Source organism: Nicotiana tabacum, chromosome 8 (genome assembly GCF_000715075.1).
Source record: "Nicotiana tabacum cultivar K326 chromosome 8, ASM71507v2, whole genome shotgun sequence".
In the NCBI taxonomy this organism is placed as follows: Eukaryota; Viridiplantae; Streptophyta; class Magnoliopsida; order Solanales; family Solanaceae; genus Nicotiana; species Nicotiana tabacum.
In genome coordinates, this window is record NC_134087.1 from 201,156,795 (window position 1) to 201,228,883 (window position 72,089).

The 72,089-nt window shown below is 38.6% G+C and overlaps 2 protein-coding genes across 3 annotated transcripts; one reads left to right on the top strand and one right to left on the bottom strand.

Annotated features, from left to right (window-relative positions):
- The first annotated feature begins 14,940 nt into the window (after positions 1-14,940).
- Positions 14,941-18,145, top strand: LOC107791662 (serine acetyltransferase 5). Of its 2 annotated transcripts, XR_001649304.2 has the most exons (3): positions 14,941-15,390; positions 17,164-17,729; positions 17,892-18,145. XR_001649304.2 is itself a non-coding variant. In XM_016613758.2 (2 exons), the coding sequence occupies exons 1-2, from the start codon at positions 15,001-15,003 to the stop codon at positions 17,653-17,655; spliced, it is 882 nt and encodes a 293-aa protein (XP_016469244.2). In that variant the 5' UTR covers positions 14,941-15,000; the 3' UTR covers positions 17,656-18,145. The 2 variants fall into 2 exon arrangements, 1 of the variants encoding a protein (XP_016469244.2); XM_016613758.2 differs by having other exon boundaries at positions 17,164-18,145.
- Positions 18,146-19,187: 1,042 nt separating this feature from the next.
- LOC107791661 (mitochondrial carrier protein CoAc2) lies at positions 19,188-22,290 on the bottom strand. Its single transcript, XM_075220046.1, has 7 exons — positions 22,000-22,290; positions 20,900-20,985; positions 20,588-20,795; positions 20,185-20,311; positions 19,920-20,104; positions 19,558-19,680; positions 19,188-19,460 (listed from the first exon to the last, which is right to left on the bottom strand). The coding sequence occupies exons 1-7, from the start codon at positions 22,156-22,158 to the stop codon at positions 19,329-19,331; spliced, it is 1,020 nt and encodes a 339-aa protein (XP_075076147.1). The 5' UTR covers positions 22,159-22,290; the 3' UTR covers positions 19,188-19,328.
- Positions 22,291-72,089: the final 49,799 nt, after the last annotated feature.

The following is a 72,089-nucleotide window of genomic DNA, read 5'->3' on the forward strand; positions in this document are numbered from 1 at the left end:
TAAATAATCCTATTTCGAATAGTGTCACTTTAAATTGGAAAAACTTCCTTATATTCCCCCTCAGGTGGTAAAAAGGGAGGTGTGACAGCTCTGGCATCTTTGCTGAGGAGAAGAACCCAGAATCTCTGGTTCAGGGTTCAGAATTCGAGCTTAGAATAGCTGTTATGATTGGCTTTTATTTGTTATCTGATTTTTACATATTTGAGCCTAATGTGCTAAATGCCGCTTTTTATCCCTTTGATTTTGCTTGAACTGTATATAAATTGTTACGAAATCCTTCTTCTCTCTGAGTCTTCTAAATCATCTGGGAAGTATGCACTTTGTGTGACTTCTTTTCTGTTAGAGTCATATCCCAATTTTAGAATGAGGTTCGGACAAATTGCAAAGCTGGTGAAGCTTTTGTATTCCCGGTACGCTGCCTCCCCCCCGGCTCGAGTTGTCTGCTCGGGTAAGTCAAGTCTAGAACAATACACCCAGGTTTTAAATCTAGAATAACATAGCCTCATGCTGGATCCCTACTAAGAACGCTTGTTTGCATCACGTGCATTTGACTTTGGGGACTCAACACAGGGGTTGGGTCCGTCTAGGACAGGTGTGCCCAAATTAAAAGACCATCCTGATGCATCTTACGTGCTACTTGCATATCAGTCTGTTTCGGCTTGCATGTTGACTGGCTTCTAGAATAGGGAAAGAAAATTAAAAAAAAAAGAGAGGAAAAACAAGAAAATAAAAAAAAAAGAAAAAAAAAGAGTGAGAGGTAGGTATTTGAAATATCCTAAAACTCTACCGAAATTTTGAAAAAAAAGAAAAAAAAAGTCATTTCAAAATAAGTCATGTTTTTCCTGTTCCGTCAAAACTGGGCGAACTACGCGGGTCTGGTTTGCACCGGATGTGAGATACGTAGGCAAACCTCATCGGTTCCGGCCCACAATTTTCATAACTTTTAAAAATTCAAAAATATTTTCCTTTACTTCCTTCTTTAGAAAAGTCTTTCTTAATACCCCAATTTTTTAAAAAAAAAACAAAAATATTTTCTTTTAATTTCTTCTAAAAATCCAAAAATATTATCATTCTTCTTTAATAGTTTTTCTTTTAAAAATTGAAAAGAAAATTCAAGATTCAATAATATTTTCTTTAGAAGTCTTTCTCTCATAATTTTAACATAAAAGTCCAAAAATCCAAAGATATTTTCTTTTTTCTTTAGAAGTTTTTCTTTCGAAATTCCAAAAAATAAAAATCGAAATCAAAAGTATTTTCTTTCTTCTTTATAAGTCTTTCTTTCGAAAACTAAAAAAAAGGCAAAAAAAGGAAAAAAGAAAAGAAAATTCAAAATCCAAAAAAGTGTGTTTATTTGCTTTATTCCTAATCTTTCCGAACTACACAAGATCTGATTCATGTTCCCACATGATACGTAGGAAACCCACATCAGGTTCGATCAACCATTAAAAAGAAAAATGAAAAAAATAAAAAAGAAAAAGAAAAACAAAAGTAAAAAAATGTTGATAATAATAAGGACTGAGTGAGTCCATTCTAACGTGTGTTTTGTTTTTAATTGTGATGAAAGTTTGAGGTGGTTGGTTTGTGGTAAGCGGCCAACACAAGATCCAAGGAAAAATGATAACTGACATCGAAGTTGTTACAAGTGCTCAAGAGACTCAAGGTCAGAGGGTTCAACAAGAGTCTACTGCAGTTGAGGAAAATAGAATATTGAAACAACAAATGACCAAAATGTGTCAAGCATGGGCCAACGGCCAAAGACAGCTTTATCATGAGTCACAATTTGCTACCCAGCAAGAGCAGTACCACTCCCCTGAGTACCACTCGTACTTGTTTGATTTTCCTGCAAACATTGAAAGCTTGCCCGAAAGTCAGCATAGGAAAAATGACCCAAAGAGTGAAAAGTTTAGAATAATAGTTGAAAATCATGCAGGGGTTGGCAGGTCAGAAGAGAATTGCCTTCAAGGATCTATGTATGTTTTCCGATATCCACTTGTCACCTGGTTTCAAAATCCCCAAATTTGAAAAGTATGATGGACATAGAGACCCCATAGCCCACCTGAAAAGGTATTGCAATCAGCTAAGAGGTGCAGGAGAATGAAGAATTGCTAATAGCTTATTTTGGGGAAAACCTTACGGGAGCAGCATCTGGATGGTTTATGGAGCAATACACATCTTGCTGGTACATCTGGGATGACATGACACATGCTTTTGTCAAACAGTTCCAATACAACATTAACATTGCCCCAAACCGCAATTCCCTTTCAAACCTGAAGAAGAAACTAACTGAAAGTTTCAGGGAATATGCCATTAAATGGAGAAAACAAGCAGCTAGAGTTAAGACACCCATGGATGACCACGAGCTAATCACTACCTTTCTTCAGGCTCAAGAGCCAGATTATTTTCAAAACATGATATCTGCTGTGGGTAAATCCTTCTTGGAAGCAATCAAAATGGGGAAAATGGTTGAGAATGGTCTTAAAACAGGCTGAATTATAAGTCAAGCAGTTCTCAAAGTCGCAACTCAAGTTGTCCAGATTGAATCCGATAATTTTGGTGACACGAATGAGAAGGTTAAAGAAATCATGATGACATTAGGGTCGAGAAGAGGTCCCAGGAGAACATCTCGAAGGTATGAGCAGCCTCCTCAGGTTTTCCATGACTCCCCTGAGCAGTATTATCCATCTCAGAACCCTCAATACTCTGTTGCTATACCTCAGTATGTTGTTCAGCCACCAAAACACCCCAGAAGGCGAGCACGAGCATCACAAAATCTCTACCAGCCTCCACAAAATTTTCAGGTGCCCTATAACCCACATCCAAGCCAGTGGTATAGAGGGGAACAAAGGTTGAAAGATAATTTTACGCCAACATGAGAGTCCTATGCAAGCTTATTCGAGAAGTTAAAGTATCATGACATGATTGCACCCATTCCTCCAAATCATGTAGACCCACGTGCAAGAAGCTTTGACCCTTCTAAAATGTGTGAATACCATTTCAATGCCCAAGGGTACAATATTGAAAGCTATCGAGATTTGAAAAGAGAAATAGAAAGGATGATCCAGGAAAAACTGATTGTGATCCAAGACAGTGATACCTAGAATATCACACAGAATCATTTACCTACACATAATGATGCACACTTTGTGGGGCAAATGCCTGGTGACATGGAGTATGAAAATCCTCTCGGGAGCTTGCCGACTGAAATTGGAGAAGGTCATGGTGATTCTGATGAGCAAATTTGTGGCTAAATGTCAAGCTTAGCAATTGAAAAGTCATTCCCTCCTCACTAGGGAGGAATCTTGGTAGCTTGTTTTGATGTTTTTTCTGTTATCTAGGTTATTTCAGGGTTGTGATCCAGATTTTATTTGATTTATTGAGTCAAACCCTTCTATCCCTCTATCCTGTTTGTATGAGTCATGTTTGTCTGTTTTGTTACTATTTTCATTATCCGAGTTATTTTAGGGTTGTAACTTGATTTTAGGTTGCTTGTTTAGTTGTCAAACCCTTCCATCCTTATTCAATAAAATACAGTTTGTCCTTTCGTATCATTCTGTGCTTAGCTTCTTCCCCGCTAGTTTTAGTGATATAACATGCATGCAGACTTTTTGGCCAGATCTTAGAAAATTGATTTAAGCTTGAATTGGATAACTGAGAAAAGACACTTTTGAGGATGAAAAAAGATTGAAATACTTTGGAATTAAGGTTGAGTAAAATTCACCTTCAAATCATTGTGAAGATCGGGCTTGAGGATATTTAATCGATTGAAGTTTGTTGGAAAGTTTGACACTAAGGGATGGAAAGTGTCTTGTGACCACGACACACCAAGAAGACAGACATGTTCATTAATGCTATGATCACGAAAAGATACTATGTTTGGCGTTCTCGAGGTTGGGAGGCCCTTTTTCTGCTATTCAAACACTTTATACCATTTGTCACCCCTTTGAGCCTGTGTTATTTTTTTTGACCACCCTCTTTTGGAATCAAGTTTAGAGTCCAAAGGCAAAAAAATGAAATAACTATAAAAGTCAACGCCCCAAGAGTACAAACTGGGGCAACTTTTAGAAAGTTCTAAGTGAAAAAAGGAAGAAAAAAAGAATTGTCATCGTTCCATGCCTTCAGAAAAGAGAAACTGGGGCAACTTGAAAAAAAAAAGAAAAAAGAAAAGAAAAAGAAACAGAAAGAAAAAAAAAGATTAAATTAGTTAGTCAGATGTTTGAATTACGTTCGACCTGATTCCTTTAAAAAAAAGGATACGTAGACAGCCTCACGGTTCGGTCCAACCAAATAAGAATTCAAAAAATTTAAAAAAAAAATCCCCAATAGCTGAAACTGGGGCAAAGATTTTATTTCAATTTGAAAGAGTCAATTCCAAGAGTTGTAAGTCTACAACCCCTTTTTATTTTGAGCCTTCATAATGTCCTTTCTTCCTGCCAATATCCAAAAACCTTCCAAATAAAGACCTCTTTATCAACCTCCAAGAATGCCAAGAGATGCATGCAATAAGCAACAGTTTCCACGTTACATAGACCACTACCAAGTTGCTCACACAAGAAAGCAAAAGAAAAAGAAAATAAAAGAAAAGTGAGGGAGTCTTATTAGTGAAAACCCTCACGGGCACTGTAAGACGACGGTAAGCAGATATGAATAAATGAGAGAGACTTGTTGGTGAAAACCCCTCAGGCACTACTTGTCGAAAGTGAGTCATGAGGCTGATGCGAAGAATTGACATAAACAAGCCCGACTTCAAAGGTCATAAGAATGGTAAAAGGAAGATCAGATTAGTTTGGTAGATCGGCCGTTAAGTCCAAAATGCATGTCATGATCATTAACGCTAGTTATTAAAAGAAAAAGAAAAAAGAAAAAAAAGAACTCTTCCTTCTGTCCTTCCGACAGGGGCATTTCTTGTTAAAACTTGTTTCTTTGCATCATTGTGTCCTTCACTTTAAGCCAGTCTTTCTCAAAACAAGCAAGAAAAGATTTCAAAATCTGCTACCAGCTTTTTAGTTGCACAAAGTAAATTTGGCCAGCACACTCAATTGTTACTGACAACATACCTTGAGGATTCATGCAAAAGCTCCCCAAAAGACTCTGGTCAGACTACTTGGCGCAAGAAAGATAACTGGTGATTCTCTCTGACAGACAAATTGCTCAAAAAGCAGGAAGTCATTCAAGATATCAGAAAAGGTCACCTAAGCAAAGATCTCCAGTTGGGATAAGGTTGTTTGAGCTGCAAATACAAATGGTACTGGGTGTGAAACAATCAGAGTTGGTGCAGAACAAAAGTCTCTTGAGACCGACTCAGGCTGATCGAGCAAAAGCCAAGCTGCTCATAACTCAAGGCCACAAACCGAGCACCACCTTTTAAAACTGACAAAGTTTTCTTTGTTTGAAACAGGAACAAATCAGTGCAAGGAAAGTGGTTCAAAAAAATAAAAAGAAAAAGAAAAAAAAAGAAAAAGAAAGAAAAAAGAGAAGAAAAATAAAAGAAGGGAAGAGCCGACAAAGGGAAGTTTCTCAAATCTTTGTCTTTATTTGTCTTGCTATTGTGCATAAAATCCTGCTATTGATCTTCACATTTTTTCCTCCTAGGATAAAAAGTCCTAGTCTGATGGATTTTCCTCCCAATAAAAATTTTAGTCTGATGAATTTTTCTCCTAAGATAGAAAACCTAGACTGATGAATTTTCTCCTAGGATCAAAATCTTAGTCTGATGAATTTTTCTCTTAAGATAACAGAAAAATACCTAGTCTGATGAATTTTCTTCTAGGATAAAAATCTTAGTCTGATGAATCTTTCTCCTAAGATAGAAAACTTAGTTTGATGAACTTTCTCCTAGGATATAAATCTCAGTCTGATGAATTTTTCTCCTAAGATAGAAGACCTAGTCTGATGAATTTTCTCCTATGATCAAAATCTTAATCTGATGAATCTTTCTCCTAAGATAGAAGACCTAGTCTGAGGAACTTTCTCTTAGGATAAAAATCTTAGTCTGATGAATCTTTCTCTTAACATACCAAAAAAAAAGGAAGAAAAAAAGTAAGAAGAAGAAAAGAGACCTAGTCTGATGAACTTTCTCCTAAGATCAAAGTCTTAGTCTGATGAATCTTTCTCCTAAGATAGAAAACCTAGTCTGATGAATTTTCTCCTAGGATAAACGTCTTAGTCGGATGAATCTTTTTCATAAGATACCAAAAACAAAAACAAAAAAAAAGAAAAAAGAAAAAAAGGACCTAGTCTGATGAATTTTCTCCTTGGATAAATGTCTTAGTCTGATGAATCTTTCTCCTAAGATAGAAAACCTAGTCTGCCGAATTTTCTCCTAGGGTAATTTGAGAAAAGGGAAGTCTGGATTTAATAAAAAAGGGGGTCAATTTTAATTTTCTTAAGTTATCAATCTTTAGTTGGCTGAAATCAGGAACCTCTTGGATAATGAGAATTAATTTTAAAGTTTTTCAGGACCCTCCTGGATAGTGAGATGTAGTTTTAAGTTTCCACGACTCTCATAGATAATGAGATTTAGCGTAAGTTTTACCTTTAGGAAATAGAATTTAGCTTTCATATTTTCACTCTTAAGATGAGATTTAATTTTAGTTTTCAGGACCCTCCTGGATAATGAGATTTAACTTTTAAATTCATAGAACTCTTTTGGATAACAGGATTCGATTAACACTCACAGATGTTCCCAATATCAAACTGGGGCAAGAAAATTTCTTTTGTTTTGTCTGTTTTGTTGTAATCAGGCGCCCACCTAGAAAACAAGGGAAAATGGTTCAAGTTTCAAGGGAAAAGCAGTTCAAGTGTTGGAAATCAAGAGCCCACCTGGAGAACAAAGGGAAAGTAGTTCAAGTGTTGGAAATCAGCAGCCCACCTCTAGAACAAAGGGAAAGCAGTTCAAGTGTTGGAAATCAGGAGCCCACCTGGTGAACAAAGGGAAATCAATTCAAGTGTTGGTAATCAGGAGCCCACCTGGAGAACAAAGGGAAGCAGTTCAAGTTTCAAGGAAAAACAGTTCAAATGTTGGTAATCAGGAGCCCACCTAGAGAACAAAGGGAAAACAGTTCTAGTGTTGGAAATCAGGAGCCCACCTGGAGAAGAAAGGGAAAACGAGTCAAGTTTCGAAGGAAAAGCAGTATGAGTGTTGGAAATCAGGATCCCACCTGGAGAACAAAGGGAAAGCAACAATGTTCAAAGGAAGACATCAATCAAGAGCCCACCTGAAGAACAAGGGAATACAGTTTAAATGTTGGCAATCAGGTGCTACCTGGAGAATAAGGGAATTCACTTCAGAATGCAATTCAAGTCAGCAACAAAAGAAGCTCGCGGCAAGAATGCGAATCAATAGTCCGAGATGATCAACAGAAGTTAGTCACAATCCAGAATAAAAAAAGAAAAGAAAAAGGGAAGTGAATCCAAATGCAGAAGCAGATGAAAGATATGAATTGCTCAAGACAAAATTGAAGTCACAAGCTCTGCATGTCCCGTCTTGATCTAAAAAAGCTGAAGAAATTTGAACCAACACCTACAACTAACAAGCATCAAGATTCAGATCAGAGTCCGCATGAAGAACCAACCAAGACTCAAGATCAAGCTTCAAAAGACTCATATGTAAGAATCTTGTAACTCATAGCTGATAGACTTAGTTAGTCTTTTTTTATTATTGATTTTGATGTAATAATAGGATCGCGGACCGGAACCTGGATGGAATGACACCTCAATCGACTCTCCACCTCGGTACTCTCTCACCTCATTCACTTCTGAACTACACGTGACCTGATTCCTTTATAGCCAAGGATATGTAGGCAACTCAGATACCAGGCTCGGTCACATTCTCCTTTCTTTTAGTTTTTGGTCTCTCCAAATAAGGGTCGGGTCAAAAAACCTGTCTCGTCGTTCTTTGTCTGAAAATACTTCGTATTTCCAAAGAGGGGCAACTGTAGACATGTGATTTTTTACCCTCCCCAAAATTTTTCATATTTTAGCATGTAAATATTTAGTTTAGGTTTAATATCGTTATTTTAAATGGTTTTGACTCTTTACTTTATTTTATCATAAAAAAAATAAAAAAATATTTTCATCTTTAGGTTAAAGTCAATTAGTATATTTATATTTATAGTATTATAACATTTGAAAATACAAAAAAATTAGTTTCACTCGTAATATCTAGTTTTATATTAGTTTATTTTAATTTAGAGTGATTTTTACATTTTTATAGATACATTGTATTATTTGGTCTTTTTAGCCTAAGTTCAAACCCAAAAGATATGGTCCAACCCAATTACCCTTAGCCCATTCTTCCCAACCCATTAGCCCACTTAAGTGCAAGATTTAATCATAGCCATCTATTTTCATTCTAATCCAATGGCCATTATCCTTTCCCACCTCCATATAAAATACCCAATTATAGAAACTCTACCCCAAGTTTTCAATTACTAGACTTAGACTAAAAATCGACAGCTTCTTCCATTGAGATACACCGTTTTTAGCCCTTTATTGTATATGTAATCCAGTATTAGATCTATTCCTTGTTTTTCAAATGTAATTAGACTTACATATAATAACTTTAAAAGGTGAAGTAGTTATTAATGACCAGGTAGGATTAAAGCTATTTGCAAAATCTGTGACCTCTCCTTTTCCAAAATTTCTCTTCACCAATCATTACTTTTACGGTGAAGACGTCTTCATTGGGGAAATTGAAATGAAAAAGAAAAGAAAAAGGGGAAGGAATATTTGGAAAAAGAGATAACAAAACTGAAGGAGAGAAGTTGAGAGGAATCAGAAGGAAAATAACGTTGAAAAGAGTAAAGAAAAGACTTTTTCAAAAGAAAGAAGAAAGATTGTTTTAAAAAGAAGAAATTCTGGTGAGATTAAGAAAAGAAGTTTTCCGTTCGTGGCTTTCGATTCGAGGTTTCGGTTTGTAATTTCGGTGTTTCGTCCAAGGATTGTTGCTTTGTTTAGCCCGATTGACTTGCAATTTTCAGCTTTGTTCATCAATAAAAGGTCAATTTCTTAATTTTTATTTTTATTTCGTTGTGTTATGATAGCTTGGTGCGCGTATTGGTTGATTTGTGATTCTATGTTATTTGAGTAACATCTCTTAGTTTTCATTTAAATTGTCTTAATTAGTTTTTATTTCGATTGTGATATATGTAGTCTTGGTTCTTGAATAAATGCTTTAAACTGGGTAGATGAAAATTGGAGTTGTTTTTTTCTGGGCAAGAAAATAAGAATGGGCCATAAAGTGGGTCTTGAACTATAAGGAATTTAAGCCAAGTAATATCATGTTAACTAGCCTATTTACTCCCCCAATAATATCTTGTTCATAAATTTGGCATTGCAATAATCTTGAAGTAGTTTGGGAAAATAACTCATGAATATCGTAGCTTGCTTTAGGCGCGTTAATTAAATAAATTATCACGGCTATGAGTACGATTCCCGTGACATGGTTGTGATACCTAATCCCCAAAATTGGGTGTGCATTTCATGTGACCCGATCATAACAACTTTGAATATTAATAAAACAAATATGTCGCGAATCACGGGTGCATTTCATGTAGCGTGGTTTGCGGTGTGTTCCAAAACAGCAAGTGTACAATCGTAACTTGTTCAAGAAATAATTCCATAAATCCTAAAAAGCGGTTTAAAATAATTAAAAGCGGTTATAAAGTTAAAATGCACAATACGTTTTAAAACATGCATAAAATACCTAATAGGCCAGTTTAATAGTTTAAGCGACCGTGCTAGAACCACGGAACCCTGGAATGCCTAATACCTTCTCCCGGGTTAACAAAATTCCTTATCTAGAATTTCTGGTTCGCAGACTTTTAAATAAAGTCAAATTTCCTCGACTTGGGATTTCAAAATAAACCGGTGACTTGGGACACCAAATAAACTATTCCATGTGGCGACTCTAAAAAATAAATAAATAATCTCATTTCGAATAATGTCACTTTAATTGGAAAAACTCCCTTATATTCCCCCTCGAGTGATAAAAAAGGAGGTGTGACAATCAATTTTTCAGATATTTTGAATAATAATTGGTGATATTTTTACTAACTATAACTGAATGAAAGTAAGTAAACTAAAAGCTAACCTGACTGGGTTGTAAACAAATAAGAGAAGAATCTAAGGTTGTGATTTCCCCTATTGATGGAATCTCATTCTATTATGTTTCGCATAGAATTACCTAATCGACTCTATCGATCATGATACTCTTACTACCGTAAATCTCTTCCGAGTAATTACGATAATTTACTAGACGCACTTTCCCGAGTTACGCTAGCTGGCTTCTATTACAGCTCACTTTAGATCGCACCCAAGGTTTCGTTATCCCTAATCCCACCTTTAAACCCTCGGTTATTGATTCCTCATATATTTTGGGAGTGGGTATTGTTCAATAATTACCTAAATATGCACTCTCTCCCGAGTAATGCATACTAAATAAGCACAACTAATTGAGAATCCTATCAATTAACTCCAACAAGAACGTAGTTGAACAAATAGAGATTAAACTGGGCAAATTATATTAACATAACACGAAGTTCATCCTTCAACAGGTTCCCTCAAAACCCTAGACTAAATATTTAGCTACTCATAATCGTATTCATACTAACAACAACAAAATTCATCATAAATGATAAATACAAAAGGAAGAAAGGTAGAACTCGATGTCGAATTATCCTCCTTGCCGCTTGCCTCTCTTTGCCTTCAACTAAGTTGTAAAAACCTTGATAGTCTCCCTTTGGGCGAGCTGGACCTCTTATAGGTTAAGTGGAATTACCCCAGAACTTCCAAGTTCACCCCAGAAATTATATGCTCCGAACTGGATTAGCGCGGCCGCGCTCGTGCCCGCGCATATAGCATAGTATTCTGCCTCGAATTCCTGGGCTAGCGCAGTCGCGCTAAGGGCGCGCTAATGGCCGCGCTAAACTGGTCAGCATTTTATCATTTCTTTTCCCTCTTCTTTCACACGTACTCAGCTCCGAGGGGTTTCCCTTGCTTTAATTTAGCTTGAAACACTGTTCTAAGTCCTCATAAACGCAACTCGCTCCCGCAAAACATGAAATTCACAATTAAAGCCAATTTATCGTTATTTACCCATCCTAGAACAGTGAAGCATAGTCAAGTTGGGGCATAAATAGTCGCCAAACTACATGAATCTAGCCTAATATCATTATGTCTCTATGGGAAAAAGGTGGAACCGAAATAATATTATTGTCGACAACATTTTTGCTTATAATGTTGCGATTGAAATAATGCAACAAGATGAGGATCTTGAACTAAGATCTGTCGATGAATGTAGACAGAGAAATGATTGGCCAAAATGAAAAGACGCTATCCATACAGAATTAGTGTCAATTGAAAAACATGAAGTATTCGGACGTGTAGTCCGAACACCTGAAGGAATAAAGCCAGTTCGATACAAATTGGTTTTTGTGTGAAAACGGAATGATAAAAATGAAGTCGTTAGAAATAAAGCACGACTTTTGGCATAAGAATTTTCGCAAAGACCTAGCATTCATTATATGGAGACATATTCTCCTGTGGTAGATGCAATCACTTTCAGGTATTTTATAAATTTGGCAGTCCATGAAAACATGATATGCGTCTGATGGATATTGTCACAGCCTATTTGTATGGCACATTAGACAATGATTTATATAAAAATCCCTGAAGGGCTTAAAGTTCCTGAAACTAATAAAAGTTTTCGGAAACTTGTTCAATAGAGCTTCAAAAATTATTATACGGATTGAAACGATCAAGGCGAATGTGGTATAATCACCTGAGTGAGTATTTACTAAAAGAAGGGTATAAGAATAATCCAATTTGTCCTTGTGTATTTATAAGAAGGTCTGTATCTAAATTTGTTATAATCGCTATGTATGTTGATGATCCAAATATCGTTAGAACTCCTGGGGAATTTCCAAAAGCAGTAGACTATTTGAAGAAAGAGTTTGAAATGAAAAATCTTGGAAAGACAAAATTTTGTCTTGGTCTACAAATTGAGCATATGAAAGATGTAATTTTTGTCCATCAATCAACTTATACCGAAAAGATCCTAAAGCGTTTTTATATGGATAAAGCACATCCATTGAAGTATCCCGATAGTTGTGAGATCACTTGATATAAATAAAGATCCATTCCAACCTTATGAAAATGATGGAGAGCTTTTTGGTGATGAAACTCTATATCTTAGTGCAATTGGGGCACTAATATATCTTGCAAATAATACTTGACCATATATAACTTTTATAGTAAGTTTATTAGCAAGATTTAGTTTCTTTCCAACGATAAGACACTAGAATGGTGTTAAGCATATTTTTAGATACCTCTGAGGGACTATTGATATGAGATTATTTTATTCTTATGAATCCAATTCACAAATGATTGGTTATGCAGATGCATATTATTTGTCTGACCCACATAAAGCCCGATCTCAAACAGGCTATCTATTTACTTGTGGAGGTACAACTATTTCATGGCGTTTAACAAAATAAACTTTAGTTGCTACATCTTCCAATCATTCAGAGATAATAGCTATTCATGAAGTTAGTCGAGAATGTGTATGGTTGAGATTAGTGACTCAACACATTCAACAACTGTGTGGTCTTTCTTTAAATACGAAGATTCCAATGATATTGTGTAAAGATAATGTTGCTTGCATAACTCAATTAAAAGGAGGATATATCAAAGGAGAGAGAACAAAGCACATTTCACCAAAGTTTTTTTTCACGCATGATCTTCAATAAAATGGTGAGATAGATGTTCAACAAATCTGTTCAAGTGATAATCTGGTAGATTTATTCATTAAGGCATTACCAACATTAATATTTGACAAGCTGAGATATAAGATTGTAATGCATCGTCTCCGAGATATCAAATAAAGTTTTTATCAGGAGGAGTATAGTACACGTTGTACTCTTTTTCTCTTAACCAAGGTTTTGTCCCAAGTAGGTTTTCCTGATAAGGTTTTTAATGAGACATCACTCAATGCGTATTACAAGATGTGTGTACTCTTTTTCCTTCACTGGACTTTTTTTTCATTGGATTTTTTTAGTAAGGTTTTAACGAGATACATTATCTTTTAGATGGACATCCAAGGGGGAGTGTTATGAATATATTAAAGTGGATGTCTATTGAATACTCCTAGACATCCCTATTCCATGAACTATTTGAGTTCATGTATTTAGTTAATTCATCACTTAATATTTGTAACCTTTAGGTGTATTTTTGTAACCTTTCATGTATCTTATATCCTATAAATAGGGTATTCTTTATCTTATGAAGGACACACAAGAAATACATTTGAATAAGATAACTTCTACATTCTTTGCCTATCCATCTTGTCAATATTACTATATTGTTCTATTTTGCTCTCATTTTTTAACAAATTTGACTATATTGATAACTTTTTACATGGACGGCTCAAGTTCTTTTTCTTTAATTAAATTAAAGAAAAGTAAAAGAAAATTCACCTAAAAACTACAAATTGAATTGTGATTTAATGAGACAACTAGTGTCTGATTGTATTTTTTTTTAAATTGAGAAAACCAATCGTGCTAGAACTTTAATTTGATGAATCGTCATGATCCTTTTTTTTTTAATTTGGTACTCAATATTAATATTGAAGTCGCGATTAATTAAAATTAACGGTACGCAGGGCGGATCTACCTGGTGTGAAGCGACTTCGCCGGAAAATTTCATAAAAATACATATAAATTACATGCAACAATATCCTATTTGAATATATTTCTAAAATAACCTTGGTGAACAAACACATTTGACTAGTTCATTGGTCAAGCGCTTCTTTCATTTAGGAGAGGTTGAGGGATCAATACTCAATTTTGTATAGAATGCTGCATGCTTTTAAGTTTTTAAAGTTTTATTTTTATGAAAAAATTGATGTAGGCAGTATAATTTAAAACCAAACTGAAAACCAGAGGAGCAGGATTAAAAGTGCGTAAAGAATAATTTCAGCATACTTGAAATTCTAATTTTTAAAAACTATTCATCCTCCTCTGCAATTTTTTTTAATACGATATTATAATGATCATTCATTTATTCACTTTTTTAAATATCGACGCTGCAAGAACTATTAAACTTTGAAATTTACTTGTCAACCTAAATCATTGCAACACGTAACTTGCAGTAGAAATTCAAGAGTCAAGACCTACAAACGACTAGACCTCCAACTTGCAGTCAATTTAATTCGTTTACGTTTTAGGTGTAGGTGCCACCTAATTGTTTTATTCTTTGTGTTTAAGTTCTATGAAAAGAAAATTACACAATCAAATTACTTCTTTTATGAGTCGCTAAATACTGATTAAAAATAATTTATTAATATCAGTTATGTGATGCACTATAAATAAAAATAAAATAAATAGTTTTGAAAGTTTTAATTAAAAATAAGCCATAAATATTTACATTGTATAACTATAAATCATCATAAAATAAGCAAATAAAATTACGTCTTTATGACTCTTTAAGGTATATCTTGTGGTATTATTATTTAAAAATATTTTTATATATTTGGTGTTACCGCAGGTAAGAAGTATAATATCAAATTATTTTTAAATATAAATAGATAATATTACGTAGATTAAAAGAATAGTTCGATGTACAAAACATTAAGTATTCACGTAGGAAAAGAGTCTCCTCCCAAAGAATATAAAAATATTTTTATATCCTCCCAAAACATTACGTTAATATGACTACTTCTATAGCTCGAATCCATTAATTAGATTTTACAAAGACAATTTTATCTATGCTCCAAAACTCTCTCCTATGTAATATTAGGTAGAGTAACATGTTAAATTTCAATTAAAAAATCAATTACCACAAGAAAATTGTTTATATTTTTATCAAACTTCTAGAAAGTTGGCCGGTCAGAATCTCCCCACGTGTCATCTTCTCTATCTTTCCATATAAATGCTCCTCCAAAAAGGGTAAAAAATCTCACTAACTCCGCTGCAAAAACTTCATTAAACGCCGACGTTATCCGATATGCCAGCCGGAGAATACCGCAATGCCACACCGGCGACACCACATCCACCGACAGACACGGCGGAAGAATCCACATGGCTATGGACACAAATCAAAGCCGAAGCTCGGCGCGACGCCGAAGCCGAGCCGGCATTAGCCAGCTACTTATACTCAACTATACTCTCTCACTCTTCGCTTGAACGTTCGCTCTCTTTCCATTTGGGAAACAAGCTTTGTTCTTCCACGCTCTTATCCACACTCCTTTATGATCTGTTTCTCAATACTTTCTCTAATGAACCTGAGCTACGCGCCGCCGCTTCCGCTGACCTACTCGCTGCTCGTTACCGGGACCCTGCTTGTGTTTCATTCTCTCATTGTTTGCTTAACTACAAAGGTTTCCTTGCTTGTCAGGTCAGTAATTACTTTTTCACCTTATGGATTTTATATATGAATTATGATGCTGTAAATTTGGCTCTTCAAGAAAGATTGGGACTTTTGTGGAAGTTTTCTGGAAAGAGAGGGACTTTTGAGTAAGAAAAGATGAATTTTTGGGGGATTTGGAAGTGGAGATGCATTATACTCCAATTTATGAGTCAAAATTTGACTAGACAGTAAGTTTAAGAAACAAGTAATAAGAGTTTTATGACTTGAAACTTATAATGTTGGAAATACCAAACATTTGTGAGAATATAAAAACTTGTATTAAGGGTAAAATGGAAAGTTTAAGTTAATAATCTGTTACCAAATTTTGAAGGCATCATTCTCTTGGAGGGAATATGAAAATTTTACTACATTATAGTGATTTTGTAAAATTGTCTCTTTATTAAAGATGGGGAATTTTGTGAAATTTTTGGAAAGATGAGGACTTTTGAATAAGAAAAGATGGTTTGTCGGGAAATTTCGAAGTTGAGATGCATTATGTGAAATTTGAGGTTGAAGTTGTTGGAGGAGCCTGTAAAGTGAAGTCTCAATCTTCTAATAGACTGGCCTTGAGAAGTTAATACTGGTTAAAAAATTGATTTAGGATGTGAGAAGGTGTATCTACTTGAATGTGAGAGTAATATTTGAAACTTTTTAAGTTTTGGGATCTTACCTTGTTCATACCTTGCTAATGTACTACTATGTTATAACAATAGGCATATTGTTCTGTATGAAAAGAACAAGGCATATTTGTCAAGCGGTTACATTAGCAAGATGATGGGAAGAGACGATCTCTTTTCCTTAACTAATGGCAGTGGTTTCCGAACCAGTGAGCTATCAATGAGCACTAACTAAAAGCGGATGGGAATAAGTACCTGTTCCTTACAACAATCGAACCCTTGTCTTCTTGTTTCATTGTACACTCCTCAACTATACTAATGGACTTGTATCTTTCCACCGATATAGGTACTGTGTAACTCTGCACCCAAGCTTAGATTAGATCGAAAGACAACAATTCGATCTTTCATTTGAGGTATTCATAAAGTAGGGGAAGTTGGTCTTGTTCAATGGATTAAAATGGGGAAAGAGTGTTGTCGCAGTGAAGTGTATAGCCCATGGAATGTGGCCAAATTCTTCTACAAGCTTGAGAGCTCAAATAAGCTCAATAACATTATAAAGAGAGAGGATTTAGAGTATAGGATTAGGTTGTACTCCTCTGTCAACGTATTGTGGGTTATCATCTCCATTAATATGGACGTTGTTTTATCACTAGTTTGTGGCTGGTACACAGTGTGATAGTGGTAAAGAGGAATTACAAAAAGGGAAGGTTTTCAGATAGGAGGGAGGTCTTCACTGGCAAACACCCCAGAAACAAAAGATTAATGTTCATGTGTATGTAGATTCAGATGGATATACGCTTTTTATCCTTTACTTTTTAACTTTTCTAGTACACATTGTTCTATACCACTATTTGCGGATTTGGCTCTCGCTGACTACGAGATATACTTGGCTAATTAACACTTTGGGCAGTTCATCATATTCTAAGCTTCTTGATCAAAATCATATTCTAAGCTGAAGAGGGAAAAGTAAACGTTTCGTTTGGTTAACAAACAATCAGATATATTCTTCTTTTTTTTTGGCCAAAATTAGTAGTCGTTGGCATCTTCTGGAAATATAATATTGATTGATAGGCATGTGTTTCTCCCCTTTCTTGAGCCATGTGGTAGGTAGGAACTATTAACAAGGTAGTTTTATATTCTTCAGGCACATCGAGTAGCCCACAAGCTTTGGACTCAATCCCGAAGGCCACTTGCTCTGGCACTTCAATCCCGAATCTCTGATGTTTTTGCTGTTGACATTCATCCAGCTGCCAAGATCGGTAAAGGTATCCTCTTTGATCATGCAACAGGAGTGGTGGTTGGCGAGACTGCAGTTATTGGAAACAACGTGTCAATTCTTCACCATGTAACCTTAGGAGGGACTGGTAAGATTGGTGGTGACCGGCACCCTAAGATTGGGGATGGTGTGCTCATAGGTGCAGGTGCCACAATATTGGGCAACGTGAGGATTGGTGAGGGGGCCAAGATTGGCGCTGGATCAGTGGTATTGATTGACGTGCCACCACGGACAACTGCAGTTGGGAATCCAGCAAGGTTGGTTGGAGGGAAGGAACAACCAACTAAGCATGAGGAATGTCCCGGAGAGAGTATGGATCATACATCTTTCATTTCTGAATGGTCTGATTACATCATATGACTTGCATCCCTCATGTATGCTATATCTGCAAAGTGAACAAGAAGTCGTCTACGAACCTAGCAGAGAGGACAAAGGTTCAATCTTAACGCTACTGACTGTTAAACATGCTCTTTGTGCTAGTCCAACAGTCCAAAGTGCAAAGAACTTATATCTATCTTTTTTTTTCCCAATAGTCTTTCTGTTTTTCTACATTTACATGCTGTCTGAGAGGGTTGAAGGCTCTTGTTTTTATGCAGAGATTTCTGCTTGGAGTCGCCTTACAGCAAGTTCCCTTTGATGGCACAAATATATAGTAGTATGTATTATGAGTTCAGTATCTACTCGTTGCTGGTCTTCCTAGGCCTTAAAAACTGGTGAAATTAACTGTACGAGTACTGTCCTATTATTATTGTTATCATTATTGCTTCATTATTATGTAATTGTATAATAACATGGTATCTATGTGTTGGCTGATATTTCTGAATTAAGGTTGATTTCAGTATTTGATAAATTTATTTGTACAATTTATATAATCCACGAAAAATACTGTTAAAACGGGTATGTTAAAGCAAATGAATTATCCATGTCCGAGAGCCGTTATCTATATTTGTGGACATTTGTGCGTCTACATGGAGCTCTTGATTTTGTTGAAAACACACCCACTGAGCTTATAAAAAAAGAATGAGAGGCCATATAAGATTTGGCATGAATTCCATGGGGGCACAAGAGTTGTCACGATTGAAAAGATAAATAAAATAGATGACTATAAGGAATCAACGATTCTCTCTTCTTAAACGACTTATATCCTCCACAGTAGATTATCCAATCTTGAGCATCTTAGTAGATGCGAACAATCTTTATTTTTGGTGGCGTTCCCAGGCGCTATCAAATGGGGGTCTAAACTTTGCATATTATACGTATCAGCTTGACTTCGTTCTGAATGGAGGAGGCATTCTGGTGGACACATGCATGTAGGAGGGCTGTTGAGTACATAAGCTAAAAGCCTAAAAGACAGCGACTAAATGTTTTATTATTATTTTTTTTTAAAATAAAAAGGACGTCCGATGAACAAAACATTCCGCGTTTACGTAAGATCCGGGAAAGGGCCGTACCCAAAGGAGTGTGCTATAGGGAACCTACCCTAATACAAACACCAGTAGCTGATTCCACAGTTCAAACCCATGACTTATAGGTCACACGGAGATAACTTGACCGTTGCTCCAAGAGTGTGATCACGTTTTATTATCAATGAGAACTTTAAAAAATTGTACTTAAACAACAGCGGTTCTCTTGGTTCTACTATGAATACATCACAAAAATGGATATTAAAGAGTAACATGTAGTATTTCTAACAATCTTAGGTCATTAAACTTTTCTATCACAGCATAAGATGCCAGAATGAGGCATTGCTTTACAACAAGTTAATATACATCATTGCAACATGACCTCGTATACAGATGATTGATATGGAGGATGTATAGCCAACCCAAATCAATCTGGGATCAAGGCGTTGAGTGATTAAACATCAGTGTATATACTGAATGCCCGGATCCTACGTAAATTCGGGAGGAACTTGCCGAGTTGACAATTTATTGTAATGAAGAATCATGCCTATGTTAAAGAATGGAAATTTACAAACTTCATCAGAGATTGGCGATTTCTGAACCTGAGGACGATTGTTACGATTTTCAAGACTACATTGTGGATTTTTGACTATTTCTGCTACTAGTGACAACTTCTATGACAGCATCATCTCGTGATGGTACTCTCAGATACGCTTTCATCATATCATAAACTGTAAACCCAATCGCAACAGATGGTACAACCTTATTTTCAAACATAGTGTAGTCATCAGTTAGACAGTTACCATAATAGATACTAAAAAGGCAATAAGGGTCAGATGATGTATCGATATGTTTGTACCTTCAGATAGTTGAGGCTAAGCCCGGAAAATAGTTGTTTCCATCCGTGTCTTCGCACAATCATAACAAGAGTATCAAGTGTTCCTTTCATTTCATAGCTGTTTGATGCTGAGAGTCGCTGAACCTGAAAAGTTCATGCACTCTCTGTCATTCCATTGCCAAAAAAAAAAAAAATCAACGTCTTCATGTGACCTATAGGTCACTGATTCGAGCCGTGGAATCAGCCACCGATGTTTGCATTAGGGTAGGCTGCCTACATTACACACCCTTGGGATGCGGCCCTTCCCTGGACCCTGCGTGAACGCGAGATGCTTTGTGCACCGGGCTGCCCTTTTTAATTTTATACAACCTCACTAAAATTACCTGCATTTGCCGCCTGACAACGTCTAGAGGATAAGTGAAAGTTTGGCCTAGAACTCCTGCAACAGATCCACATGCTAGTTTTGTGGCGATATCCTTCTTGCGCTCCTTAGGGACATGGCTCTTCATTTTCTCGTAGAAGTAAAATTTCAACCCGGCATATGGAAAGATTCCATAAAGTGACGGAGCTGAAACGCAACATGCAATATTACCTTATAAGACTAGCTAATAACCGTGAATACAAAGTATGGTAAGGCAATGCACTTACCAACACCACGGTATAAGCCTTTAATTCCAGCCTCCTTGTAAGTCTTGGAAAAACAGTCCTTTATTCCTTTGTAAACTTGTTCACTAGTAACGAGCCCTTGTACGTTTAACTTTTGGGATCCAACTACCTAGCTGATCATATGCAAATCAGTCCTCAGTTGATCGTGGAACAGTAAAGCGAATTCAACTCAATTTCATTAGACTAACAAAGTCAAGCTCGAAAGAAGTTGGAATTAATCAAGACAACAACCTCTCTGCCCTCCTAGGGTAAGGGTAAGGTTTATTATTGTTGTTGCCAATTTTTCCACTATGCTTTTGGAGGGAGGAGATATCGGGCGATAGGGAGACAGAAAATTATTTCACATGGGAAAACATTGAAAAGAGTATGCCTTTATGTTTCTCACCTGGTAAGCCAATTTCGTTCGAACTAAATCAAGTGGATAAGTAAAAAGTACAGCAGTTCCACCAGCAAATGATCCTGCTATGAGATCTAGAATCGGACCGGTCCCAACTCCAGGAATTCCATTTATAATCCAGCGGCGGTACTCTTCATAGGCCATGTAATGCAGTGCTGCATATGGGACGATGCGAGCAACACTAGCTCCATTTCCCCTGAAAGAGGAATTCCAAAAATACATTTAAACTTACGGCGAAGTTATCTAGACAGTTTCCTTTTTCTAGACAGTTAAATTGACGAACAAATACTGCATCTGCACCTGAAAAAACCAGGAGCTCCTTCTGTCTTGGCAATCTTTGTAAAGGATCCGAACAGCCCCAAACTCCGAAATTCAGCTTGTCTGGTCTAGGAAAAAGAAAATTAAATATAAGGAATTCAATTTTTCCGCTTTCTACTATTCAATATCACCAAGAATTCATGCTGACTCTTGAAAGTATTTTCCACTTTCTACTATTCAATATCACCAATCTTTTCAAGATTCTAGAGCTCATTTCTGGACATATTATTCTTCCACATTGTAATTTCAGCAGCATAAAGCAGTCGGAATCAAGATTTGAAGTTTATGGGTTCTGAACTAGTCACCAGACCCGTAGCTCGTCTTAGTTACTGGATTCTTAAGTAAATATTAATACATATTTAATGGAACTCCTAACACGAATACAGGGTGTAAGCAAAATCTACTGGGTTCGTCCGCACCCATAGTTAATGATCTAGCTCTATCCCTGCTCATAAGGTCTTCCTCTAATTCAATATTAGGAAACAAAAAACAAAAAAAAAAGGTGTAAACAACCAAAATCATGAAGGGTAAATTCTAACTTCTCTCTCTAGATCATCAAGAAAGATTAAACAACATCAATAATGTCTAAGTCCTAAACAAGTTAGGGTCGGCTATATGAATTCTCGTTCGCCATGCTCTCCATTTAAATTCATCTCAGCCATCGATAAAGATCAAATTCTTCAAAAAAAGTTCCACTTGGGAGCTCATGTCAACCACTGTAATTAGTTCCATTTAAGCAAATTGTTCAGTTTTAACTGATAAAACTTAAAATAAATCACAAAAAAAAAAAAAATTAACTTAAATAGCCACCCATCCAAAAACTATGTGACGCCTGCAGATATATATATATATATATATATATATATATATATATATATATATTAGTACATAATTTAGTATATAATATATGTATATTGGTTAGGGGATGTAAATATTTCTGCCGGAGCGGCCAAATGCGTAAACCCCAAAAAAGGCCAAGAAATAAAGCACACATAAATGAAAAAAAACAAAACTTTGAGCCTCAAAAGCACAATTGAATCAAAGAGTTAGAAAAAACCCAAGAATTTGCTAAAAATTAATACCTGAAATAAGATCTTGATACGCTCAAAAGGGGCAACAGCAGTTTTAGCAAAACCACCAGCTACACCACCAGCTATAAGTTCTTTAGCAAATAAAGGAATTCCCTCTATAATTCCATCCCAAAATTCATTCTTCTCACTTTCTTCTCTCTGTTTAGCCATTAAAAACAAAACCCCTTTAGAGAAAAATACAAAAAATGAGAGAATTATTAAAGATGTTAATGGAGTCTAGTTCTGTAGCTGTGTGAAAGTGAAAAAACTATAGGCTTTGGTTTTTGGCTGTTAGAAAAATAGCCAATTAATGAAAGTTGCGGCTTTTGTACATCTGACAAGTCAGACTGGCCAACCAAGCGCTAACGGGGATTATAAAAAATGGAAAAGGGCCAAAATTACCCCTATTGTATGGTAAATGATTTATAAAAGCCCCGTCCATCTATCCATCTGAAAATATATAGGACATTATTTCTAATTTCAAATTTATCCCTGCGACTAACGGAATTCCATGTCTGCATCTCATTAAATGATGTGGCCATATTTCATTTGTCCACGTGGATCAGTGGGGCTAACATTATCTTTGGGTATTTTTTTAATCATTAAACCGATCCGACCCATTTCTTTTACCTATGGGTCAGTCTTTTAACCCTAAACTCACAGGCAAAATACTTACTTTTTACCATTTCTCTCATTTTTTTTTCTATCTAAACTATCAATGGCGATTTTAGGGCTTCGTTAAGGTTCATTGTCTGGTCCGATTTGGTGCGCTCAAAACAGGAAGACCTTTTATTTCCAGCGATATCTTGCATTATTATTCGATTAAAGTAAGTATTTACAGCTTAAATTTATTAAATTGTAGAGTTGAGAATATTTGGGAACTGACAAGTTTATGTCTGTTGCATGTGATGTTTTTATCTTTTCTCAGCTATTTTTTGTACATTTCTAGAATTTTTTATGTTACTTTTGTTTTTGGTGGTCCTTATCTTATTGGCTCTACATATTAAAGCTACGATTTTTGTCGATTTGTGTGAGCACGTGATTTTTGCCCTATGAGAACTGCTCCCAAAAATTCAAAATAAAATGGTTTGGTGTTGTTTGTAATTTATTTGTATTGTTGTCTGCACGTGTTTATTTCTACTTTAATTAAGAAAAATACGAAAATATGTGTTGCATGTGCATTTAGGATTTAATTATGCATTTTGGAATTAATTAAACCATGTCCTATTTTAAAGAATGAAAATCACAAAAAATATGAATTCCGATAGTTTTGTCATTTTATTGTTTAATTGTGCGATTATATTTTTTGATCTTGTGTGTTAATTGTTGTTAAGGGTAAATTAATATCTTTTTAAATAATCTTGGTTTTACCATTAAATTTAGGAATTTTGGTTTTAGGAATTAAAAAAAAAAATAGAAGAAAAAGAAGAAAACAAGAGAAAAATCGGACTGGGCCAATTTTAAAAGAAAGTCCAGGCCTAGTCCAAATACCCTCTTGCCCGGTCCAACCCAGCCAGCCTTAGGGACGGATGGAACGACGCCGTTTGGGCATGGAAAATCTGGGTCGTTGATCTCACTCGATCGAACGGTCCAGTCAATCCCCATATATGTCCAAACGACGTCGTATATAGCCAGCAGATCCAGGCCATTCATTTCATTTGATCCAACGCCTCAGAACAATCCCCACAACTCGACCCACTTGCCCCCGGATCGACCCCGCCCCAGTACTACCCCAAAACGACACCGCCTCCTTTAAATAAACTGATCCAGGCCATTGATCGTGCCTGATCCAACGGCCAGGATTAGACCACCCCTCCATATATAAACCCAACCTCTCACCTCACACCCCCCCTAAGCCACACCCCTGTTCATCGTCTCTTTTAGAGACAAACCAAATAACCCTCCAAACCCTAGCCGCCCTGAAACCCCTTTGCCTGAAAGCCGACGGCAACAACGCCGATGACCATGAAACTAACACCCCTAGAGCACCTAACCACCATCTCCACGAATCCCTTGACCGTTTTGCTCGAATCAGACTATAGCTTCTCGAATCTTCGATCGAAGATTCGAGCAAACTTGAAACTCACCCCAACCAGTCCCAAACTCACACCAAGGCACCCCTGACCACCCTCGTTATGGATCTGTTAGCCGTTTGCCTCGAATCAACCTCCAGCTTCTCGAATCATCAATCGAAGATTCGAGCAGAACTCGAACCTACCCCAACCAAGCCCAAATTCATATCATGGCACCCCATGACCTCCCTCATGCCCGAACCACCTTTAGTTTGAGTCGAATCTGGCTAGAAACACTCGAACCCCAAATCGAAACGTAAGAACCCTAGAAAACCAAAACTGGTTTCTGTCCGAAGTTTAAGGGAATTTGGGTGTTTAACTGACCTTAGTCGAAGTGTTCTCAGTTGAGAACCCTCGATTAAGGTCCGTTCGACCTCAAAAAGGTCCGAATCAGAGTCCAAGTCAGGATCGTCTAGGGTCCGAATATTTGAGGTATTTTTCCTATCCAGTTGGCTCCATTTTTTGTATGTGTTTATATCTATTTATTTGTTTAGTTTAGTTCTATTGACTTTTCATTTCTTTTGTCGATTGATTCTGTCCATCTTCAATGACCCTTTATTTGGTCGAACTTTTTCTGGTCATGGTTAATGAATGTGATAAAACTATATAATCGATTTGAATGAGTGTCGTCGATTAGTTAAGTTTTGTTATGAATTCCTGTTTTCTATCAATACGATTCGAATCAACTGTGTGCCTGTTCGATTCTTATTTGCTATTGATTGTATGTGTTGTAATTCATGTAGTCGATTGAATAAGTGTCGTCGATTAGTTTTACATGCTTCAATTCTGATTAAATAACCTGATAACAATGTGATTCATACTGCTTCAATTCTGATTGAATCATTGTTTGAATTTGATTGTGAATTAGTTATAGCTGTAGTAATTTAGTGATCAGTTAAAAATCAGTTGTTAGGTTTGTAACTTAGAAAACAGATCGATTGAAGTTTAGGGCATGGCAGTAATACACAGGGGTTAAGAGGGTATTTTGGAGATTGAAAAGTTCAGAAATTGGCTAGTTTAAGTGGGCTGACAGTAGGGTAATAAAATACTATTAAACTAATGAAATAGTTTAAAAAACAGTAGTGGGGGGTTGAAGGCTGTGTAAGGGAGCATGGGCACCATTTCACAAGATTTAAGGGATTGAATAGAAAAATAGGCTGCCCATACCCGCGTGAGATTAATAAATAAAAAGAAGTTTAGTGGGGAACAAAACATATACTAGTGGAATTAAAAGGGAGATGATGGGCATAATTAGTGGAAAATTCTGCCCAAAGTACTTTTGAAAGTTGAGGGGCAGGGTCAGTGTTTGGATAAATAGAGTCACTTAGGACAACTCTAGAGGGGGGAGTTTTTACACAGGATAGAGGCTAAAAACAAAATCTGGAGAGGACAGGTTTTACACAGTAGAGTTTTTTTTTGGGATAGAAATCAGTTTCTTTTCCAAGCTTTTGAGTTTGGTCAGGCTATTCTTTTGGCCAGGCTTTAACAGGGAAGACATTCTGGGAATCTTAAGGGGCTGAAAATCTGAAGTGGAAAACTAGTGTGTTGTCTTGTTAAAGTTGGCTTTTGGACTGCTTCCTGCTTTTTTTGGTTTGAAGTTGGTTTCAAGTTAGGTTTATTTTTGGTTGCTATCAAGCTGTTTTGGGGTCAGTTACTGGGGGTTTGTATTTGCTGTTGGTATTGCTGGGAATTTTAACTGGTTTTTCCTGAGTCGCTGCTGGTTATCTTTTGATACACTGCTGTTGTGAACTGTTGCTGCATTGTTGCTCGTATTACTGCTGCTGCTGATCTTTCTTCTACTTTATTTCTATTCCAATTCCAGGTACACTTCCTTGATTTGCTTCCATGTAACTCCAAGTTGAAGTTGAAATGAAAATTGCTACCAGATCTCTGCACTTTGGATGTTATCTGATATAGTTTAAGTTGTTTAAATTATGACTTGTTGCTAGTTGATTAAAGATGGTATTGATTGGAGCAATAAACTGGGTTGTAATAATGTGGACCGTTAAGTGGGATTGCCCTAGGTTAATCTGAATTATATGTTGCAACTGACTGTCAATCAGCTTAAGGATCTCGTGATTGTTAATTGGTTAGATTGATGAGTGTGGAATGAAATTAGCTGTAGCTAACTTAGTTTGTATGTTTAGAATATGGTTCTCGAACTGTAGTAATGTGAGCTGAAATTACCCTTCAGTTTTGGCTAGTTTAATTTTGTTCCTGCTAATTTGATTATTAAAGTCGGAAGGCAGTTGAAATAGGGAAATCACTTCGAGTCCTTGAATTCTCATGTGTACTGACAGTAAACTCGCATGAAACTCTGAATCATTTGAGCATTGGTTTAACATTCTCAATATATGTTTTCTTTCACCTTAATAGTATCCAATAGCTCATCAAAAGATAAGTAAAAATAATATGAGCTTTAAGCTGAAATCAGAAAGGTTAGTTGTTTCATCAATCTGAATAAGTGAATCACGTTTTTCCTTTGTTGTAAATGGTTGTGTACGAGTAACTTGAAGCTGTCCATGAATACTTGAAATTCATTTTGAATGGGCGATCAAGGCCTAACAGCCTATCTCGGATGGACTGGGCTCCGATGCATTTCAGGCGGCCCAAGTTTGGTTTTAATTAAACACCCGCATAATCCTAGGCTCAGGCCTAAGACTGGCTTTCTCTCGTGTGTGCCTGGATTTTGGTCCATTTAAATGGGCTGTGCTTCAGGCCCAAGCTGACTGACAGTTCAAGTAGCGTGAATCCATTGACCTCAAATATAGTCGTTATTAAGTAGGATTTCTTTTCTTTATCTTTAGAGACAAAAAAAATTAATAGGGAAATGTAGTCACTTTAGGATTGCCCTTTTAAAATAAACGAGATGAGCCTCGCTTAGTAAAACGCATAATGGCGGGGCCCTCTTTAAATGTATATATATTAAATACTTAGATTCTGGAACGGGCCGTTTAGCGAATTTCCCGGCCTCATCCAAAAATAACAACGCGTTAGTCTCTTTAGGCACGTACTGTCAATAATTTACTTTCTTAAACTCGGGTGCACATTTATGTGACCCAAATCCAAATCTCAACGAAGTCGAAAAATGTCGATAAATCATGGGTACATTGATTGTAACGTGGTTCGAGATGCATTTCCATGACGTTGCAATTATTTTCTTAAATAATGAATGAGACGAGCCTCGACAAACGAAATACATAAGCTGTGGGGCCCTCTATAAGTATTTGTAAAATTCCTTAGACTTCAGGATGGGCCGTTTCGCAAAAGTTCACGGCCTTCCCCAAAATGATGATACGCTAGTCGCTTTAGGCGCGCCTTTAATAATTTACTTTCTTAAACTCGGGTGCACATTTATGTGACCCAAATCCAAATCTCAATGGAGTCGAAATGTGTCGATAACTACGGGTACATTGATGTGACGCGGTTCGAGATACGTTTTCACAACGTTGCAATTCTCTGTTAAAATAATAATAATAATAATAATAATAATAATAATAATAATAATAATAATAATAATAATAAAAGCGTTTAAAAGTTAAAATTTGCACATAGGTTCATAATTGTATAAAAATCAGATAATTAAGACGAGTATGACAGTTGAGCGACCGTGCTAGAACCACGGAACTCGGGAATGCCTAACACCTTCTCCCGGGTTAACAAAATTCCTTATCCGGATTTCTGGTGCGCGGACTGTTAAACAGAGTTAATCTTTTCCTCGATTCGGGATTCAACCGGTGACTTGGGACACCATAAATCTCCCAAGTGGCGACTCTGAATTAAATAATAAATCCCGTTTCGATTGTCCTTTAATTAGAAAAACTCCCTTTACGTCCTCTCACGGGGTGTAGTTGGACAAGAATGTGTGACAGCTCTGGCGACTCTGCTGGGGAAATAACCCAGAATCTCTGGTTCAGGGTTCAGAATTTGAGCTTAGATAAATTGTTATATTTGACTTTGTTTATTATCTGATTTTTACATGATTGAGCCTAATGTGCTAAATGTTGCTTTTACCGCTTTGATATTATCTGAACTGTATATAAACTGTGCCGAAACCCTTCTCTTCTTACCTCCGGGGATGTGCTTGCTGGTCGAGACTCCCTATTCTGTTAGTGACATACCTTGAAATAAGAAAGAGGCCGGACAAGTTACAAAGCCGGACGATCCCGCGGGTCCCCGGTACGTAGCCCACTCCTCGACTCGAGTTGTCCGCTTGGGTACATAGTCTAGAACGAATACCCAAGTTATGAACCTAGAATAACTCAGCTTCATGCCGGATCCCTAGTAGGAACGTTTGTTTGCATCACGTGCATTTGACTTTGGAGGCTCAACACAGGGGTTGGGTCTGTCTAGGACAGGTGTACCAAAAATGAAAATGACCATCTTGATGCATCCAACTTGCTACCTGTGCATTTGTTGTTTCGGACTTGCATGCTGACCGGCTTTTGAATACTTTGAGGAAAGAGAGATAGAGATGGTTAATCGCCTATTTGAAAAAAAAAATCAATGTCCAAATGGCGTCGAAACTCTGTCGAATTTTTGAGAAAATGAAAAAAAAATGAAAAAAAGGGTTTTGTTTATGAAAAATGGTTTTATTTGCCGTTGAAAAGAGTCTTGTTTTCAAAAGAAGTTTGTTTTATCTATCCAAACTACGCCGGTTTGATTCTCACAGGGTGCGGGATACGTAGGCAACCCTCATCGGGTCCAACCTCCCCTTTTACAAAAAAAATAGCCAAAAAATGTCAAAATTTTAATTGTCAAATAAATCAGGTGATGCCGTTTTAGCTGAATGTTCCCGAAAAGGATGCCGGAAGGCTGACTTTGCACAAATGGCCACTTTTAGTCATTTTTGGATTTTTGACCGGCCGACTCACCCAGCTTTAAAATCTTCATTCCCGAAGTGCTGAAAAGCCGTGTGCGGAACCGGATCTTCCTTTCAGTCAGTTTGTTGAGTCAAATAAATTTTATTTCTTAATCACCAAAATAAATGTGCAGGATGAGCACGATGCAAAATGAACCTTTTTCAATAATGACCAAAATCCCTTTCAAGTTGCGGTTGTGGTGGGATGATTTGGGCGGTGAAGGGCAAGATGAGGTCAAGAAATATCTGAAAGGTCTTACGGGTTTATTGGAAATCCAGCCTCGGGGGATATCATAAGAGCTTTCGTCACCTGTTGGGACCCGGCACACAATGTCTTCCACTTCTCCGATTTTGAACTCACCCCGACTTTGGAGGAAATAGCCGGGTACATCGGAAATGCTGAAGTTCCGTTGAGGCAAAAATACCTGGTTGCTCCAAGAGCTGTCACTGTGCATCGTTTCTTAGATTCGTTAAAGATACCTAGGACGGTCCACAACCCAGATTTGGCCGCAGGTTTTTGTAATCCGCGCTTCATATACGACAGATACGGTCATGTCGGAGGATTCAACAACCCGGATAACAAGTTATACAGCAAGAGTAACCATCAGAAGTGGGACGAGCATAGACGAGTGGCTTTTATGATAACCTTTTTGGGCCTTTTGTTATTCCCAAGGAATGATGAAAACATTGATCTAAAAATAGCCGGGGTCGTTAGTACTTTGCTCATTCAAGACAAAAGCACTCTTGCGCCTATGATAGTATCTGATATCTTCAGAGCTCTCACAGCCTGCAAAGCCAGAGGGAGTTTCTTCGAGGGGTGTAACTTGTTGCTACAAATATGGATGACTGAGCATCTCTGCCACCGTTCCCAGCTCTTGAGTTATGGTTCCTCGAAGAAAACTTGCATAGAAGAGTTCTACACAAGAATCAAGGGGGCCAGTCTACCCGAGGGAGTTACAGCATGGACATCATTCTTTCAGACCCTCACTGCCAGCCAAATACAGTGGACACTAGGATGGTTACCCGTGGACGAGGTCATCCATATGCCGGTAGCTAGGACCCACTTTCTATTGATGGGGCTCAAGAGCATTCAGCCTTACGCGCCATATCGGGTTTTGAGACAACTCGGGAGATGCCAAACAGTGCCTCAGGAGGAAGATCTTAGTGCTCAAGTAATTGAGATTAGCCCTGACGGACAATTCCCTGAAGCAAGAGTCCGTCAGATCTGGAGTGAATGCCAATATTTAAAAGCAGGTACTTGCGTGCAGGATCAGGCCAAAGGCGAAGTGGTGCCAGGATACCTTGCTTGGTACATGAAAGAACTTGAGCACGAAAGGCCGGCTAAAAGGCCCCATCTCTAGGAGTTCGTCCAGGCGTCGCAAGAACAGTGGGGTTGGTTGGCTAAAGAAGAGAGCTACAGGGCAGAAATAGGCAAGCTGAGGCAACAGATTGGAGACCTGGAATTTGAAAATAGCCTACAAGTTGATGCTGACCGGGGAGAAAAGAGCAAATTGACCTAAGAAAACGAAGCGCTGAAAGCCCAAATCCGACAGATGAGGAGAGAGGCTGACAAACAACAATGGAGTCGGTCGGATGAGCAGCTAATAAAAGGGTTAAAAAAGGAAATCGGTGAGTGCCGGGATGACTTGAAGTAGTCTGAGGATACCATAGCACAACTCCGGGCACAGTGGGCAAAGAAAGCAAGTAAAGATCATGAAAAGACTGTGGTCGGTCTAAAAAGGAAGGTGACCACCCTAGAGAGCAAGGCGGCTAAACAAGCCAAGGCATTTGAAACCGAGAGTAAACACTGCTGTAATCTGATGGCCTCAACGGAAGGTGAAATACAGTAGTTACGGAAACAACATCTGCATGATTCTCGAGTTTTGAAGGCTAGAGGGGATCAGATAGAATGCCTACTCCTAGAGAAAGACCGAACCAGGAACAAGATCCTGACTATTGCTCGTGCTATCACTAAGAAATGTCGGGAGTGTGAAAACATGACCCGCACTACCTTCTTCTCGGCGGTGATGACATTTGTGAAGCAAATCATGTATGAATTGGAACAACTAGAAGGGAACCTTACACCTAGACCCGCGGCGAGGCCGAAATGACGCCCCGCGGGCACCCAAGCTTAAAACTTTAATGTGTTCATAGTTTGAATCTGCATTTTTAGAGTCTGTTGTCTGTTAGAGTATGTCTTTATTTCGCATTAGAGTATGTCAGTAGTTATTGAGTTCGTACTTGGTTTGGTTTCGAGTCTGTTATTTTCCTTTCCAAAAAGCATCTGGTTTGTAATAGAATGTTTATTAATGAAGAATCGAAAATTTCCAAAAAATTATCTTTTTCATTTCGCACTTATGTGGCAGAACTATGCCCGGTCTGATTCATGCGGGGACATGATACGTAGGCAATCCACATAAGATTCGACCACCACTAAAAAGAAAAAGAAAAGGTAAAGTGAATAAAAGAAGGGAAAAGAAGGACATAAAAAGAGAGTAAACCAGAATGACGCATGCAGTCGAAGCAAAGACATGTTAGAAATGGTTAAACTGCCTAGGAACATTGCATTCCCCAACGTGAAATTGCAATATGTGTTAAACTCTAATGTTAACAAGTTTGTTGTTATTCCAGAGAAAGATTTTCAAACAGTTAGCTCGTTAGAACGTTCTGGCAGATTACCATTACCACACAAGATCTAAAGGGCCCATTCCGAAAAGTATGTCTGGTTCGGACAAAAGTGTTGAGGAGGAAAAGACGGAGATGCAAATGATGAAGGAGGAATTAGACAGGTTGAGACAAGAGATAGCTGTGATGCACCTGGCCTGGGCTAGGGGACAAACATCACCAATACCTCCCCCCACTCCTACCCTCTCACTGGCTCGGACTCCGGAACACCCTCCCACTGGTCCATCAACAAGCTTCCCCATTTCCCAATACTATCAGGGGGAAACTTCCTATAATCCCCAAGCTCCACCACCCAAACAAAATTCTCCTCCACCAACTGTTCCCATTTTTGTGACACCTCCACCCGCCATATTGCAAAAATCACCCGATGAACCAGTGTTTCAGGTTCACGACAACTAATACTATCCTCCTGAACTCACCTTCAAAACACCCGAGCCATACACTTACACCCCTCACCTTCAGCTCCCGGCAGAAACTGAGAGGCCGGCTAAGAATCCAGAGCAGGACGAAGTGCTTCGTAAAGTGAAAAGCCTGGAGCAATCCTTTAGGAATATGCATGGGTTGGGCAGCCAAGTTAGTGTGGCCTATAAAGATCTGTGTCCTTTCCCCGATGTTCAATTGCCCGCAGGTTTTAAGATGCCAAAGTTTGATCTATACGAGGGACATGGTGATCCCATGGCACATCTACGAGGTTTCTGTAGTAAGATGAGAGGGGCAGGTGGAAAGGATGAGCTGATGATAGCTTATTTTGGTCAAAGTTTAAGCGGTCCGCACTGGAATGGTACACGAGGCAGGATCCTAGCAGGTGGTATACCTGGGACGATCTAGCACAAGCATTTGCAGGTCACTTCCAGTATAACCTCGAGATCGTCCCTGACCGTCTCACACTGTTGAAATTTGAGAAAAAACCCGGAGAGAGCTTCAGGGAATTCGGATTCCGTTGGAGAGAACAAGCAGCAAGAGTCGATCCACCAATGAGGGAAGGTGAAATGGTGGACTACTTCTTACAAACTTTGGAACCAACTTACTTTTGTCACCTGGTGACGTCAGTTGGTAAATCTTTCAACGAAGTAGTAAAAATGGGCGGTATGGTTAAAGAGGGGCTCAGGTCCAACAAGATAATGAGCTATTTGGCAATCAAGGCCAAAACTCAGGCTAAACAAAGCGGCACGGGAGGCGCGCTCGGGAAAAAGAAGAGAGAGAAGGTTGCAACAGTCGAAGCAGGTACTTGGTCCAGATTCAGAGGTCCTTCCCCTCGCTACCAACCCAGACCCCATTACCCAAATTATCCACACACTCCATACAACCCTCCACAACCCTATTATCCACCACAAGAGCCACATTTCTCGGTCCATCATGCCCAAACTTACACCCAGCCTCCGGCTCGCCGCAATAGCGTGCGCTAGCTCCCCAACATACATATCCGCCTCCACAAAACACATATCCACCACCAAGGGCCTACAGGAATCCTTCGGGGCCAGGCTTCTGTGGGAATCAGACTTTCAGGAACAAAATGGTGCAGAGGCCGAGACCATTCACTCCGTTGGGAGAAACCTGTACTACTCTGTTCCACAAATTGAGGCAGTTAGGCCTATTGAGTCCTGTTGAGCCCAAATTGCCAAATCCCCTTCCCAAAAATCTGGACCACTCGGTAAGCTATGAATATTGTTCGGGGGCACCCGGGCATGATACTGAGAAGTGTTGGAAGTTGAAGACTGCCGTACAAGATCTTATTGACACAAATAGGATCGAGTTTCAGGCACCAGAGGCACCCAACATCAATGAGAACCCGTTGTCGGTGCACCATGAGGCCCACATGATCGAACTAGTGCACGAAGAAGGGGAGCCCAAGAAACCCTCACAAACGGTAATGATGATTCGTGCCAGTCCAAACGAAAAGCCGACCAGTGGAAAGGCAGTGGTACATTTGGGAAGGGTAGACGACAAGCCAGTTGTTGTAATAGGGAAAGGTTCGTCTGTTGTTGTGAAGAAGCCAGAGCCGGTCAAGATAGTGTTGTAGGGGGCACCAAGTACACCAGTGTTGGTTGTGAAGGGGGCCCGCGTAGAACCAGTTATTATCATGCCAGTAATGCAATTGCCGATAACAAGTGAGAAAGCTGTGCCCTGGAGCTACAGTCAAGTAACGGTGATGCATAAGGGGAAAGAGGTTGTGGAAGAAGTATGCGAGGCCCAGGGGTTAACTCGTTCGGGAAGGTGTTTTGTTCCCGCAGAATTGAGAAGGGTCAATCCTATAACAATCAAGAAGCCAGTGACGTAGGAAGAAGCAGAGGAGTTTTTGAAGAAGATGAAGGCACAAGACTACTCCATTGTAGAGCAGTTGAGGAAGACCCCGGCCCAGATTTCGTTGCTATCCTTGTTGATCCATTCAAGCGATCATTGTCGAGCATTAATGAAGATTCTGAACGAAGCCTATGTTCCGGACAGGATCTCTGTGAACCATCTGGAGAAAATAGCAAACAAGATTTTCGAGGTCAACAAGGTCACTTTTTCAGACGATGAGTTGCCCGTGGAGGGTACAAAACACAATAGAGCCCTTTATTTGACTGTGAAGTGTGAAGACTCGGTAGTCACTCGAGTGCTGATTGATAATGGGTCCAGTGCCAATATCTGTCCTTTGGCCATATTGAACAAACTGAAGGTCGATGGTGATAGGATTCACAAGAACAACATCTATGTTCGAGGGTTTGATGGTGGGGGTACGGACACAGTGAGGGACATCATACTTGAATTAACAATTGGTCCAGTCGAGTTCACCATGGAGTTTCAAGTATTAGACGTGGTAATGTCGTATAATCTTCTGTTGGGACGACCCTGGATCCATGCAGCCAAAGCAGTGCCTTCTACACTACATCAGATGGTCAAATTTGAATGGGATAGACAAGAGATTGTGGTACACGGGGATGACGGTACACATGTCGTTAGTGATACCATTATGCCCTTCATAGAAACTGACGATGACAAAGGCCCATGGGTTTATCAGGTTTTTGACGCGGTCTCAGTAGACAAAATTCCTGAGGGTGGGGGACTTCCACTTCCCAGAATCGCAGCTGCGACTGTCATGGTAGCCTCGGAGATGTTGAAGAACGGGTTTATGCCAGACAAAGGTTTAGGGGTTGATCTCCAGGGTATTGTCCAGCCAGTTTCCTTGCCTAAGAACCTGGATCCTTTTGGGCTAGGATTCAAGCCTACCGCAGCGAATGTAAAGCGGGCCCGTAAGTTGAAGAAAAGAGTCTGGGTCCTTCCTAAGCCAATCCTGCGACTATCCAGGTCATTTGTCAAAGCAGGTATCAGAAAGTTGTCGGTCCCAAAAGTTCTCGGGCCACTGATTGGGCCAGATGGAGATTTGAATGAAGGCTTTGAAAGGCTGTTCGTTGATGTCAACATGATAGAAGCTGGAGAGATTCCAGTAGGGCAGACATACAGTTTGTGGGGACTAGGGCCAATATCAACAATTGGACGACTACTCATCTTCCTACCCGGAGGGAGTCTTGGTAGTAGGCTCTGGATTTTTCTTTCTTGTTTTCCGGATTATTCCAGAGTTGTAATCCAGTTTTTGTTTTATTTTTTTTTGTATTCGGCAAAAGTGTGAAACTCTGTTATCCCGCAGTTTAATAAAGTGAAAGTTTTCTCTCTTTATTTTGTTTTAATTCTGTTTTCTTCTTTTCTCTTTCTGAACAGTTCTCTTCATACTGGTTCTAATGACATGGCATGCACAACGGATCTTCAACCTAGTCTAATATATCAATCTGATTCCGAACTAATTGTACAAGAGGTCGATTATAATGATGAATTATAATACGATGAGGATGAAGCCTTTGAAGAGATAAACAGAGAATTAAGCCAGTTCGAAGAAAAACCCAAGCCCAACTTAAATGACACAGAAGCCATCAATTTAGGGGATGCAGACGATATCAGGGAAACTAAAATAAGCATCCACATTGCACCAAATATCAGGGAAGAACTAGTCAAAGCACTTATTGAGTTCAAAGACGTTTTTGCATGGTCGTATGATGACATGCCGGGGTTAAGCACGAATTTAGTGGTTCACAAATTGCCCACTGACCCGGCGTGCCCTCCCGTCAAGCAAAAATTGAGGAAGTTCAAGACAGATATGAGTGTGAAGATTAAAGAAGACGTAACCAAGCAGCTGCAAGCAAAGGTTATTTGGGTCACTCGATATCCTGATTGGTTGGCTAATGTGGTGCCAGTGCCGAAGAAAGATGGGAAGATCAGGGTGTGTGTCGATTACCGCAATCTGAACAGGGCAAGCCCAAAGGATAACTTTCCATTACCCAACATCCATATCTTGATCGATAATTGTGCCGGACGTGAGATCGGGTCTTTTGTGGATTGCTATGCTGGGTATCATCAGATTCTGATGGATGAAGAAGATGCGGAAAAAAACGGCATTCATTACGCCGTGGGGGGGACTTATTGCTACCGGGTAATGCCTTTTGGCTTGAAGAACGCTGGGGCAACGTACATGAGAGCAATGACTACTGTGTTTCATGACATGATACACAAAGAGATCGAGGTATACGTGGACGATGTGATCATAAAATCCAAGCATCAGGAAGACCACGTAGCAGACCTAAGGAAGTTTTTTCAAAGACTTCGAAGGTACGATATTAAGCTCAACCCAGTCAAATGTGCATTTGGTGTTCCATCTGGAAAGCTGTTGGGATTCATCGTCAGTCGGCGAGGTATTGAGTTGGACCCGTCAAAGATCAAATCCATCCAAGATTTGCCACCGCCGAAGAACAAGATAGAAGTAATGAGTCTGTTGGGAAGGTTGAACTATATCAGCAGGTTTATCGCTCAGCTCACGACGACTTGTGAGCCTATTTTCAAGTTGTTGAGTAAGGACGCTGCGATCAAGTGGAATGATGAGTGTCAAGATAAAAGGTTACTTGACAAAACCACATGTGCTGGTTCTGCCAGAACCGAGGAGACCTTTGATTCTTTACTTGACAGTCTTGGAAAATGCATTTGGATGTGTACTAGGGAAACATGACATCACCGGCAGGAAGGAGCAGGCCATCTATTATCTTAGCAAGAAGTTCATAGCTTATGAGGTTAAGTACACTCACCTGGAAAGGACATGTTGCGCCTTAACTTGGGTGGCACAGAAGTTGAAACATTATTTGTCATCCTACACTACTTACCTCATTTCACGCTTGGATCCGTTAAAGTATATCTTTAAAAGCCTATACCGATAGGCAGACTTGCAAAATGGCAAATATTACTCACAGAATTCGACATCGTCTATGTGATGAGGACGGCCATGAAGGCCCAAGCATTGGCCGATCACTTGGCTGAGAATCCTGTTGATGAGGAATACGAGCCACTGAGGACGTATTTTCCTGATGAAGAAGTGATGCATATAGATGAGTTGGAAATAACCAAGGAACCAGGCTGGAAGCTCTTCTTTAATGGAGCTGCAAATGCTAAGGGAGTTGGAATAGGAGCGGTACTTATTTCTGAAACAGGACATCATTATCCTGTTACGGCTCAGCTACGTTTCTATTGTACCAACAACATGGCCGAGTATGAGGCATGCATTCTGGGCTTACGGCTAGCTGCAGACATGGATGTCCAGGACATCTTGGTATTGGGAGACTCGGACCTCTTGGTGCATCAGATTCAGGGAGAATGGGAAACAAGGGATTTGAAGCTCATACCATATCGATAATGTTTGCGCGATCTGAGCAAGCGATTTCGATCAGTGGAGTTCATACACATCCCAAGAGTTCACAATGAGGTTGCCGATGCTTTGGCCACTTTAGCATCGATGTTGCACCACCCAGACAAATTTCATGTTGACCCGTTGCATATCCAGGTTCGTGATCAACATGCTTATTGCAACATGATAGAGGAAGAAATGGATGGCGAGCCATGGTTTTATGATGTCAAGGAGTACCTCAGGATGGGGATATACCCGGAGCAGGCCACCGGAAATCAAAAGAGAGCCATTCGGCGATTGGCAAATGGTTTCTTCCTCAGTGGAGGAGTGTTGTACAAAAGAACCCCAGATTTGGGATTGCTGAGATGTATAGATGCTAGTCAAGCCACGACAGTTATGACAGAGGTACATGCTGGAGTTTGTGGTCTGCATATGAGTGGATATGTATGGCGAAGATGATTCTTCGAGCAGGGTACTATTGGCTCACTATGGAGTGGGATTGTATCAGTTTCGTGCGAAAATGCCATCAATGTCAAATACACGGAGATCTGATTCATTCTTCGCCGACAAAATTGCATACAATGTCAGCACCATGGACATTTGTTGCATGGGGCATGAATGTCATTGGACCAATTGAGCCAGCAGCTTCCAACGGGCATAGGTTCATTCTGGTGACCATCGATTATTTCACTAAGTGGGTTGAAGCTAAAATTTTCAAGTCGGTAACCAAGAAGGCAGTGGTAGATTTTGTTCAAGCCCATATCATCTGTAGATTTGGAATCCTGAAGGTGATCATCACAGATAATGGTGCTAATCTTAACAGCAATTTGATGAAAGAGGTATGTCAGCAGTTTAAGATTACACATCGCAATTCCACCCCATATCGTCCCAAGGCAAATGGAGCAGTTGAGGCAGCCAACAAAAACATAAAGAAGATACTTCGGAAGATGGTAGAAGGTTCGAGGCAATGGCATGAGAAATTACCATTTGCATTGTTGGGTTATCGCACTACTGTTCGCACTTCAGTAGGCGCAACTCCTTATTTGTTGGTATACGGAACTGAAGCAGTAATACCAGCGGAAGTTGAAATCCCATCCCTTTGGATTGTCGCTGAGGCTGGGATTGATGATGATGAATGGGTCAAAGCCCGAATGGAGCAGTTGAGCCTGATTGAGGAAAAGCGATTGGCAGCAGTATGTCATGGCCAACTGTATCAGAAGAGGATGGCAAGAGCATATAACAAGAAGGTGCGCCCCAGAAAATTTGAAGTGGGCCAGCAAGTGCTGAAACGCATCCTCCCATATCAGGCTGATGCAAAGGGCAAGTTCGCCCCGAATTGGCAAGGGCCATTCATTGTAACCAGAGTGTTGTCCAATGGCGCTTTATGTTTAACAGATATCGAAGGGAAATGCGTCGACATGGCTATCAATTCGGACGCAGTTAAGAGATATTATGTATGATTTCTTTTGTTTGTAATTGTTGTTTGTTTGTGCTTGGCATTTATCGGATAATGAAATGACGGAGGCAATTCTTTCTTCTATCCAAACACTTTAACCTTTGCTTCCCCTTTTGAGCCTTATTTATTTCTTTTATACCCCTCTTTTGGAATCAGTAATGAAAATGAAAGAAAAAAGAGAAGAGAAAAATAATGATAATAAAGACAAAAGAAAGTCACAAGAAAAACAAAGGAATTGGGAACTACGTTTGACCTGATTCCTCAAAGAAGGATACGTAGGCTCCTCACGGCTCGGTCATAGTGTAACAAAAAATAAATAAAAAATAAAAAGTGTAACAAAAAGAATCCCCAAGCAAAACAAATTGGGGCAGAAGTTTGTGTTTGTAATTTTGGAAAGAAAGTTTGATTCCAAGAGTTGTACTGTTTTACCCATCAAAATTATTTTTTGAACTTTTTGATACCCCTTTCCCTTTTAGCCATACACAAAAAAACAGAAAAAACCCATATTGATGTCCAAAAAGACCTCCCGATCAGTATCCGAGAAATGTCAAGTCAGGCAGACGGAAGTCGGGAATAACACTCTGATCCCTAGCAGAGAAGAGGATCATAAACTGGAAATGAGTTGATAGCCAAAAAGAATCCCCAGCAGAAAGAGTCATATCGGCAACACTCCAATCCCCAGCTGAAAAATAAAATAAATGAGAGAGTCTTATCGGTGAAAACCTCCGCTGGCACTATAAGGCGACAGAAGTTGAGAAAAATAAAATGAGAGAGTCTTATCGGTGAAAACCTTCACAAGCACCATAAGACGACAGGATTTGAGAGAAACGAGAGAGTCTTATTAGTGAAAACCCCTCGAAGGGCACTATGAGGCGACAAGGCAAGATTGGCGGAAATGATCCGTATTTGGCAAAGAGTTGAGTGCATGTTTATCCCCGGCAAGTTGAGGCCATCCGAAAGATTGATTGATACAAATAGACTGGGTTGATTAATCCGGAATGCACGACATGACCGTTGTGATCGGTTATATCATTCAGATAAGGTCTTTTCTTTCCTTTTCCCCAGCATTTGTTCAGAAAGACTTCTTCTTTTTCTATCTTTTGAAATCATTACCTTTTCATTTCTTGGTCTAAAGACTTTATCTCCCCAGTAGTTTGTTTTTGAAAAGGATTTTCAGAGCTTATTACCAGTTGCCAAGATGGTGCAAAAACGCAATGTGGATAGGACGGGCCAAAGATAAGGCGACAAAGCGAAAAGAAGTTTGTCGCAAGACCAAATGATGAATGGGTATAGATTCCAAGAGGACCAAATCTCCATGGGAAGTTGGAGAAAAATAGAAAAAATAACAGTTGAAAAGTTATGGATCAAATTCCAAGAGGATCCCCAATAGATTTGCGAGATGCAGGAACAACTCCGACAGATTATCGACCAAGTTCCGCGATGGTCGGACAACACAGAGCGGGGAAGGAAGAGAAAAGAAAAACCATCCCTGGCAGGAATATCATCCCCAACAAATAATATCATCCCCAGCAAGTTTTGTAATAAAGCGCAAAGCAGGGAAAGGAAAAAGGGAAAAACCATCCCCGGCAGAAGTGGCACGACCACTCACCACGTTTTAAACTAACAAATTTTTCTTTGATTTGAAGCAGAGAAAGGAAATATTATTGACAGCAGGAAGACATGGCCACAAAGAAGATTATCAAACTGGGGCAGAAAATTTTCTCTCATTGCGAAAATTTTCTTGAAATCAGATAGCCACTTGGGGAAGAGGCAAGATAACACAAGTTTTGAAGGAAGTGAAATCCCCAGCAGTATACGAGAGAAGGCGATACAAGTTTTAAAGAAAGCAATCTTGGAAGAAGCAAGATAGCCCGAGTTTTAAGGGTAGTGATCCTTGAATCAGTGTCATCCTCGCCATTGTTAAAGGGAGGAAAGTAACTAGTCTTAAAGAAGGAAGATAATTCCCCAGCAGTGTTATCCCCGACAGGTTTCAGAGAAGCGAAAACACCGGTTGGAGGGAAGTAATTCCAGTGGAAAGAAAGCGCCAGCTTTAAAGGAAGTAGTCTTTGAAGAAGGAAAATGATATATTTTTGAATAAAACACTGGTGTATCCCCAGCGGTTTTTCAGAGGAATAAGACACCAGTTTTGAGGGAAGCAGTTGAAAGAAGATGATTCAAGCTAGAAGGAAAATGGCTCGGGAGGCAGGAAGGAGCAACATCAATAAAATATATTTTTAAGAAGTAGTCGAAGTTAGGAGCCCGCCTGGAGAATGGAGGTGTTATATTTTTAAGAAGTAGTTGAAGTCAGGAGCCCGCTTGGAGAATGGAGGTGTTATATTTTTAGAAGTAGTTGAAGTTAGGAGTCCGCCTGGAGAATGAAGGTGTTATATTTTTAAGAAGTAGTTGAAGTCAGGAGCCCGCCTGGAGAATGGAGGTTGTTATCCTTTAAGTTGTAGTTGAGGTCAGGAGCCCGCCTGGAGAATGGAGGTGTTATATTTTTAAGAAGTTGTTGAAGTCAGTAAAGCAGAGGAATACAAGTGTTATATTTTAGTCGAAGTCAGGAGCCCGCCTGGAGAATGGAGGTGTTATATTTTTAAGAAGTAGTTGAAGTCAGGAGCCCGCCTGGAGAATGGAGGTGTTATATTTTTAAGTTGTAGTTGAAGTCAGGAGCCCGCCTGGAGAATGGAGGTTATTATATTTTAAAAAAAAGTAGTTGAAGTCAGGAGCCCGCCTGGAGAATGGAGGTGTTATATCTTAAGTCTTTGACGAAGTCAGGAGCCCTCCTGGAGAATGGAGGTGTTATATATTTAAGAAGTTGTTGAAGTCAGGAGCCCGCCTGGAGAATGGAGGTGTTATATTTTTAAGAAGTTGTTGAAGTCAGGAGCCCGCCTGGAGAATGGAGGTGTTATATTTTTAAGAAGTTGTTGAAGTCAGGAGCCCGCCTGGAGAATGGAGGTGTTATATTTTTAAGAAGTTGTTGAAGTCAGGAGCCCGCCTGGAGAATGGAGGCATTATTTTTTAAATTGTTGAAGTCAGGAGCCCGCCTGGAGAATGGAGGTGTTACGTTTTAAGAAGTTGATGAAGTCAGGAGCCCGCCTGGAGAATGGAGGAGTTATATTTTTAGAAGTAGTTGAAGTTAGGAGCCCGCCTGGAGAATGGAGGTGTTATATTTTCAAGAAGTTGTCGAAGTCAGGAGCCCGCCTGGAGAATGGAGGTGTTATATTTTTAGAAGTAGTTGAAATCAGGAGCCCGCCTGGAGAATGGAGTCATAGTAGAAGTCAGGAGCCCACCCGGAGAGCGAAGGGTTACAACAAAGATCCCCAGCATAAATTAAAGTTCAGAAGTCGGAAGGAAGGCAACACTAGTCAGAAGAAAGCGGTTCAAGCTTCGAAGGAAAAATAATTCGAAGCTTACAAGAAGGAAATAAGCAGTTCAAATTCGGCAATCAAGAGAAGACTACGAGTCAAGACAGAAAGAAAGAAACATCAGAGGAAACACCATTCACCAAGACGTCAAAGCAACGAGAGACACAAGAGCACGGCTGAAGATCTAGATAAGATTTTGTAATTCATAGACTATAGTTTAGTCTAGCTTTTTGTTTTTTTTAGCATGATGTAATAAGGAGGTCAAAAAGTAGTAGCAACAGCATGCATCAGCAGTAACGGCAAAAGGCAGTCCCATGGTAGTGCTAGCTACCGAAACTTCCCGAACTACATTAACCTGATTCCCTTCTAGCCAAGGATATGTAGGAAACCTTTGAAGCAAATGTTCGGTTAAATCTTTTCAAAAATTCTTCACACGGAGTGTTCCAACAGGCAAAAAATTGCTCGTATCCGCTCACTTTATCTTTGCATATTAAAGCTACGATTTTTGTCGATTTGTGTGAGCACGTGATTTTTGCCCTATGAGAACTGCTCCCAAAAATTCAAAATAAAATGGTTTGGTGTTGTTTGTAATTTATTTGTATTGTTGTCTGCACGTGTTTATTTCTACTTTAATTAAGAAAAATACGAAAATATGTGTTGCATGTGCATTTAGGATTTAATTATGCATTTTGGAATTAATTAAACCATGTCCTATTTTAAAGAATGAAAATCACAAAAAATATGAATTCCGGTAGTTTTGTCATTTTATTGTTTAAGTGTGCGATTTTATTTTTCGATCTTGTGTGTTAATTGTTGTTAAGGTTTAATTAATATCTTTTTAAATAATCTTGGTTTTACAATTCAATTTAGGAATTTTGGTTTTAGGAATTTTGGTTTTAGGAATTAAAAAAAATAGAAGAAAAAGAAGAAAACAAGAGAAAAATCGGACTGGGTCAATTTTAAAAGAAAGTCCAGGCCCAGTACAAATACCCTCTTTCCCGGTCCATCCCAGCCAGCCTTGGGGACGAATGGAACGACGCCGTTTGGGCATGGAAAATCTGGGTCGTTGATCTCACTCGATCGAACGGTCCAGTCAATCTCCAGATATGTCCAAACGACGTCGTATATAGCCGGTAGATCCAGGCCATTCATTTCATTTGATCCAACGCCTCAGAACAATCCCCACAACCCGACCCACTTGCCCCCGGATCGACCCCTCCCCAGTACTACCCCAAAATGACACCGTCTCCTTTAAATGAACTGATCCAGGCCATTGATCGTGCCTGATCCAACGGCCAGGATTAGACCACCCCCTCCGTATATAAACCCAACCTTTCACCTCACACCCCCACTAAGACACACCCCTGTTCATCGTCTTTTTCAAAGACAAACCAAACAACCCTCCAAACCCTAGCCGCCCTGAAACCCCTTCGCCTGAAAGCCGGCGGCAACAACGCCGATGACCATGAAACTAACACCCATAGAGCACCTAACCACCATCTCCACGAATCCCTTGACCGTTTTGCTCGAATCAGACTATAGCTTCTCGAATCTTCGATTGAAGATTCGAGCAAACTTGAAACTCACCCCAACCAGTCCCAAAATCACACCAAGGCACACCCTGACCACCCTCGTTATGGATCTGTTAGCCGTTTGCCTCGAATCAGCCTCCAGCTTCTCGAATCTTCAATCGAAGATTCGAGCAGAACTCGAACCTACCCTAACCAAACCCAAATTCATACCCTGGCACCCCATGACCTCCCTCATGCCCGAACCACCTTTGGTTTGTGTCGAATCTGGCTAGAAACACTCGAACCCCAAATCAAAACGTAAGAACCGTAGAAAACCAAAACTGGTTTCTGTCCGAAGTTTAAGGGAATTTGGGTGTTGAACTGACCTTAGTCGAAGTGTTCTCAGTCGAGAACACTCGATTAAGGTCCGTTCGACCTCAAAAAGGTCTGAATCAGAGTCCAAGTCAGGATCGTCTAGGGTCCGAATATTTGAGGTATTTTTCCTGTCCTGTTGGCTCCATTTTTGTATGTGTTTATATCTGTTTATTTGTTTAGTTTAGTTCTATTGACTTTTCATTTCTTTTGTCGATTGATTCTGTCCGTCTTCAATGACCCTTTATTTGGTCGAACTTTTTCTGGTCATGGTTAATGAATGTGATAAAACTATATAATCGATTTGAATGAGTGTCATCGATTAGTTAAGTTTTGTTATGAATGTGAGCACGTGATTTTTGCATTATGAAAAATTGCTCCAAAATAAATCAAAATAAATTTCTTTTACTGTGTAATTTGTGAATTTGCGTGGTGTTAAATATTTGTATTATGTCCGTAAATGTTTATATTTGTCATAATAAAATAAAAATAAAGTAAAATACATATTGCATGCATATAGGATTTAATTATGCATTTAAGAGATAATTTAAATAAAATCGCAAAAAAATACGCATTGGTTCTATTTTAAATGTTTCACTGTGTGATTGATGTTTTTGTCTATGTGTTAAATAATGGTTATAGAGTAATTAATATATTTTTGTGAAGTTAAAATGGTTTTATAATTTTTTTTAAATTAGAAAATGAATTAATTGAAAAAAAAAATAAAAAAAAAACATACTAGTAAAAGATTGGACCTGGATTAAAATCCAGGCCCAAATCAATTAATTCCCTTCACAAGCCCAATCCCAACAGCCCCATGTCCGGTCCAATTCAAGCAGAATCAAACGACGTCGTTTGGTCACCCTTATCAAGGGCCGTTGGATTAAATACAACCAACGGCCAAGATCTCATCACCCTAACCCAAGACCCTTACCCGACCCACTGCCCCGGTTCAACCCGTCCCCCTAACTTAAACCAAACGACACCGTTTGGTTAAGTGTGTAGATCTCAACCCTCCATTCTACCTGATCCAACGGATAACATCAGTCCACCCCACCCCTATATAAATCCCAAACCCTTACCCCGGCCCCTAACTAAGCACCCCCCCATCCTCTCCTGTTCATCGTCTTCCCAAATCCCCAATCCTAACCCTAGCCGCCCTAGGATTCCTTCGCCTGAAACCCGACGGCATCAACGCCGCCGGTCACCACCTTAACACCCTATGACCCCCTGAACACCCTCTATCCGAATATGTTACCAGCTTGGTTCGAATCTCCCTGGAGGTTCTCGAATCTTCATTTGAAGATTCGAGCCAAGTTCAGATCTAGACCTAACAGTCCCAAATCGACACCACAGCTTCCCCTAGTCACCCTGAATATGGATCTATCGTTTGTTTGGTTCGAATCAGTGCGGAACTTCTCGAATCTTCTTTTGAAGATTCGGACCAAACAAGAACAGACTCAGATCCGTTTCAAACTAACACCAAATAACCCCTAGGCTACCCTCACCATTGTGTCATGTTTGGTTCTTCTCGAATCTGACCAGAAATGGTTAAATTCCAAATCGTGTTTTTAAGAACCCTAAAAATACCAAACTTCCGGATTCTGTGCCTATTAAATGAAGATTGAGGTTTAATCGACCTTAGTCGAAGTATTTTCAGTGGAAAATACTTCGACTAAGGTCAGTTTGATTTCAAACAAAAAGGTCCAAATCCAAGTTGAGTTTGAGTGAAGATTCAGAGGTATTTTTTCTATTTCTTTTGTGTATTCTACGTGTATTGTTGTCTGTTTTAATAGCTTTTTAATTTTTCATATTCGTTTTGATCAATTTTGTCATTTCTGTCTCCTACCTATTTACTTGATCCGAATGTGAATAGTTTCTAGTGTTTGTGATTGTTTACAATGTGTGTAATCGACTCGATTAAGTTCGTCGATTAGTTATATTACGAATTTTTCATTTCTGAAAATGTTGACTGAAACAGTCTGATTCTATTGGTTGGACTAATTATTGACAAATGTTGTAAATAGTCAATTGATTAGTATTCGTCAATTAAATCATGTTTGTTTATGAATTAGTGAATTCAAATGTATGATGTATTGTTGTTTTCTAAACGGGACATTGTCAGTATATTGACAATGCTCCTGTATTTGTTTGCTTTTAATTCAGTTTTGAATTCCAGTTGAAAGAATCCTGCATGTTCTGTATAATGTTAAGTTTGTTTTTATTCAGTTGATAATTCCCTGTTTTAATTTAGTTTTTGTCAGTCAGCTATTAGAGATGTAATACTGTTTCAAAATCATAGGATTGGTTATAGCTGTAAATCAGGAGATAACTAAGTTTGTACAGATTTTAGAAACTGTTTTGCTATAGGTTCTGATTTTTCAGTAATAACATCAAGATTTCAGGGGCATTTCTGGGAATGAGCAGTAAAAAACAGGGTGTTAGTACTAGTATATTATAATGTAATGTTAGTGGCTATTAGTTAATGATACTAATGGGGAACAAGGAATAATGGGCTGCTGAAAATCAGGGAAAAGGTTTTACATAATGGGATTTTCTGTTTTTTAAAAGAAGAAGGGGGTCCAAGAAGCACTTAAATTGCCTAAGACCCGCCCTGTATAAATACAGGAGCTGGACAGACAGAGAGGGAGACAGAGAATTTTTGAGTGAGAAAGAGAGAATTTTAAGAGAGAAAAAACAGAATTCTGAAGAAAAACAGAATTTTCAGAAGAGAATTTCTAAGGGCAGAAATTTTCAGAGGGAAGATTTTAATAAAGAAAGGCAGAGAGAATTTTTAAGAGAGAATCTTTAAGAGATTTTGAGGGCTGAGATTTTAAAGAAAGGAAACAGAAAATAGCACACTCACATATACACTCACACACAGATACAGCAGCAGAAACAGAAAATCAGAAACAAACTGAATTTGTAACTGAAGAAAGGCTGAAATCTGAAATATTGTTCTTGTGTTGAATATGTTCAATTTTGTGTGATTCCACTGTTCAGTTAAAATCTGAAGTGTCTTTCAAAGTATCTTACTGTACATCTGGGCTCTTCGAATCCTATTCTTGATAAGATTTACTGTGTTATCAGTATATTCTACTGAATTTGTTACTGCTGTAACTGCTGAAACTTACTTCTTCTACCTCCATTTTCAGGTATATGTCTTTTAAATTTTAAGTTGAAAAGAGATTCAACATGACTTGTCGATAAAGCTTGAACTGAAAGTCTATTTTTATTTGTCCAAGTTCATCAATTTAAAGTTCATTTTTTGTTTCATGTTAGTTAATTAGTAGTACATTCAATTTGATAGCTATGGGTTATTTGTCTTATTTTAAAAGTTTGTATAAAGGTTTGTAATAATATTAGTTCATTATCTCATTAGTTTAATAAATTGTCAAGACAGGGAGTAAGGCATAAAAATGGACCATTGATTGCATCCCTTAATACTATTAGCTAAATGCAAAGATAAAGAAGTTACATTAGTAGAATATTTTGTAATGAGTATGATTTTGTTTAGATTGGTATAAGTTATTATATGGTATGATGACAGGTATAATCATATGAGTAAAGTAAGTTGGTATAGCTCGTCATGATGACAGAACGTTATGAATGCTTACGCCAAATAGTCGGGTTGCATGTAATGTAACTTTGTTAAATTAACTTGCATAATAATTCCCTTTCTACAAATTCGATGCTTATCTACTTTCATAAAACAAAGTGACCAAGTAATTAGGCCTATTAGATTAAAAGTGAGTGTATGAGAATGAAAAGAGATGTACAAGCATAGATTGCCACATTGATAATTAGAAATAGAATTTGTATTAAGTAAACAATGAAAATTCTCGAAAATATTTCCTTCCCTTTATGAATTATTTATTTTCAGTTCCATATGCCATTTATTCTTCGGCATGTATATATATATATGTCATATATTTTTTTTGAAAAAAAGATAGTATTAATCATATTTTTATTATGTCCTTTGAATTTGAACAGTTGGAATAAATTATTTATATTCGGAAAATATAATTAACGGTCAACATTTAATATTGTAAGTTCTTTGAAACCTTAAATGGGAATTTGTCATGAGTTTCATATAAAAATGTATGAATAATTTGTGGAAAAATCCTTAATATCATTGCAAATATTTTTGCGCAATTAGGGATACGTTCGCGTACCTTGATTATATTTTAGAAGCAAAAATTCGGATTATGCGTACGCGCAATTTCGAACAAATATTTAGTAAAAGGATTTATCCAAAGACGTTAAATCAATTTCATAAAAACCCGAGATGTACGGTTCAATATTCAAGAAAAATAAATATTCTTGATTCAACACAATCTCGGAAAAATGATTGCTTAAAATATTATCAAAAAATTATTGTGTACACGTACGCGTGACACAATTCCGCATTTTTAAATTTGTAACACGAATATACGTACGCGTAATTCGATTCGAAGAAGGGTCCTTAATCACGATAAGTATAAGCGGTAGTAAAATCAGATAACATCAATATATTTAATAAAATCAAGATGATTAAGCCAATAATAAAAACAGTTAAGCGACCGTGCTAGAACCACGAAATTCGGAAATGCCTAACACCTTCTTCCGGATTAACAAAATTCCTTACTCAGGATTTTTGGTTCGCAGAAAAATAAACAGAGTCATATTCTCCTCGATTCAGGGATTATAATTGGTGACTTGGGACGCCTCAAAATTCCCAGGTGGCGACTCTGAAACAAATAAACAAATCCCGTTTCGACTGTCCTTTAATTGGAGAAAACTCTCCCGCGCCCCGCGGACGCGGGAAAAAGGAGGTGCGACAGCTCTGGCAACTCTGCTGGGGACAAACATGTTATTTTAACCCAGAACCATAGGTTCAGGGTTTAAAGAATTCGAGCTTAAAGTATCTGTTTTTATTGGCTTTACTTACTATATAATTTTCAACTGTTTATATGCTAATATGCTAAATTTTTTTTACCGCTTTAATATTATTTGAATTGTGAATATATACAACTGCTACGAAACCCCCTTCTTTCTGAGTCTTCTGAATTTATGGTGTACACGTGCGCGTGACCCACCTTTCTGTTAAAGTCATACCAAATAAGACGGAGTTGGGACAAGTAACTAGGCCGGGCAGACTTTCGTGCTCCCGGTACGTTACCCCCACTTCGGCTCAAACTGTCCGTTTGGGTAAGCCAGGTTTAGAACAATCAACCTAAGGTTTTACACTTAGAATAACTCAGCCATGTACCGGATCCCTAGTAGGAACGAATATTTGCATCATATGCATTTGCCCTTGGAGACTCAACACAGGGGTTGGGTCTGTCTAGGATAGGTGAACCCAAAAATTAAAAGACCATCATGATGCATCCTACTTGCTACTTGTGCATTCATTTGCCTCGAACATGCTTGTTGACCAGCTTAAATAAAATCATGGTAAGAAGCAAGGAATAAAATGGGTTGCCTTAAAATTTTCGAAAAAATATAGTTTTACTTTTTTTTAAAAATAAAAGAAAAAATTTCGAAAATGATTTTTAGTATAAATTTTGATTTTATTAAAATTAAATTTCAGATACAAAATGAGCACTACACAAAGCCCCTCATCCACAAGTACGGAGGAATTTTTATGTCAGCTTCAAATGTGGTGGTATGATTTAGGCGAAGACGGTCAAAAATGGGTCGTCAAGCATTTGGGAAATCTCACGGACATTATGAAAGTTAAGCCTCGGGATGATCTGATTACGACATTAGTAACTTTCTGGGACCCGGTTCACAATGTTTTTCGTTTCTCTGACTTCGAGCTTACTCCTACATTAGAGGAGGTAGCTGGCTATGTTGGTTTTGACGGAAGTTTAAGAAATCAAAGCTTGATATTCACAAAGGCTCCTTCAATACATCGATTCTTCGGTCTTCTGAACATCAGCAGTCAAATCAGGAAAAGCAATGTCATCAATGGATGTTGTTCCTTCAACTTTTTGTATTCCAGATTTGGAAAGTCAGATGGATTCGAAATTCATGAGAAAGGCCTTACTAATAAGCAAAACAAAGACACTTGGCAGATGCACCGACGATTTGCTTTCATGGTGGCTTTTCTAGGAGTCATGATCTTCCCAAATAAAGAGCGAACAATTGATATTCGCACCGCAAAAATTGTACAAATCCTCACCACTAAAGAAAATCACACCCTTGTTCCCATCATTCTGTCAGATATTTATCGGGCTTTGACTTTATGCAAATCAGGGGCGAAGGTTTTCGAAGGATGCAAAATTTTGTTGCAAATGTGGGTGATTGAACATCTCCAACAACAACCCAAGATCATACAGTATGGGTCGAACAAAGCTAATTGCATCGAGAGCTATGAGGAAAGAACAAAAAATTACCAAGTTCCAGAAGGGATAGAAGCATGGGTATCTCATCTAAAGGCTTTAACGGCAAATCAAATTGAATGGACTCTGGGATGGCTCCCGATGAGAGAAGTAATACATATGTCAACCTCAAATAGTTATCTACTACTATTGGGATTGAGAAGCATTCAGCCATATGCACCACTAAGAGTCCTAAGGCAACTAGGGAGATATCAAATAGTTCCTGATGAGGAAGATTTGAGTATGCAAGTAATCGAATTACACCCAGAAGCCACTATTCCCGAAGCTCTACTTCAGCAGATGTGGAATGGGTGCCGATACTTGAAAAGTGATACTCAAGTCCTAGACGCTACCAAGGGTGAGATAAATCTTGGATATGCAAGGTGGTTCGAAAAGCGGTCCCGCGTGGATGATGCACCGGAACCTGAGCTAAAAAGGCCAACAAAAAGACCCCATGTTCAAAATTTCAATGATAAAATCCAAGAGCGGTTAATCTGGGGAGAAAAAGAAAAAGGGTACAAAGCCACTATCCATGCCCTAAAAGAAAATCTAAGAAGCCTCAGTTTGGAGAAAGATTTGCAAGAACAAGAAGCCAAAGGCGAGAAAAAGAGTCTAGCTTGTGAGAATGAAAATCTTCATGCTCGATTCCAAAAAATGAAAAGAGTCTCTGAAACGCCAAAGAGAAGCTGGAAAGATCAAAAAACCATCGCCAATCTCTTCGAAAAAATGCAAGATTTTGACTCCATTCTTGCAGAAAACGAAAGGGCATTGAGCAAAGCAAAAGAAAGGATCCAACAATTAAATGAAGAAGCCAGATCTAACAAGGAACGCCAGGATAGGCAATCCGAAAAAGACAAGGCTCAATTCATGAAGGAAAAAGACTATTGGATGCGATCAGAAGACCAGCTTCGTGCACAACTAGAAGAGGCAAGAAGATGCAACAGAGAATACCAACAAGCAGACCTCGACAGGGAAAGATCACAAGCAAGATTAGAGCAGGCCAGACTCCGAGCTCTATTAGAATCAGCTTTAGATCGTGAAAACCGTGTCAGAGACATAGCCACCACTCGTCAGCAGCAATTGCAAGACCAAGACCAACGTCTCCAAGGTTTCAGGGCACAAGTCCACGACTTGGCAGTCTTCACATCTCAAAGTTATGTAAACTGCCAAGGAATGGATTATGAAAGGTTTACAGAGCATGCGCCCACTTTTGCTCGTCATCTAGCAATAGAGTTGGAAAGGATGTATCGTATGCTGGGAGGCCATCCAGGTCAAGCCCCACATTGAGCAGATAATCCAATATTAGAGAACAAAAGTGGAAAGTGGGGCATTTTGTGAGATGTTATGAATTGTATCTTTTATTCTGATTTAAGTGTGTGTGTTTCAAGCTATTTTCTTAAAGTTTTCAAATGTAATTCCATCTTTGTGTAATAAATAAACATGATTGACTTTGGTCCAAACTACGCAAGGTCTGATTCATGTTTGACATAATACATAGGCAATCTCTAAGAGTCGACCACCACGATAAAGATATCTTTAGTAAATAAAAGCGTATGACAATTTTTCAATTTCAATAAAGCTGGGACGATACAAGCAACCGAGCGAATGCATAATAGAAAGGGATTATTTGTCTAGGAGCATTGCATCTCAACGTGTGATTATATATGTGTTAAACTCTTAAAACTAACAAGTTTGTCCATTTTCAGAATTCAACCAGTTAGTTTCTCTAAAGAGTATACTGGCATATTATCACTATCACACAAGATCAAAAGGACCAATACCCGAAAGTATGTCTATCCCAGATGTTGACACAAGTATGGAGATAGAAGAGATGGATGTCGGGAAAATGAAAGAAGAAATGCTTAAGCTCAAGCAGCAAATGGCAGAAATGTACCAAGCTTGGTCTACAGGACAGTTGCCCCCATCTTACCCAAATAACCCTGCTCCATCAATAATCCAAACTCAGGATAATATCACCACTGAATTATCCCCAAGTTTCCCCATTTATCAGCACTACCGAGGCACCACCTCTCAGACACCACAGTCTCCACCTCCAAAACCAGTTCCGTACCTTCCTCCACCTATGACTCCTGTTTTTATAGCACCTCCCCCTGCTACATTTCACAAATCTCCTAGTGAGCCTACATTTCAGGCCCAAGACAACCAATATTACCCCCGGAGCCCACCTTCAAAGCCTCCGAAATCAATTCACCTGCTCCTCAGTTTGATCTCCCAACCGAAATTGACAAGCCAGCCAAAAATGCTAAACAAGAAGAGATGTTCAGGAAGGTCAAAAGTCTAGAACAGTCGTTCCGAGACATGCGAGGATTAGGTGGGCAAGTCAGTGTAGCCTACAAAGATTTATGCTTATTCCCTAATGTACAATTGCCATTTGGCTTCAAGATGCCCAAATTTGACCTATACAGCGGGCACGGCGACCCAGTAGCCCACTTAAGGGGTTTCTGTAGCAAGATGCGAGGAGCTGGGGGAAAGGATGAATTATTGATGGCTTACTTCAGTCAAAGTCTAAGCGGATCAGCTTTGGAGTGGTATACACGCCAAGACCATGGAAGATGGTACACCTGGGATGACCTGGCACAGGCATTCGCATACCATTTCCAATACAATCTGGAAATCATCCCAGATCGATTATCTTTGACCAAATTTGAGAAGAAACACAATGAAAGTTTCAGAGAGTATGGTTTTCGGTGGAGAGAACAGGCAGCAAGAGTGGATCCTCCTATGAAGGAGAGCGAAATGGTAGACTACTTCCTCCAAGCCTTGGAACCAACTTACTACGCCCACTTGGTTTCAGCGGTTGGAAAATCATTCAACGAGGTAGTGAAGATGGGAGGTATGGTAGAAGAAGGCCTCAAGACAAACAAAATCATGAGCTATTCAGCAATTAAGGCAACTACTCAAGCTATTCAAGGCGGGGTAGGAGGAATCGGAAGAAAGAAGAGGGAGGAAGCAACCGTAGTTGATTCAGGAATTTGGCCAGGACCCAGGGGTTCACCGCTTTACTATAATCAGCAACGACCTCGCCAATCAGCTTACCACCATGATTCATCCCAACATTACTATCACCCTTCAGAGCCTCATTTCGCCATTAACCACGCTCAAGCATACAATCAGCCACCTGTTCACACCAATTGGCGTGCTCCTGTCACACCAAATACCTACCCCCGAGCTTATCCCGGACCAGGTTTCAGGCCTAGACCAGCATTCAGGGGAGAAAGGGAACAGAAAAAGAAAACTTACACTCCATTGGGAGAGTCTTACACTAGTCTGTTCCACAGGCTGAGACAGTTAGACATGTTGAGACCAATACAATCCAAGCTACCCAATCCTCCACCAAAGAATCTGGATTACACCATTAGCTGTGAATATTGCTCCGGTACACCAGGCCATGAAACGGAGAAATGTTGGCATTTGAAAAATGCAATACAAGAGCTGATTGATACTAATAAAATTGAGGTTCAAACCCCTGAAGCTCCAAATATCAATAGAAATCCAATGCCAGCCCATCAAGAGGCTAATATGATAGAAATCATACAAGCTGATGGGGAGACAAAGAAGCCGTCACAAACTGTCATGATGATCAAGTCTCATGAAACCAAGCCAGATAAGCAGTTAATGGAGGAGAAGCCGGTGTCTAAGCATAACAAGAATGGTGGTGAACCGTCTATGATAGTCGATGAGGGATCATCGAACAAAGTTGCCGCAAAACAAGAGAGGACAAAGGTGATAGTACCAGGGGTTGCTAACAAACCCGTCGTAATTGTGGAAGGAGCACGTACAGATCGAGTTATTATTGCACCTGTAATTCAGCTGCCAATCATCAACAACAAAGCCATCCCATGGAACTATGAACGGGTGACCGTAATGTACAAAGGCAAAGAAATCAAGGAAGAAGTGTGTGAGGTACAAGGCTTGACTCGTTCGGGAAGATGTTTTACTCCCGAAGAGCTGAGAAAAACTAAAAACAATCCAATGCCCACGAAGAAAGCTGTGACGGAAGAAGAGGCGGAGGAGTTTTTAAGAAAAATGAAGCTCCATGATTATTCTATTGTGGATCAATTAAAGAAGACCCCCGCTCAAATTTCATTGTTGTCATTACTGATCCATTCAGAGGAACACCGTCTGGCATTGATGAAAATCCTGAATGAAGCTCATGTTCCTGAAAAGATCTCTGAAAATCATTTGGGCAAAATAGCCAACAGAATCTTTGAGACGAACAGGATTACATTTGCTGATGATGAATTACCTGTGGAAGGTACCGAGCACAACAGAGCTCTTTACCTCACCGTGAAATGTGAAAACTCCGTAGTAACCCGGGTATTGGTCGACATTGGGTCTAGTGCAAACATATGCCCTCTCTCCACTTTAAACAAATTAAAAATTAAAGAGGAGAGGATTCAAAAGAACAGTATCTGCGTACGAGGATTTGACGGTGGAAGTAGAGATTCATTTGGCGACATAGTGTTGGAACTAACTATAGGGCCAGTTGAATTCACCATGGAATTCCAAGTTTTGGACATGACTGTTTCTTACAACTTGTTGTTGGGTCGACCATGGATCCATGCTGCTAAAGCAGTCCCGTCAACATTACATCAGGTTGTCAAGTTTGAATGGGACCATCAAGAAATAGTCGTGCATGGAGAAGAAAATTTAAATGCTCACAACAGCACCATTGTACCAGTCGAGGGAGCAGAAATTGACCAAGGACCATGGGTATACCAAGTATCAGACACAGTGTCGGTAGAGAAAATTCCAGAAGGAAAATACCTTGTCGAATCCAAAGGTATCCTCTACATCAGTCATGGTAGCTTATGAAATGCTGAAGAATGGCTTTATACCCGGCAAAGGTCTGGGCTTATCTTTGCAAGGAATTGTACAACCAGTATCTCTCCCCGAGAACTGGGGAACATTCGGTTTAGGATTCACACCAACCGCCAATGACGTGATGAGAGCCAGGAAGTTGAAACACCAAGCATGGGTTCTTCCAAAACCAGTACCACAGCTGTTGAAGTCTTTTGTCAAGACCGGTGCTAAAAATCGCCCGATAACAACAATTCCTAAATCCCAGGTCAATCCTGAGGGGGAATTAATTGAAAGGTTCGAGAAATTGTTTAGTGATGTAAATATGCTGGAAGACGGAGAAGGGTGTAGCAACGCAGAAGTTCAATTCGTTGGACCAAAAACAAAGCTCAATAATTGGAAAGCCACTCCTCTCCCAATTCGAAAGGAGTCTTGGTAGTTTATTTTGATTTTTTTCAGTTTGTTTGGGATATTTCAAGGTTGTAATCCCAAAATTTATCTTACAGTTGGTTTGAAGCGTGCAAAACCTTGTTATTTTTCATTATCCAATAAAAAGCAGTTTCCTTTTTATTATCATTCCTAATAGCTTTCTTTTCTTTTTCTTCTTTTTTGTACAGTTCTTTTTATGCTGGCTCTAGTGATATGGCATGCATGAGGAATCTTCAGCCCAGTCTTAAAAATCAATCTGATTCCGAAATATTAATTCAAGAAACATATTGTGATTATGAATCAGAATATGATGAAGATGAGGTTTTTGAAGAGATTAGTAAAGAGTTAATTCACTTTGAGGAAAAAATCAAACCTAACTTGAATGATACCGAGGATGTCAATATAGGGGACACGAGTAATGTCCGAGAAACTAAAATAAGTGTCCATCTCGAGCCAAAAATCCGAGAGGATTTAATTAAAGCACTCATAGAATTCAAAGATGTTTTTGCATGGTCATATGACGATATGCCGGGCTTGAGCACTGATTTAGTGGTTCACAAATTGCCCACCGATCCAATGGTGCCTCCTGTCAAGCAGAGGCTGAGAAAATTCAAGCCTGATATGAGTGTGAGAATTAAAGAAGAAATCACCAAACAATTGGAAGCAAAGGTCATTCGAGTCACTCGATATCCTGTTTGGTTAGCTAATATCGTTCCTGTGCCAAAGAAAGACGGCAAAATTAGAGTATGCGTCGACTATCGCAATCTCAACAAAGCAAGTCCAAAGGATAATTTCCCATTACCCAATATCCATATCTTGATCGACAATTGTGCCAAGCATGATATAGGATCTTTCGTGGACTGTTATGCCGGATATCATCAAATTCTAATGGATGAAGAAGATGCAGAAAAGACGGCATTCATCACACCATGGGGAACTTATTGCTACAGGGTAATGCCATTCGGTTTGAAGAACGCCGGAGCAACCTATATGAGAGCAATGACCACAGTGTTTCATGATATGATACACAAGGAAATTGAGGTATACGTGGATGATGTAATCATAAAATCAAAGCATCAGACCAACCACGTTGGGGATTTGAGGAAGTTCTTCTTAAGACTTCGCAGGTACAACCTCAAGCTTAACCCTGCCAAGTGCGCATTCGGAGTTCCATCTGGAAAATTGCTGGGATTCATAGTCAGTCGACGAGGCATCGAGCTAGACCCATCAAAGATCAAAGCCATCCAAGAACTGCCACCCCCAAGAAACAAAACTGAAGTAATGAGTTTGTTGGGAAGGTTAAATTATATCAGTAGGTTTATTGCTCAGCTCACAACAACCTGCGAGCCAATTTTCAAATTGTTAAAAAAGGATGTTGCAGTCAAATGGACCGATGAGTGTCAGGAAGCGTTCGATAAAATAAAAGGGTACTTATCAAACCCACCCGTGTTGGTCCCGCCAGAGCCAGGAAGACCTTTGATTCTTTACTTGACGGTTTTGGAAAATTCATTTGGTTGTGTATTGGGGCAGCATGACCTCACTGGCAGAAAAGAACAGGCCATCTACTACCTTAGCAAGAAGTTCACAGCTTATGAGGTTAAGTATACTCATCTGGAAAAGACATGTTGCGCCCTAACATGGGTAGCTCAAAAATTGAAACACTATTTGTCATCCTACACTACTTACCTCATTTCTCGGTTGGATCCATTGAAATACATTTTTCAAAAGCCTATGCCAACAGGAAGACTTGCAAAGTGGCAGATATTGCTCACAGAATTCGACATCGTCTATGTGACTCGAACTGCAATGAAGGCTCAAGCACTGGCCGATCATTTAGCCGAAAACCCGGTCGATGAGGAATATGAGCCGCTGAAGACTTATTTTCCTGATGAGGAAACAATGCATATCGACGAGGTGGATCAAATTGAAAAACCTGGCTGGAAACTTTTCTTTGATGGAGCTGCTAACATGAAAGGAGTCGGAATAGGAGCTGTAATCATTTCTGAAACAGGGCATCACTATCCTGTTACGGCTCAACTACGATTTTATTGCACCAATAATATGGCTGAATATGAAGCTTGCATTTTGGGGTTAAGGCTAGCTGCAGACATGGGTATCCGAGAAATCTTAATCATGGGAGATTCGGATCTTTTGGTACATCAAATTCAAGGAGAATGGGAAACCCGAGATTTGAAGCTCATACCATACCGACAATGTCTACATGATCTTTGTCAGCGGTTTCAATCAGTGGAATTCCAACATATTCCAAGAATCCATAATGAAGTTGCCGATGCATTGGCTACCCTAGCATCAATGTTGCACCATCCAGACAAAGCTTATGTGGATCCAATACATATTCAAATCCACAATCAGCACGCTTATTGCAATATGGTTGAAGAAGAATTTGATGGAGAACCATGGTTCCACGACATCAAGGAATATATCAGGATGGGCATATATCCCGCACAAGCCACAGGAGATCAAAAGAGGACCATCAGGCGATTAGCAAATGGATTCTTCTTAAGCGGAGGAGTTCTGTATAAAAGAACACCAGATCTTGGATTATTAAGATGCATAGATGCCAGACAAGCTACAACTGTCATGTCTGAAATACATTCAGGAGTTTGCGGACCCCACATGAGTGGATATGTGTTGGCAAAGAAGATCCTACGGGCTGGTTACTATTGGCTTACCATGGAGAGAGATTGTATCAGTTTTGTACGCAAATGTCATCAATGCCAAATACACGGAGATTTGATTCATTCTCCACCATCCGAGTTGCACACAATGTCGGCACCATGGCCTTTCGTTGCTTGGGGCATGGATGTGATTGGACCAATTGAACCGGCAACATCCAATGGACACAGATTCATTCTGGTAGCTATTGATTATTTTACCAAATGGGTTGAGGCCAAGACATTCAAATTAGTGACCAAGAAAGCTGTGGTCGATTTTGTCCACTCAAATATTATATGTCGATTCGGAATCCCGAAGGTGATCATCACAGATAACGGTGCTAATCTTAACAGCAACTTAATGAAAGAAGTATGCCAACAGTTTAAGATTACACATCGTAACTCTACCCCATATCGGCCCAAGGCGAATGGAGCAATAGAAGCAGCCAACAAAAACATAAAGAAGATACTGCGGAAAATGGTAGAAGGTTCAAAACAATGGCATGAAAAATTACCATTTGCATTATTGGGATACCGCACTACTGTTCGCACTTCAGTAGGAGCAACTCCTTATTTGTTGGTATACGGCACTGAAGCGGTAATTCCTGCAGAAATTGAGATTCCTTCCCTTCGAATCATCGCCGAAGCAAAGATTGATGATGATGAATGGGTCAAAACCCGTTTAGAACAGTTGAACTTGATTGACGAAAAACGATTGACCGCAGTATGTCATGGTCAATTATATCAAAGAAGAATAGAAAGAGCATACAATAAAAAGGTGCGTCCCCGGAAGTTTGAAGTAGGTCAGCATGTGCTGAAACGCATTCTTCCACATCAGGCTGAAGCAAAAGGCAAATTTGCTCCGAATTGGCAAGGACCATTCATTGTGACCAGAGTATTATCGAATGGTGCACTATGTTTAACAGATATTGAAGGCAAATGCATAGATATGGCAATCAATTCTGATGCGGTAAAGAGATATTATGCATAACTTTTGAATGTTTGTATTTAGCACCATTTCAAAGATTGAAATGACAAAGGCAATTTACTCTGCTGTCCAAATACTATACCATTTGCTTCCCCTTTGAGCCATACTTGTTTCTTTCCTAACCTCTCTTGGAAACAATAAAAAAAAAACTTCACTATTATGGAGTGAACTACGTTTGACCTGATTCCTCAAAGAAGGATACGTAGGCGCCTCACGGCTCGGTCATAGGGTGCACAACATGCACAATGTGTACGGAAAAGAAATATCAAGAGACCCCAATCAAGAGACTGGGGCAGGAATTGTATTGGAAATAAGAAAAGATTCCAAGAGTTGTAATTTTAAACCCATACCACAACTATTTAGCTTTTAATACCTTTTCCATTCCTAACCGTATACCAAAAAGACCTTTCGATCAATCTTAGAAAAATGCTGATGCAAGCAAATGAAGTGGTACAAACAAGGAAAGAAAGTAAAAATGAGAGAGTCTTATAGGTGAAAACCCACACGGGCACCATAAGGCGACGGAAGTTGAGAGAAAAGTAAAATGAGAGAGTCTTATTGGTGAAAACCTTCGCAGGCACCATAAGGCGAAAGGGAAGTAGAGAAGTGAAAAATGAGGAAAATTGATCAATAAAAACTCCTTGAGACAATTGAAAGGAGATTGATTAAAAGACTGGGTTGATTAATCCGAAATGCATACCCTGATCATTGGTGCCAGTAATTCCAATCAGATAAGTCTTTTATTCCTTTTCCAACAGTCATCCAAAAATTGGATTTTTCTTTTCATTCTATAATTGTCGAAATCAGCGTATTTCGCTACTAATAATCTTACTTTCTCCAAGCTTTGAGATAAATTTTATTCTAAACAAATAAGAAAGAATGTCAAGGTATACTACCAAGATTCAAGGTTACAAAATACAGCCACGAAAGGTGGGAGATAAAAGTACGGGTGTAAGAAAGATGAAATCAAAAGAGGACCAGCAAAGTCAAAAGAAGCACATGATTACAGTTGAAAGATTTTGAAGGAAAACACACAGAGGGAAATCCTATAGTCAAGGATCAATTACAAAGACAAAACAGTCTTTTCAATCATTCCAAGGCAATAAAGAAAGACGAAGAGAAACATCACCATCGGCAAGAATACCACAACCAGCCACCCTGCTTTAAACTAACGAAGTTTTCTTTGATTTAAAACAGGGGCAAATACAATATTTGTGTCTGGAAATACCTGGTAAAGAAGAAGAAGTCAGGCGTCCACCTGGAGAATGAGGATGAGAAAAGAAGAAGTCAGGCGTCCACCTGGAGAATAAGGACAAAGAATTGAAGAAGTCAGGCGTCCACCTGGAGAATGAGGACAAAGAAAAGAAGAAATCAGGCGTCCACCTGGAGAATGAGGATAAAGAAAAAGAAGAAGTCAGGCGTCCACCTGGAGAATGAGGACAAAGAATTGAAGAAGTCAGGCGTCCACCTGGAGAATGAGGATGAGAAAAGAAGAAGTCAGGCGTCCACCTGGAGAATAAGGACAAAGAATTGAAGAAATCAGGCGTCCACCTGGAGAACGAGGACAAAGAAAAAGAAGAAGTCAGGCGTCCACCTGGAGAATGAGAACAAAGAATTGAAGAAGTCAGGCGTCCACCTGGAAAATGAGGATGAGAAAAGAAGAAGTCAGGCGTCCACTTGGAGAATGAAGACAAAGAAAAGAAGAAATCAGGCGTCCACGTGGAGAATGAGGATAAAGAAAAAGAAGAAGTCAGGCGTCCACCTGGAGAATGAGGACAAAGAATTGAAGAAGTCAGGCGTCCACCTGGAAAATGAGGATGAGAAAAGAAGAAGTCAGGCGTCCACCTGGAGAATGAGGACAAAGAAAAGAAGAAATCAGGCGTCCACCTGGAGAATGAGGATAAAGAAAAAGAAGAAATCAGGCGTCCACCTGGAGAATAAGGATGAAAATTAAAAGAAGTCAGGCGTCCACCTGGAGAATGAGGATGAGAAAAGAAGAAGTCAGGCGTCCACCTGGAAAATGAGGATGAAGAAAGAAAAGAAGCAGTCAAGGCACCCACCTGAAGAACGATGGAATGCAATTGAAGTGTTGAAACCAAAAGCCCACTCATGTGAGAAAGGAGCACACTTAGAATCAATAAAGCAGAGGAGTCCAACAGAATCCCCAGCAAGAAACAACAAAGAGTTCCAAGAGGAATACGAAATAAGCCAAATGCCCAAGATTCACCAAGATATCAAGACAACAAGAAACAAGGGCATGATCTAGATAAGATTTTTATAATTCCTGTACCATAATCTAGCTTAATTTTGTATTTCCTTTAAAGTAAGGTGTAATAAGGAGGTCAGTAAGCAGTAAAAACAGCACGAAACAGCAGTAACATCACAGTCCCACGGTAGTCCCAGCTACCAAAAATTCCCGAACTACATTGACCTGATTCCTTTATAGCCAAGGATATGTAGGAAACCTTTGAAGCAAAGGTTCGGTCAAATCTTTCTAAAAATGCTTCCCACGGAGTATTCGAACGGGCAAAAATCGCTCGTATCCGCTCACTTTATCTTTGCACGAAAACTCTTCGAGTTTCCGCACAAAGAGGGGCAGCTGTGAGCACGTGATTTTTGCATTACGAAAAATTGCTCCAAAATAAATCAAAATAAATTTCTTTTACTGTGTAATTTGTGAATTTGCGTGGTGTTAAATATTTGTATTATGTCCGTAAATGTTTATATTTGTCATAATAAAATAAAAATAAAGTAAAATACATATTGCATGCATATAGGATTTAATTATGCATTTAAGAGATAATTTAAATAAAATCGCAAAAAAATACGCATTGGTTCTATTTTAAATGTTTCACTGTGTGATTGATGTTTTTGTCTATGTGTTAAATAATGGTTATAGAGTAATTAATATATTTTTGTGAAGTTAAAATGGTTTTATAATTTTTTTTAAATTAGAAAATGAATTAATTGAAAATAAAAAAAACATACTAGTAAAAGATTGGACCTGGATTAAAATCCAGGCCCAAATCAATTAATTCCCTTCACAAGCCCAATCCCAACAGCCCCATGTCCGGTCCAATTCAAGCAGAATCAAACGACGTCGTTTGGTCACCCTTATCAAGGGCCGTTGGATTAAATACAACCAACGGCCAAGATCTCATCACCCTAACCCAAGACCCTTACCCGACCCACTGCCCCGGTTCAACCCGTCCCCCTAACTTAAACCAAACGACACCGTTTGGTTAAGTGTGTAGATCTCAACCCTCCATTCTACCTGATCCAACGGATAACATCAGTCCACCCCACCCCTATATAAATCCCAAACCCTTACCCCGGCCCCTAACTAAACACCCCCCCCATCCTCTCCTGTTCATCGTCTTCCCAAATCCCCAATCCTAACCCTAGCCGCCCTAGGATTCCTTCGCCTGAAACCCGGCGGCATCAACGCCGCCGGTCACCACCTTAACACCCTATGACCCCCTGAACACCCTCTATCCGAATATGTTACCAGCTTGGTTCGAATCTCCCTGGAGGTTCTCGAATCTTCATTTGAAGATTCGAGCCAAGTTCAGATCTAGACCTAACAGTCCCAAATCGACACCACAGCTTCCCCTAGTCACCCTGAATATGGATCTATCGTTTGTTTGGTTCGAATCAGTGCGGAACTTCTCGAATCTTCTTTTGAAGATTCGGACCAAACAAGAACAGACTCAGATCCGTTTCAAACTAACACCAAATAATCCCTAGGCTACCCTCACCATTGTGTCATGTTTGGTTATTCTCGAATCTGACCAGAAATGGTTAAATTCCAAATCGTGTTTTTAAGAACCCTAAAAATACCAAACTTCCGGATTCTGTGCCTATTAAATGAAGATTGAGGTTTAATCGACCTTAGTCGAAGTATTTTCAGTGGAAAATACTTCGACTAAGGTCAGTTTGATTTCAAACAAAAAGGTCCAAATCCAAGTTGAGTTCGAGTGAAGATTCAGAGGTATTTTTTCTATTTCTTTTGTGTATTCTACGTGTATTGTTGTCTGTTTTAATAGCTTTTTAATTTTTCATATTTGTTTTGATCAATTCTGTCATTTCTGTCTCCTACCTATTTACTTGATCCGAATGTGAATAGTTTCTATTGTTTGTGATTGTTTACAATGTGTGTAATCGACTCGATTAAGTTCGTCGATTAGTTATATTACAAATTTTTCATTTCTGAAAATGTTGACTGAAACAGTCTGATTCTATTGTTTGGACTAATTATTGACAAATGTTGTAAATAGTCAATTGATTAGTATTCGTCAATTAAATCATGTTTGTTTATGAATTAGTGAATTCAAATGTATGCTGTATTGTTGTTTTCTAAACGGGACATTGTCAGTATATTGACAATGCTCCTGTATTTGTTTGCTTTTAATTCAGTTTTGAATTCCAGTTGAAAGAATCCTGCATGTTCTGTATAATGTTAAGTTTGTTTTTATTCAGTTGATAATTCCCTGTTTTAATTCAGTTTTTGTCAGTCAGCTATTAGAGATGTAATACTGTTTCAAAATCATAGGATTGGTTATAGCTGTAAATCAGGAGATAACTAAGTTTGTACAGATTTTAGAAACTGTTTTGCTATAGGTTCTGATTTTTCAGTAATAACATCAAGATTTCAGGGGCATTTCTGGGAATGAGCAGTAAAAAACAGGGTGTTAGTACTAGTATATTATAATGTAATGTTAGTGGCTATTAGTTAATGATACTAATGGGGAACAAGGAATAATGGGCTGCTGAAAATCAGGGAAAAGGTTTTACATAATGGGATTTTCTGTTTTTTAAAAGAAGAAGGGGGTCCAAGAAGCACTTAAATTGCCTAAGACCAGCCCTGTATAAATACAGGAGCTGGACAGACAGAGAGGGAGACAGAGAATTTTTGAGTGAGAAAGAGAGAATTTTAAGAGAGAAAAAACAGAATTCTGAAGAAAAACAGAATTTTCAGAAGAGAATTTCTAAGGGCAGAAATTTTCAGAGGGAAGATTTTAATAAAGAAAAAGAAAGGCAGAGAGAATTTTTAAGAGAGAATCTTTAAGAGATTTTGAGGGCTGAGATTTTAAAGAAAGGAAACAGAAAATAGCACACTCACATATACACTCACACACAGATACAACAGCAGAAACAGAAAATCAGAAACAAACTGAATTTGTAACTGAAGAAAGGCTGAAATCTGAAATATTGTTCTTGTGTTGAATATGTTCAATTTTGTGTGATTCCACTGTTCAGTTAAAATCTGAAGTGTCTTTCAAAGTATCTTACTGTGCATCTGGGCTCTTCGAATCCTATTCTTGATAAGATTTACTGTGTTATCAGTATATTCTACTGAATTTGTTACTGCTGTAACTGCTGAAACTTACTTCTTCTACCTCCATTTTCAGGTATATGTCTTTTAAATTTTAAGTTGAAAAGAGATTCAACATGACTTGTCGATAAAGCTTGAACTGAAAGTCTATTTTTATTTGTCCAAGTTCATCAATTTAAAGTTCATTTTTTGTTTCATGTTAGTTAATTAGTAGTACATTCAATTTGATAGCTATGGGCTATTTGTCTTATTTTAAAAGTTTGTATAAAGGTTTGTAATAATATTAGTTCATTATCTCATTAGTTTAATAAATTGTCAAGACAGGGAGTAAGGCATAAAAATGGACCATTGATTGCATCCCTTAATACTATTAGCTAAATGCAAAGATAAAGAAGTTACATTAGTAGAATATTTTGTAATGAGTATGATTTTGTTTAGATTGGTATAAGTTATTATATGGTATGATGACAGGTATAATCATATGAGTAAAGTAAGTTGGTATAGCTCGTCATGATGACAGAACGTTATGAATGCTTACGCCAAATAGTCGGGTTGCATGTAATGTAACTTTGTTAAATTAACTTGCATAATAATTCCCTTTCTACAAATTCGATGCTTATCTACTTTCATAAAACAAAGTGACCAAGTAATTAGGCCTATTAGATTAAAAGTGAGTGTATGAGAATGAAAAGAGATGTACAAGCATAGATTGCCACATTGATAATTAGAAATAGAATTTGTATTAAGTAAACAATGAAAATTCTCGAAAATATTTCCTTCCCTTTATGAATTATTTATTTTCAGTTCCATATGCCATTTATTCTTCGGCATGTATATATATATATATATATGTCATATATTTTTTTTGAAAAAAAGATAGTATTAATCATATTTTTATTATGTCCTTTGAATTTGAACAGTTGGAATAAATTATTTATATTCGGAAAATATAATTAACGGTCAACAATTAATATTGTAAGTTCTTTGAAACCTTAAATGGGAATTTGTCATGAGTTTCATATAAAAATGTATGAATAATTTGTGAAAAAATCCTTAATATCATTGCAAATATTTTTGCGCAATTAGGGATACGTTCGCGTACCTTGATTATATTTTAGAAGCAAAAATTCGAATTATGCGTACGCGCAATTTCGAACAAATATTTAGTAAAAGAATTTATCCAAAGACGTTAAATCAATTTCATAAAAACCCGAGATGTACGGTTCAATATTCAAGAAAAATAAATATTCTTGATTCAACACAATCTCGGAAAAATGATTGCTTAAAATATTATCAAAAAATTATTGTGTACACGTACGCGTGACACAATTCCGCATTTTTAAATTTGTAACACGAATATACGTACGCGTAATTCGATTCGAAGAAGGGTCCTTAATCACGATAAGTATAAGCGGTAGTAAAATCAGATAACATCAATATATTTAATAAAATCAAGATGATTAAGCCAATAATAAAAACAGTTAAGCGACCGTGCTAGAACCACGGAATTCGGAAATGCCTAACACCTTCTTCCGAATTAACAGAATTCCTTACTCAGGATTTTTGGTTCACAGAAAAATAAACAGAGTCATATTCTCCTCGATTCAGGGATTATAAATGGTGACTTGGGACGCCTCAAAATTCCCAGGTGGCGACTTTGAAACAAATAAACAAATTCCGTTTCGACTGTCCTTTAATTGGAGAAAACTCTCCCGCGCCCCGCGGGCGCGGGAAAAAGGAGGTGCGACAATGAATCCTTGTTTTCTATCAATACGATTTGAATCACCTGTGTGCTTGTTCGATTCTTATTTGGTATTGATTGTATGTGTTGTAATTCGTGTAGTCGATTGAATAAGTGTCGTCGATTAGTTTTACATGCTTCAATTCTGATTAAATAACCTGATAAAAATGTGATTCATACTGCTTCAATTCTGATTGAATCATTGTTTGAATTTGATTGTGAATTGGTTATAGCTGTAGTACTTTAGTGATCAGTTAAAAATCAGTTGTTAGGTTTGTAACTTAGAAAACAGATCGATTGAAGTTTAGGGCATGGCAGTAATACACAGGGGTTAAAAGGGTATTTTGGAGATTGAAAAGTTCAAAAATTGGCTAGTTTAAGTGGGCTGACAGTAGGGTACTAAAATACTATTAAACTAATGAAATAGTTTAAAAAACAGTAGTGGAGGGTTGAAGGCTGTGTAAGGGAGCATGGGCACCATTTCACAAGATTTAAGGGATTTGAATAGAAAAATAGGTTGCCCATACCCGCGTGGGATTAATAAATAAAAAGAAGTTTAGTAGGGAACAAAACATATACTAGTGGAATTAAAAGGGAGATGATGGGCAGAATTAGTGGAAAATTCTTCCCAAAGTGCTTTTGAAAGTTGAGGGGCAGGGTCAGTGTTTGGATAAATAGAGTCACTTAGGACAACTCTAGAGGGGGGAGTTTTTACACAGGATAGAGGCTAAAAACAAAATCTGGAGAGGACAGGTTTTACACAGTAGAGGTTTTTTTGGGATAGGAAATTAGTTTCTTTTCCAAGCTTTTGAGTTTGGTCAGGCTATACTTTTGGCCAGGCTTTAACAGGGAAGACATTCTGGGAATCTTAAGGGGCTGAAAATCTGAAGTGGAAAACTAGTGTGCTGTCTTGTTAAAGTTGGCTTTTGGACTGCTTCCTGCTTCTTTTGGTTTGAAGTTGGTTTCAAGTTAGGTTTATTTTTGGTTGCTATCAAGCTGTTTTGGGGTCAGTTACTGGGGGTTTGTATTTGTTGTTGGTATTGCTGGGAATTTTAACTGGTTTTTCCTGAGTCGCTGCTGGTTATCTTTTGATGCACTGCAGTTGTGAACTGCTGCTGCATTGTTGCTCGTATTATTGCTGCTGCTGATCTTTCTTCTACTTTATTTCTGTTCCAATTCCAGGTACACTTCCTTGATTTGCTTCCATGTAACTCCAAGTTGAAGTTGAAATGAAAATTGCTACAAGATCTCTGCACTTTGGATGTTATCTGATATAGTTTAAGTTGTTTAAATTATGACTTGTTGCTAGTTGATTAAAGATGGTATTGATTGGAGCAATAAACTGGGTTGTAATAATGTGGACCGTTAAGTGGGATTGCCCTAGGTTAATCTGAATTATATGTTGCAACTGACTGTCAGTCAGCTTAAGGATCTCGTGATTGTTAATTGGTTAGATTGATGAGTGTGGAATGAAATTAGCTGTAGCTAACTTAGTTTGTATGTTTAGAATAGGGTTCTCGAACTGTAGTAATGTGAGCTGAAATTACCCTTCAGTTTTGGCTAGTTTAATTTTGTTCCTGCTAATTTGATTATTAAAGTCGGAAGGCAGTTGAAATAGGGAAATCACTTCGAGTCCTTGAATTCTCATGTGTACTAACAGTAAACTCGCATGAAACTCTGAATCATTTGAGCATTGGTTTAACATTCTCAATATATGTTTTCTTTCACCTTAATAGTATCCAATAGCTCATCAAAAGATAAGTAGAAATAATATGAGCTTTAAGCTGAAATCAGAAAGGTTAGTTGTTTCATCAATTTGAATAAGTGAATCACGTTTTTCCTTTGTTGTAAATGGTGAAGTACGAGTAACTTGAAGTTGTCCATGAATACTTAAAATTCATTTTTAATGGGCAATCAAGGCCTAATAGCCTATCTCGGATGGACTGGGCTCCGATGCATTTCAGGCGGCCCAAGTTTGGTTTTAATTAAACACCCGCGTAAACCTGGGCTCAGGCCTAAGACTGGGTTTCTCTCGTGTGTGCCTAGATTTTGGTCCATTTAAACGGGCTGTGAGCTGACAGTTAAAGTAGCATGAATCCATTGACCTCAAATATAGTCATTATTAAGTAAGATTTCTTTTCTTTATCTTTAGAGACAAAAAAAAATTAATAGGGAAATGTAGTCACTTTAGGATTGCCCTTTTAAAATAAACGAGATGAGCCTTGCTTAGTAAAACGCATAATGGCGGGGCCCTCTTTAAATGTATATATATTAAATACTTAGATTCCGAAACGGGCCATTTAGCAAATTTTCCGGCCTCATCCAAAATAACAACGCGTTAGTCTCTTTAGGCGCGTACTGTCAATAATTTACTTTCTTAAACTCGGGTGCACATTTATGTGACCCAAATCCAAATCTCAACGAAGTCGAAAAATGTCGATAAATCACAGGTACATTGATTGTAACGTGGTTCGAGATGCATTTCTATGACGTTGCAATTTTTTCTTAAATAATAAATGAGATGAGCCTCGACAAACAAAATACATAAGTTGCGGGGCCCGCTATAAGTATTTGTAAAATTCCTTAGACTTCGGGATGGGCCGTTTCGTAAAAGTTCACGGCCTTCCCCAAAATGATGATACGCTAGTCGCTTTAGGCACGCCTTTAATAATTTACTTTCTTAAACTCGGGTGCACATTTATGTGACCCAAATCCAAATCTCAACGGAGTCGAAATGTGTCGATAACCACGGGTACATTGATGTGACGCGGTTCGAGATACGTTGTCACAACGTTGCAATTCTCTGTTAAAATAATAATGATAATAATAAAAGCGGTTAAAAGTTAAAATTTGCACATAGGTTCATAATTGTATAAAAATCAGATAATTAAGCCGAGTATGACAGTTGAGCGACTGTGCTAGAACCACGAAACTCGGGAATGCCTAACACCTTCTCCCGGGTTAACAGAATTCCTTATCCGAATTTCTGGTGCGCGGACTGTTAAACAGAGTTAATCTTTTCCTCAATTCGGGATTCAACCGGTGACTTGGGACACCATAAATCTCCCAAGTGGCGACTCTGAATTAAATAATAAATCTCGTTTCGATTGTCCTTTAATTGGAAAAACTCCCTTTACTTCCTCTCATGGGGTGTAGTTGAAAAAGGAGGTGACAATTTGTATATTTAATTGATGGTGGGGTTTCATATCTTTATATTTTTATTGTCGCTTTGTATTATACTGCTAATGTGGTCCCATTTTGCCTTTTTTTATTGTTGTTGCATGTGATTTTATCCGAAGGATGGTGGATAAAGTGAACTTATATTTTAATTATGGGGTTGTGTGGGTATTGGAACCTACGTTGTCTTATACTAAGAGAGATGTGCACATGTTGAGTGGTTATGAAGTAGACCATGTCTCTTATATTGATTTGTGTAAAGAATACACTGAAGTGATAGGATATGTTGAGGTACAACAACTGATATTTCTTGACCCTTCTGGGAGGTATTTTTTGTTAGATGGGGATGAAGGGATTAGGAAGATTCAAGCCATAATTAATGATGGTTTCACTAATGTATAATTATTTGGTGTTGATCTGTTGGATGATACTGTAAATGTTTCTGTATTTACCTAGTTTACAGAAGCAATAGATAGTGTACCTGTTGATGTAGCTTCTAACTGTGATAGTAGTGAAGATGATACATATATTGAAAGTGTTGATAGTGATTATGATAGTGATGCCCTAGGTTTATTTGAGAGGCAGAAGAAGTGTGAGGTAACTAACAACCTTGATAGGTATAAAACATTGGAAAAGGGTATGACTTTCAAAGATCTTGCTGAAGCTAAGGAGTTTATTAGTTATTATGATGTGTCTAATAAGAGGGGCCTTAAGGTAGATAGGAATGATAAGAGAAGACTTAGATACAAGTGTCAGATTGGGTGTCCCTTTAAATGTCTTATTTCTGAGGATGACAAAGATCAAGGGGTAAAGATAAAAACTTGGAGAGATGAACATGACTGTGGTGAAGTCTTTGAGAACAGAAGAGCTACTCCTACTACTTTAGCACATTATTTTAAGATAAAGATTCAAAATAATTCTAAGTTTAAGATTAAAGAGATGAAGGTTGATTTAGAGGATAGATTTAGTTTGAATGTGAGTGACTCAAAGTTAAAAAGGGTAAAGAGAATGGTTTTAGAGAAATTGGAGGGTTCTTACTTGGAAGAGTACAACAAATTGGAGGCATATGCTCAAGAGTTGAGAGAAACAAACTCTGATATTGATGTGGTAATACAGATATCCAAGAATGCAATGGAGGAAGGTAAGAGAAGATTTTTGAGGATGTATGTCTATTAAGGCGCGTCCTAAAGAGTCTAACGTATTGTTACTTTAGGAGGGTTGTGAGATTTGCTAAACAACCCGTCCTGGAAACTAAATGCTTCGATGATATACATCTAACAAGGGCCCCGCATCTGCGCGTTTTGTTTATTTCCGTCGAGGCTCATCTCGTTCTTATTTTAAAAGGATATCCTATAGCAACTACGTTTCTTGTCTTGTTTGTCCTTATCAATTGAAAACAGTAGATAGTCCTAATTAATTACATGCTTGCAAATTATTTGTAACAACATTCAGAAATGCTTAAAATCAGAAACGAGGTTGCATGCACAGTCAACCGAACAAATAATCACGGGCCCAAATCCAGCCCACGCGTGATTGGCCAGACCTGGGCCACTGCTTGTTCGATGCGAGCCTGCCTGGTCTATTTTGACCCGGGCTCGACCTTCGTGGGGTTGAGATTGTAAACCCTGTGTTCTTTATCTTAAAACATGGTTTTAACAGTTATATATGGCAATTTATTGGAAAGGAAAGAAATTAATTTACAGTGTACGATTTTCATGCTTGGCATACATTACAAGCTTATACTACACCATTGCACTAAATCTGAGATACAACCTACTGCCTAGGGCATACTCTTATCACCATCCTATATACACAATCTAACATTCCTACCATTCATTGACAGTTATTAGGCCTGAAGGCTATCTCCAGCATCCAAAACAAGCATAAAATTTTTCTACATTACAGGATATTTAAGGTAACAAACTATGTATAAAAACACCTTCTTCAGGTCTTTCATTTACATTCATGCTCAAATTTCCAGCTACATCTGACAGTGTATTAGGTGTGTACCTGGTATAGGAAGGAAAGGAAGAAAAGGAGTAATCAGTTGAGTAGTATGCAACAAACAACAGCAGCAGCAGACACACAGCAACAACACAGCAACAACCAACAACCACAAGTGTTTTCTACAGTCCACAGACAACCCGCAGTATTTCCCAGAATAAAGAGAACCAGCAAATAGTCGAGCAATCCCAGGAAAGGGCAGAGAAACCACAGCAATAACAGAAAATTCAATGCAACACCACCAGTTCAGCAACCATAAACAACTCAGTCACTGCAAACAACAAAACTTGGCCAAGACAGCTTGACCAAAATCCACTCTTATACAACTTTCAGACAGTGTTTGGTTGCAATGTCTTACTGAAACTCTCTTATGTTTTCAGTCTTTTTCTTTAAACTCACAAAACCTTTATTAAGACTTAAAGATTCCAGCCTCCAGCCTCAAAATTCCAGCCCCCTCTTCAGTTCTTAAAGGGCCTATTTATAAGCCAAATGACTCAGTGCAGCTAGGCTGCCCCCCCCCCCCTCTATTTGCAGACTGCCC

Coding starts and splice junctions, on each gene's coding strand:
- LOC107791662 (XM_016613758.2), top strand. CDS start 15,001: ATGCCAGCCGGAGAATACCGCAATGCCACACCGGCGACACCACATCCA. Junction 15,391..17,163: donor AAGGTTTCCTTGCTTGTCAG/GTCAGTAATTAC, acceptor TATATTCTTCAG/GCACATCGAGTAGCCCACAA.
- LOC107791661 (XM_075220046.1), bottom strand. CDS start 22,158: ATGGCTAAACAGAGAGAAGAAAGTGAGAAGAATGAATTTTGGGATGGA. Junction 20,796..20,899: donor GGAGCTCCTGGTTTTTTCAG/GTGCAGATGCAG, acceptor TTCCTCTTTCAG/GGGAAATGGAGCTAGTGTTG. Junction 19,461..19,557: donor TTAGCCTCAACTATCTGAAG/GTACAAACATAT, acceptor TTTGAAAATAAG/GTTGTACCATCTGTTGCGAT.